Source organism: Ascidia mentula, chromosome 7 (genome assembly GCF_947561715.1).
Source record: "Ascidia mentula chromosome 7, kaAscMent1.1, whole genome shotgun sequence".
NCBI lineage: Eukaryota > Metazoa > Chordata > Ascidiacea > Phlebobranchia > Ascidiidae > Ascidia > Ascidia mentula.
Window position 1 is genome coordinate 15386941 of NC_138572.1, and position 72089 is coordinate 15459029.

At 39.3% G+C, this 72089-nt stretch overlaps 1 protein-coding gene across 1 annotated transcript; it reads right to left on the reverse strand.

Annotated features, from left to right (window-relative positions):
- Positions 1 to 34893: 34893 nt before the first annotated feature.
- LOC145909668 (transgelin-2-like) lies at positions 34894 to 35524 on the reverse strand. Its single transcript, XM_082997022.1, has 4 exons — positions 35381 to 35524; positions 35220 to 35309; positions 35079 to 35156; positions 34894 to 35004 (listed from the first exon to the last, which is right to left on the reverse strand). Exons 1-4 carry the CDS (start codon positions 35522 to 35524, stop codon positions 34894 to 34896), a joined length of 423 nt encoding a protein of 140 aa, XP_082853148.1.
- Positions 35525 to 72089: the final 36565 nt, after the last annotated feature.

Here is a 72089-nt window from a genome sequence, read left to right on the forward strand (position 1 = left end):
TGCCATTATAGAAGGTATCTTGCAGAAACACATAAGTATGACAACGTATTTGCACAGCTGTATCAGGGTTTTAAATGTTTCAGTCGACTAATAGGCATTTTAATATTCCCTCCAATCCGAATGGTCAAAGCAAATCCCACATTTGGCTGATATCACCAGTAGTCAAATATGTTTCGTAGAGGAAAGCCAAGCAACGTATTTGCTAGTCTATAAGTTGCTTGTCGAACATGTGGCGAAGCAGAAAAAATGGCCGTTTCACGTATGAAATTCATATCTTGTCCGCAAAAATTCTCACATTTATAAATCCGCAACAAAATCATAGTTTTCTCAATGCCTGGACTTAATGCGTACAATGCCTACACTCAATACCTACTATACTGTTGAACATACATCCTTGTACTAGTTGATGCTTAAGCCAAGTTAAAAAAAGGTTTTTGGACGAGCATCATTAGCCACAGATTATAGGTTTGAAATAAGGATTAGTTTAACGTGAAAGAAGGCCTATTGACAGTTAACATTATAGTCAAAATATATTTTATTGGATTGAAGTCGTGCTGTCAATTATATGCCCGTGATGGATAGCAACCATCCCTGCTGTGTCTCGGGCCCATGTATAAAGCATAACATGTATCTACAGCTTTAAAAGTAATTGTATCTTTGGATTTTCGTGTCGACTTGAGCAAGGACTTTACTTGGTGAGAATCCACTAGCGTTGGGAGTACGCTTGTACTGCAAAAAGTAGAAACTCCTGCAAAACGGCTATGGAGCATAAACCTTGTGCGCAGCGGCGCCGTGTCCTTGACGGTCTTTGCAGAAGAGCTTTGTCCAGCCAGATAGGATAAAAGCTTGTACGCTGGGGTAGTTTGGTTGGTAAAAAAAAACCTGAGGCACCCTCGTTTCTGATACAACAATTTTATTTGTTTTAAGCACTTTTTTACCTACCTGCTTGTCTAGTTCGTCTATTTTTTGCACCTAAAGCAATGCAATACGTAAATCTTCGACGGAAAAAGACTAGCTTATATATTTTGTGTTTTCTTCTGTAAGGATGAGTTTAATGTCGCTCCATACAGCAAATGTGATTTAGAATCACACTTGGTAACGTGGGTTCGATATGATGGCACGAATTAAATAAGCGAAGTAAAGAGATTTGTCCCTTTTTCGCCGCCAAAGCCACTCATCAATGTACGAAGGAATGAAGTCCCTGTAAGCTTAATTCATTCGTTTAAAGTTTCTTTTGCAATCGCACCACAGACTTTCAATGTAGTAACCCCGTCTGGCGCCACAAACAAATACGTGGTTCACCGTGCGATGTACATATTGCTGGGGCAAGTCTGCAAAACAAAACTTTGTGTAAGTGCATTGAACAAAAGGTCTGCTTTTTACAACATACGGGATATGTTGTTGTAGGCAGACCAAATTTCGTTGCCAGCCGCTATTTTTTCGGTAATTACTTCTTTTCGCGTTGAGCCACCAACTCAATGAAACAGTTCCAAGAAGTGTGAATGTATGTTAGCCTTACTTGGTCGTCAGATCTATCCCCAAAAAATAACATTGCTCCCTGAGGGGTCGTCCTTAGGCTTGGTTGCCTTAGCAGGTCTTCCGTACAAATATTTTATGTCATTTACTGTGTGGTCTGTGCTAGTATCATTTTCCATTTTCAGTATATTTATAAATTCATCTTCATACAATAAGAAGTAACGCCATGCTTACGCATAGCAAGGCGGGATCGCCCCACTGCACAGGCTCTCTATATTTGGCGATCACAGCTCTAACATTCTGATCATAAGGTTTACAGGCTTCGCAGCCAAGCTGGATCGAGATCTGAAAAATCAAGCTCCCGGTGAGGTTTGAACTCACGACCCTAACCAGCCCAGGCCCAACGATCTACCAACTGAGCTACAGGCGCTCAGTGGCTTCACGGGGTATATTGTTGCCAAGGTACACTGACAACTTGTCAGGCGACCTTCACATATGTAGTGGATCTCTACCACCGTAATATTATATGCAATGGTTGTTGAGTTATCTTTTGAAGATCCCAATAGATATGAATATATCAGTTTAGCGTGTAATTAATTGGCTCTAAGTTGTAGTGCTTTCATGTACTGTATCCATGCATGGTGTGTATTTTTACGTTTTACCATGTCAATATTGAGAATTGACCCAGTACGCCTAACTGTTTATAAATGGCGCGGCATTGTCTCAAAAAAGGTGGAAAGCTATAGGGTGGTTTTCTCCACGCTGTATTTTAGGGTGGTCAGTTCCACTTTTTAGAGACCAACGTTGTGTGATATTTGTGGTGGCGGTTGTTAGCCCGCCCGAACAAATAAACTTGGGCTACTTTTGGTAGATTCAACTCTGTTAATGCCCATGTGGTTAATATATTAGTAATGTTGGGGTCGCACTGCAATAACTTTGTTCCACACTATTATTGACCAAGTAATTACTTGAACACTGCTTTCAACAAGTCAACCTGGTGCTGCACTAGAGTATGGGCTCTTTTTTATTTCAATATCTCTAACCGAGGGAGCTGGAGCGATAAACTCTGCCTCTCCGACGTAGGACTGCGCCACTACATGTACATACTCCTCTGGCTGTGGAAGATTTAGTTGGTGAGATAAAAATGACCAATCTTAGGATCTCCCATTTCCAAAATAAAATATTGAAATAAATGCATCAAATTTATTGAAAATTAACCTTGGAAAAGTCCCTGTCCAAGGTTGATCGAAAAATCCTAATCTTGTCCAAGTTGAATAAATTCTTCTTGCTTCTGTACAGTCTTTTGGGTAAGTGGGAACATAATAAGGACTGTATTTTTCACATGTTATTGCCAAAGCTGCACCTTTGAACGAAATCCATTTATTTTGTCTGTGCTGGTGAGGAAATTTTCATTTCGGCCTTGCATCCGTATGTTTAGTTCATTTAAATGTTGGAATATGTCGGCCATGTATGCTAACTGCACACCAATCATCACATGCGAGTAGCTTTGTCTCATCAGTTTGAGCTCATTTTTCAATTCATAAACACGAGATAAGACTTTTCCCCGTGACAGCTGTAAAGTTGTGTAATCTGCTCCCGTTTCCTCACATAAAGCTAAAAATATGCGACTTTTTAGCACAACAGCGCCAAGCACAGAAGCTAGATCTGCTGGCAAAGTTTTTGCAACCAAGGCTTCTCGGTGCAAAAAGCAGTGTGTAAGTACGACAGCTGGGTTTCTCTCCTTATTGCCATTCAAGTCCTCCTTGTTCAAAATTATCTGAAGTAACACGAAATATTTCTTCCCCTGTTGTGTTCTCATGCCAAGAGTTGAGCATGTCCACTGATGTCTGTTGACTCATCTACTTGTAATGAAAATTTTCAGCTAACACGTACCGTTTCCAAAAGTTTTTCGATGTCCACAGACATGTCTTCGATACGTCTTTAACTGCACAAGGACCAAGCATCTCATTTACAATATTCTTGCAAGCCGGTAATAGTATTTTCTCTGCTGCAGTATGTGGCTGCCTTGACTAGCTCACTTTTAGAGCTTTTTCAGAGACTGTTAATACTTGTTTCATGAAATTTGCTTGTTCGGTATCGTCTTTACGAAGGCGAACGAAATAATCTTTTTTCTTGATGGGTGGTTTGTTTCGAAATGGCACTTCATCTTAGCTGGAACCATTGTACTGTTGCATAGCTCTTCCCCACATTCCACGGAACACTGGTGTTCCGCTTGCTATAACTGTACTGACAGCCATAAGATTAGCTACACAAGAAACAAATTTGTTTTTGACACAATTCTTACGAGTTGACTACATGCGGCAAAAGAAGATAAAGAAAGTTTTGGGTTGTTCGATAAATTCGTCGCCGAAAGTTATTCGCTCCCGTGGCCTCATCAACAATAAAGCCGACGGCATGACTCTTTGATATGGATGTGTGTTAGGATAAGGATAAAAACTGTAACAAGGCAGGTTGGATAATTTATATTGCGCCCAAGATTTAAAGAAAGGAAACGTGGAGTTGATTCCACCACAGCTAAAGAGTGCACTGAAGTTTACAAAAAACAGCGAAAGCAAAACAAGTCATTACGAAATGGGGATATAGGATATAGCGAAAGAAGTTACGTCAAAGTTCAAGACCAAACCGTCGCTAAACGCATTAAAAGAAGAGCTCTTCAAACGGGATTTCTCGTATCCCGAATTACTGGCAAAACGTGCATACAATTGCGCGACCTACGGAAGAAAATGCAAGATGTTTGACAGAGTGGCAGAAAGAATGGCCAAAAAGATCGCCAAGGCGAGGCCAAAGAAATACAATGGAACGGAAAGATACTAACCAACCAAGACTTGAAAATAATCTTGATCCAAGCAGCATTAGAGGCCCGCGATACCGTGACCGACGGTATATTGCGGGCCCCACATGTACTGTTACACGGAGCGGCGGGAAAAGGCAAGACACTTCTGGGACAGCTAATATTTCCTCCGGAAGTAGCAAGCATCCTAACTAACGATAGCAGTGGGGCGCTTCGCTTTCAGCATAAGGTCCTGAAGATCGACGATGCTGGAGAAGCGTTTTTTGGCAGCGATCAGCTAGTGAGTGCAGTAAAATACATGTTTCACGCTCATTGGTCTGCCAAAACCCATGGCATTTGCCACCACGAATATGGACCGTCCCATTGAACGGATGTCAAGGCTGCAAGCAACAAGTCCATTAGAAAGAAGATTTGTTACGGCACATTGGCCAGAAGAGGCAACACCACCAAAGATCAAAAAGTCATCGACATGACGTATGAGCTTTGTCGCGAGGGACGGGATAGAAATTGCAGATTGCTGCAAAAATCTATTATATCAAAGGAGAAGTAGAGGGGGAAGAAGAAAACATCACTGTGGCTGACAGTGAGGTAACACGGAAGGGTGGCGCGCCGCCGAAGCGCCGCCTACCAGAATGGGAGGACTTAACATCAGATGAAGAAGAGCCTCCATCAAAAAGTCCGAAAAAAACAACATTGGACATGCTATTGGATGATGCATCCTGGGACAGTAGGACATGTCACCATAGAGGGGTAGCGGCACAATGTATGTGTATAGAAGAAGATAGAGCTGAAGAAAACCTCCGGAATATGGAGCACACAGATGCAGTCTTGGAGGCTGCTATAGAAGCTGGCTTGTTTTAGTACGTACTGGCTAAAACGTACTTAGTAAATATGTACTGGTACGTGGTACTACCTAACATGGAGTATGTATGTGTTAAACAATGTGTGAGTTTGTTATACACCGCGAACTGCTAGGTAAGGGGGGGGGGGGGGGGTGACGTAAGAGTGACGCCATAATAGCCGTCAAGTTTGTTGTAACATTTTGGGCGTTTGTAGACGAGGTGGAAGGACGTGTTGAAATATCTGGTAAGCGCAATAATAATTCTGGTTGTAGAAAAATTAGGCGCGATGAGGGACAAAATTCGCCAAGAGCCTTTGCCGTAAATCAGCACCGAATATTTAACTTTCTCCAGAAGAACGTTGGTTAGGCGCCCATACTTATTTTCCATCGAACCTGGTTTAAAATAACATCAAAAACGAAAATAGTCTTGGAACCAATCCAAGTAAATTAGTATGCAAAGCTTTAATGTTTTTACGTTAAATTCGTGTACATCCTTCTTTGGTAACAATGTACATGAATTGTAAACGTTTAACCGAATTTGCGCTGTGAACGTTGTGTATTTTGATGCCACTGGAAGCGTGTTGCGCCGGATGGAAAATTGCGAAGACTTTCAAGTTTATACTTACACCGCTTCCAGTGGCAACTTACGTGACAATGAACCATGGCGCAATTTCGTCATCGCTTTTTTGGAAACGTGGAACGTAGTTTTGAAAGCTTTTTGTAGGAAATCCTGTTTGGAATATCATAACCGTTGTTACCGTATCACGACGGGAGTTTATCAACTACATTCACCTTTATGAGCATATTTTAATTCTTCTGCTCATTGCCAAATGTGTAGTTTGGAATGTTGTTGATCAGAATTGTTCTTCTGGCACTTAAGTTAAGTTTCTAAAGTTTTATTTGAAACCAACGTTTCATCTGCGAGACTTCCTCAGGGTTATCCTCAGTCAACAAGTGCCAGAAGAACAATTCTGATTAATTAGTATGCTTGGCAGCAAAAATAGCAGTATGGAATGTTGTTTACCGAAGGTTCTGAATTAGTGGGTAAATTATTCTACGTATTGACAAATGTCCAGTGCTTATTAAACTTTTTTGAACCATTTGAAATATTTTCACAATGAAAGTGACTTAAAAAATTTAAACTGCACGTTGTCTAACTGCTAACTACTCTTTGAGGATACATGTTAACAGATACCATTAAAATCTGACAGAAGAAAGAAGAACGGACAGGACCCATCAAACCAAAGGTCAAACCTCTGAAAAAAATGTTTGGAGCCCACGCCAGACTCTAACAAAGTTTGGCCTAATGTATTTAAAACTCCGTGAAAAGTATGTTTTGCCTGTGTCTGGCTTTGGCATCATGTAAAAAAACAAATATTACTTAATAAGTAGAATGTATAATTTCTGAAAGATGTATATTTTAAAACTAAAAATGATATTTTTACATGATGCCAATGCTAAACTATTTAATGTTTAAGGAAGAGGTTTTGATACCACTTTAATTGACGACAAACTTTTGTTTGATCGGTTCTCGAATATTACAAAGAGACCCTCATTGTGTCTGTGGTACGCTGATGAGGGAACAACGCCTTAGGGCAAGCAAAGATGGGTTGATATGGAGATGCCCGGACCAAGTAAGGGCAATCTCGAACAAAATTTCTGTCGATTGGTGTGGATTTCTTAAAGAGGTGATGGTTATACCATTTAAATGGGTTGTTTAAATATTTATTTACAAGGTTTACACTGCAATTATGCAGATATGCACACCTTCTGCGGAATCCATGTGTCAATGGAGGCCCAGGGCATGTCGTCAGCATCGACGAGTCGTTAGTTGCTAGGTGAAAGCCTTGCTCGAACGCCCAGGCTCGCCCGATTCCGCAGCAGTGGGTGTTCGGCGGCATTGATGTGGAAACCAAGTACTTTTTTTAAAAACGGCTTAATTGCATTTTGCACAGAACTATTTTGACAGGGACTGTTTTATGGAATTGGTTCCTTCGAGAGACCAAGTAACCTTGGAGGCAGTCATACGCCGACATATTTTGCCTGGCACAGAAATTTGGTCCGACGAGTGGCGGGCCTATTACAATTTAGGAGGTAAGTGACCAGTAATTGTAGTTTTTTTAAACGTGTGTTTTTGCACTTGTAGCCTCGGATACACTCACAGAACAGTTAATCACTCTGTGCAGTATGTTACGTCACAAGGCGTCCACACTAACATTATAGAAAGCTCGTGGTCGGCGGCTAAACGCCAGTTACGCCAAAAAATGGTGTCCATCGGGACTATAGTTCGACGTACCTGGACGAATTCATGTGGCTGGCGTTTCCGTTGCGAAAGACGCATGTGCGCAGGTAGAATAGGGCTAATTGCGAAGGGGCTTTCTGCAAAAAAACTAACTCTCGTGCAGGTAAAATAAGGCTAATAAAACCTAACGACTACATGGAGATTACCTCAAGGGTGCAGTTGGAAAATCTCAAATAACACAAAAATATTACAGTGCGGAAATAGATTAGTTCTTACCGATCAAAACAGTTGTAAACTGTAATTGTTGATGCCGCTTCGAACGATGCCAGCAAGACTGCGTTGTCCAAGCATGCGGTGACATTGCGACACGAAGTTGTCATCGATAAAACCCAAGTTCTGGAAAAGGAGTTGGACGCCGTTTCTTGAGTTGTTTCACATCCACAAAAATAGTGGGTGCGTCAACGAACAGTGTGCTTTCTTTTATACCTGATGAAGTCTCGCCGCATGGCAGACGAAACGCCGAAGAAATACAGTACGTTATTTTATGCCAGAAGAGCAGTAGGTACATTTTTCAAATGTAATGGTTGTTACATCACAAGTCCCTGCGATGTTTCCTTCATGTAGTCAACACCGAGCAGTCGGCTGCAATTCTCATTGGGAAATATGCTCGTTGTTGTATTGTTCTCAATTAAATTCTAAAGTACAAAATTAAAAGCACGGATAAGGTGATTTGCGGATCCGATGACGAAATTGCATTGCATACATCAATGACAGAGAGTTTTACTGGTTGCAGGCATGTACTGTGCTCAAAACATCGGAAAGAAAATTTAACATTTTATCTCGGAAACAAAAATATTCGTAATTAAGTTGTGACTAAGGTTTTTTCTTTACTTGAAGCTAAAGATGAAGAGAGTTATGCAGCACACGAAAAAGAATGTTTACAATTTTGCAATGTAAACTACAGCAAAGTTGAAACATACCTACAGGGACGATTTTGCCTTGATTGAAACAAAAAGTATGGAATCATATTAAGCTGGCTGGAATTTGGACTGCAAGTCCATGAATCATGTCCTAAAGTCTGCAGCAGACTGGAAGCAGCAAAAATTGCCAAATCTGATTGATATGCTGGAAAAAGTAGTACAATCAATGTATACAGATGTTAAGAAAGCAATATGTGCCATTGGTCCATATATGCTATCAACAGATTACCGAAATTTTCAAGTAAGTCCAGATGAATGGCAAACAAAAAGTTCTGAAGATAAAGAAGAACACTACAGAATCTTACTAAGAAAAAGATCAAGACTAGGCCAAAAATTGAGTAAATTCATTTTATCAACCAACAACAAATTGTTTGCATAACACCCTTCTAAGCATGCTGGATGCAAAAATAATCAAAGAAAAAGACCTGACAAAACGTGCAGTCCAAAACGACCCAAGTGACCTTGTATGTAAAATTTCCTTGTAATTCTTTCAGTGTTAAAACACAAGTACTCAAGACCTTGTACATATTTCTAAGGGGAAAATTTTCTTACACTGTTAAAAAACAATTACCCAAGTAAAACTATACTTTCTGTGCATGCAAAATTTTTGTTTTAATTTTCACAGCTTATTCTGTTCTAATGTCCAGTTCCTGACCATAAATAACAAGGCTACATAATAGGTATTACCAAACAACTGTAGCCACATTATCTTTGTATATATTTATTCATTTTAACTAGGCTCATGTGACAAAATCATGCACAAAAAATTTTCAAAAAATATTATTACCATTTTGTACTACCTGGGTGTATTCGACAATCATTAAAAAATAAAGCACCTCTTCTACCCAGATTTTATGAACTTTAAATTTAATCGTCTTTTCCGTGACCATTCAATCTTGTAGGAACAGAAATGAAATCATTTGTGGATTTGACTGTCAATAGATCCAATAGCGTTATTAGTTTTTACTCCCAATAGAGACAAAAGTCTTCTCTGTCAATATCTGCATTAACGCCAAAAGCACCTACGGTCTTTACTCTTAATACCTGCACTAGCGCCCATAACGTCAATACAATGTATAGTCTTCAATATCGTAATGCCATTAGCCCTAGCACGACATTAGCTACATTAGCGGGCATTCGCTACATAGCGCCATTGTGCATTTTAGAAACACCGCCTTTCACAGGCGGGGAAAAGGAACACGTATTTTTAACTTTCGCCTGCCGATAACTGGGAACGTGTAAATGACATTGACCCGATGAAATATTAGCCGGCGGCAGTGACGCGTTTCGAATTACCGCTGGGCGGGCGAGAAACTGGTACTGATGACAATTTGTTTTTTTCGTTGCTTGGCGCTGTTTTCGTTAATGGACTTGCATCTAGTGCAGTATTTTTCAACGTTTTTGAGCCACGGAACACTATTTTTATCAAAATAATCTTGCGGAACACCAAATTGTTGAAGTAATGCGCGGCATTGTACATTCTTATTGTTATAAAACTAGTCGTATTGATTCAAACTGGTGATTACTTTCATAAAAAAAGATTTTCGACCCATGTTCCACGGAACAGCAGTCGGACTAATAAATTTCTTGCGGAACACCCGAGGATCTTTCACGGAGCACTGGTGTTCCGCGGAACACCGGTTGAAAATCAGTTGTAGTTATAGATCCGTTTCCCTTTCGAGCGTGTTTTGACTTTGGCTACCTGCTTGAAATTGAAACCGGCGCTTAGTCCTTGTTCCGACGTCCTCAAACAGTTGGTAATAAGATTAATGGGGGTCAATTGTGAACTGGAAGACGGTGAAGGAAACAACCACCCTTTGGTTAGGTTGAAATGAGATCAGCCTTTTCATTTAACAAACATTCCGATTCTGACATATAATAATGGATCATCCTATGATTTAAATCTTGCAAAAAGATTTCTCATACCCGCTACAAAACAAACAAGATGCTTTGAATTTCTGACGTCGATCACTCCGATGTTTATGACCGACCAAATTCCCACATCTGCGCGCAATGAATGCCTCAACCGAGTTAGCGTCATCACGGGGCAACCCAGCTTATCATGATTGTTCTTACATCCGGATTTATTACTCGTGCGACACGTTTCGTCCAAAAAAACAAAAGTCGACTTGAAAAGGGTTAAATAACATTTTGACCAGTCCTATTTTGTTTTGTAGACTACACCAAAATAATCTGCATTTGTTTGACAGCATTTTCACCAGTCAGACATATCGCCTGCTAGTAACTAAAGCAATGTAGAACAACAATTGGAATATGCTGAGCACCCATCTGTCCCGTGGAACGAGCAAGAAAATATAATCCACGATTGGCGCGTATGGCGGACGAAAGAATGCGCTGGCGGTCGTTTCAGAGCAGGCTGTTGCCCTTCCATATCACCGTACTGTGGTCGAGGTATGTTGCATTGAGAAACAAACGACTCCCCGTGGGTGGAGTACGCCCGTCATTTACCTTGATCCGACTATGCGAGTTTCTTTTGCGCTACATGGACCAGACTTTGTCAGAACGTTTAAAGCGAGATTATTGTTGCGTGACGTCATAGAAGGCGCTTTAGTTGTGCGAGTGCTGGCAACGAGCCTTATGTGTAAGAAAGGAAAACTTGTGTAGTATAGTTTTGCTTTAACCAGAAGCACAACAAGTGTAACAAACGGATTTTGATATTTATTTGAGCTACAGACAGATTGCCGCTGTTTCGACCTATTATTTAGTTGCGTAATAATAAAACAGTAAATGGAGCAGCGCATTAATATTTCATGCAATGACATGACTAGCAGGACCCCCCACTGCGCAGGTTAATGGGACAGGGTGTTTTTGTGGTCGAAACATTTATGACCGCCAAGATGATGCATTGTCAATCAAGCACTATCGTTTTGTCCAACCAAGGCATCACATAAATGTAATCAAACCTTGAGGCTGACAAAGACCGCCGAGAAAAAAACGGTCTAAATTAGCTGATTGTGGAACACACTTGTCCTGTCACAGCACCACCTAAGAGTTCGCGTCAAATATGTTTCTATCAATTTGCCGCAATCAACCACTAATTCGTTTTTCGCAACGTAGTTGGATAAAAATTTGTTAATTAATAAGTTACAAAAGTTTATATTGTAACCAACATTTCGTTCACCATCCAGCAATACTCTTTTTTAAAATCACCAAAAGTAGGGTCGCCCCAAAAGTGAGGTTAAAGTTATGACATCACACCCAAAACGACGTCATGAATCACAGATTCCGATAATCAGAGACAAATACGGCTTTGGTTTGTGACGTCACAGTAACATATTTTTGCATGATGTCACAGCTTGTCCTAACCTTTGCGTTAAAGTAAATTGCGGGTACAGTATAGGCCTAAGGGGCTTTTTTCAATGCAAACACGAGTTTTTGACGGTAGCAAATTGTATGTCGTCAAATTCGCTAAGGCAACACGGTTACGATTCTAGGTCATCGCTAATTATCGTGGAGTTTTCTACTTTTTATGGTTGACGTAGAACTGAAAAACTTTGGAAACATCTTTGTTGTACATGTAGGCCTACCTGCATTGTTACGCAAAGTTGCCAAGATCATGTCACATGCACTTTTAAGTCAGTTTCCCAACTTTGAGCCATGGACGAGATTCAAGAAGTTGCGATTATTTAACTTTACTTTTTAACATAATAAACAGTTTGTTTACAGCTTTAACGAGCACACTGGATCAACTACGAATGGATCTGAATCATGCAGCTTTTCGCAACCCATTCTCCGTGAGGAAATCATCTTTACATGGGTGCCTGACTCGATAACCTTTATGGTTTTATCGGTGCCCATGCCATTTCATTTCCTTGTATATTGTTCGTCGCGTAGTTGCTTTTCTCGCAAAATAAACATGATTTGATTTGATTTATTTCAACATTAGTTTCGCAAATCCTTAAAAGTGCGTGTCGCATTGTTACCATAACTCAACCATTTTTTTTATATTTTTGACAAGCTTTTAAAGTCACAACAATTAATTATTCGCGAAAAACTAGTCCTACGAAATTTTATTGCGACGTCATAACTTCAACAAATTTGGTCCAAACGTGCCGCTGAATTTATAACTTTGTAAGTGTGACGTGAAAAAGTTTTAAGGAGCATTGGTCTACACTTCACATGTTGCTGGCAATTTATTCTTTGATTCGAAGTTTTATACATAAATGTATATTGCATCAGTTTCCACGAGATGGAGGTGCAGACGCATAGGAGTTCATGTGAGTCTAGGAGACCAATGAATAGGAAATAGGGGGACGTGGACACCATTGTTTGCTCCAGCATAAAAAATCAGACTACCACCAATGATGTCATATGATTTCCAGGTCATCATAATAGGGTTATGCGTGGTGTACTTAAAACAACATTCAAACCAAACTTTTTAGCAATTTCGACATTGGCGATGAAGCAAGTTCTTACACAATAACTATATCCGGATATTCGGGGAATGCAGGAGATTCTATGGTTGGGTCGTTCAGTATAAATGGGATGAGATTTTCAACCCGGGACAGAGACAACGATGAGTGAGTTCTCTGTTTCACTACATTTTACAAACAAATCAATTTCATTGAAACATGGATCGTGTAAAATTTTTAGTTGAACACAAGTGTGGAATAAATAAGTTTAAATATGCTTTGGTACAGAGTTGGTCATAATTATAATTGCAGATATTCAGGCTATCATTGTGCTGTGACTTACGGTGGAGCTTGGTGGCATCGCAATTGTGGATATGCCCGCCTTAATGGTCCGTGGTCGAGAACTTCTACTAGTCAGAACACAATGAGTTGGTATTTCTGGAAACGTGCATGGAGTGGTATTAAAGAGTCAAGAATGGGAGTGAAATGCGAATAAATGTTGGGATGTGCAAAGTGACGAGACATAATGCTCGTGGTTTGATGAATAAAAACGAATATAAAAACAGTGCACCAGAAGTTCTATAGTTATAGACCAGAGACTGACGCGGCACATTGAAGAAACCGCAGTGGTTCTCAAAGTTTTATTTCACCCCTTTCGGTGACGTCGAAGTATTTTGTTCACGCTAATATTAAACTGCACGCACGTCACAGCGCGTTTTATTTTGTGACGTATACTACTAATATCTGTAAAAAAATTTTCAAGAGAAGAATTTGTTTGTATGGCATGAGATCGGAAACCACCCTCCTTGACAAAGCTCTAGATTCCCGGCTCTATATACAGTCCACTGTGATACTTAATATAATTTTTCCTTTTGTTTCGTAAATAATTGATGATATACAATTCAACACAATGCTTTAATGAATTAAATTAACTTTGAATACTGGTGTTCTTTTCATAATCACATGTTCTCTTCTTATTCTGCTTCGATAATTTGTCGTTATGTTACATTTTTAAAATATCGTGAGACGAACATCCACAAATTAAACATTTCGCCTTGTGCGAATTACGACACCCAAAAGTAGTTGATGTAGTGGGTTTACGGAACTCTTTCCATGTTCGGCGATCTTACTGGGTATTGTGTAGGGTTTGTATAACCCATAAACGCATATTCCACCATTTTGATGAACCACCCGTCATGACAGAAAAACTTATACGAAGGCCACATTTGTACCATCACTATCGTTAAAGTACCTAACGCAAAAGGCAGTGTACTTGCCTTTTCGAGAGTATACTTTATGACAACAGGTATACATATATATTACCATGCTTTTTAACCTCGGAAAAACCAAAACATCACAGATAGTTATCACATACTGACAAATATTACGACTGTTAAAATGCCAAGTGATTCGAAGCACTCGTACTAGGTAACAATATGTGGAAAGTGCACAGAGCTGTTACATGAATCTTTGAAAATGAAACTCATTGACAAAAACAGTGTGAGGTGGAGTTTCAAAAAGAAAGTAGAATTTAACTCACCGTATGATATAATTGAAGACAGTTTTAAGGTTAGATCAAGTGAAGTGATTTCAAAACTGAGTAATGTATTTTTTGCATCCTAATTGAACTCATACCACTGTCAAAGAAAAGCCTTCGGCTACATGTGCACAGCTTTTCGTGCACAGCGAAATAGTAATCTGCACAACCTATATATTTTTCCATGAGAAAAAAAAAACCGTTTCAAAATTCGTTTCGTCGAAACAAATTTTGTTTCGGAAACAAAATTAAAAACGAATTTTGTTTCTTAGAAACAAAATTTCACAATTTTTGGTTACGACTTGAAACAAATTTAAGAACAAATATTGTTTCAAAAAATAAAAACCACTAGATGGAAACATGGAGGTCACAATTATCAGATTTTGTGTTGTGACGTCAAAATCTACCTTGAAGGAGTTTTGGAAACGAATTTTGTTTCGAAACGCATTCCCAGACGTAAAACGGCAACTTGGAAACGAAATTTATTTCCAAAACGAATTTTGTTTCCAAGTTGCCGTACAGCGGCTGGCAATGCATTTCGAAACAAAATTCGTGTTTGATGATCTGAATTGATCATGACATTTCTTCCTCGTCAACAAAAAACAGTTCTGCTGTGGGTAAGTTAAAAGGCTTAAAGTTTTCTAGTTTTGTTGTGATCGGTGTTGTCTAAAACTCTAAATAGTTGTGTAGAAATGTGTGACAGTACTACGGATTCCGATTCTGAACGTCAAGAGGTAGAGTGGCTTGATTCAAGTGAGTCAAGCGATGTTGCAATTTGCATTTCAGATTCAAGCACAGAAACACGGTAGGCTACTTCTACTGCCAAATTTTTTCTAGCCTGAATTTAATCCATCAAATTGGTTAATATTGTTGTTGAAAAAAAAGTTATTTTGTATTTAAATATGCCCAAACAGGTTTTTTGTCACAAACAGTTTGTGTATGAAATAAAGTCCTGATTACATTTGGTATATACATGCAAATTGTTGCAGATCTTCCAAAACAGAGAAAAGACATTACAGGTATATAATGATTTTATGGATTAACAGTATAGTATGCAAGATCTTTTGGTTTGTAATTAAACAAGAATAAGTTTGTTTTATTTAAATGGAAGGTTGACTACAGTAGTTCACAGTCAAAAAGTATTTACATGTTATTTTTGAGAAATTACTTTATAGAGGTGAGTGCAGCAGAAGATGGAGGAAGTGTCCGGTGAAAGCATGCGGGAAGCATTACATAAAAGTTACCCATCACCGCAAACTCCATCCAGAGGTACCCAAAGAAGACTTTCTTTATACAAGGGGTACCAGTGCTCCATCTGTAAAAGGGTGGTTAGTGGTCTGGAGAGCCACTTAAAAATAATGCATCCAGAAATATGTATGGGCAGTGAGGAGCGACAAATTTTTAAAAAGCAGTGCTCCACACAATCGAGTGCAATGCACTCCATTTTGGAACACTGTAAGACTGCACTTACAAAAGTGGGCGTTGGCAAGAGAGAACCCACAAATGAAAGCGTCGCGAATACATACATTAAGCAAATAAAGCTAATGTTAAATGACCTGGATACCATACATCACCCAAGCTCAATATTTGAAAACTTAAAGGCAAACGTAAAAACAGAAGGGTGTGATGGCACTAAATATGTTTATTTAGCAACGCTGTCGAATTTTATTGAATTCTTGGAGCTGGAATACCCTGATGTGCACAGGAAAAGTGTAAAACGTCTTAAGATCCATGTGAAGTCCTGGCTTGAAAAACAGAGGTTGAAAAAAGAAAAGAGAAGTCAGTTTGTTAAAGAAAAGTCCAGAGTTGCCCTGAAAGGACTACCCTCGCCATTCAGAGCAATACTAGATTATGAAAAAAGAACAGACATGAAGGAACTACAGAAGTTCAGAAACAGCACCACAATACTAAAAGACAATGTTTTAAGAAAAATATGTTCTAATATTTTCGCGAGGATTGTGTGCAGGGCAGGTTGCCGTTCCTCTGTTCTGACAGGCATGACCATAACAGAGCTGAATACTGCAGAAATTGAAACACCAAATCAAACATACACCATAATGGTAAAGGATCAGAAAGAAAAAAGGCACCATGGATGTATTGCAGTGTCTGTGGAGGAGTTAGAGTGTCTTAAGGCTGTTTCCAAACATATTTGGAAATTTCTACACAAAGAACCAGAAAACAGTGACCGGGCCTTTCCTTCTTTTTCAGCGGCCAATCAGAAAATCTCCTCAACCATATTTGGAAAGGTTGTCACTGTATAACAACACACATGCGTAACCAAAGTTCGAAAGCTCAGCAGGCAGTGGCGAGGGCTGAAGGTCATTCAATGTTGGTAGCAGAAAAATTTTACGATGTCAGCCATCCAAGCGAGCTAGTGATCAAGGCGAGAAAAATTTTGAAGGACATTGCTCTTGGTAATTAAAATGGATTTTACTCAAGCTATTGTTGAAGATAGGTCTAATCTATGGTTATCTAAAACTTATGTATATTGCCAAGTTGTAGCAAAAAATATGCCAAACCAGATAATCTAAAATCTGAAATTACTATGCTTCACAGTGACATGTTGTAGCTAAAAAATGTAACTGTCACATAATTTTACAATGGAGTGTGTGGCAACACGCATGTTTCCCTACTTAATTCTTTACACATTTGGAACACATACGGACCGAAGACTGCAGACGGTGTTAAGCTTTCCTGTGGCTACAAGGGTTGAAAGCTGCTGGTGGCAACACTGCTTTAAACTATCAGTTTACATTATCTAAAACTATACACATAACATTATATGTTGTAGCTGAAAGGGCAGATAAAAGCATGAACTTGGAAAGCAGTGGTAAATAAATTTCAAATTTTACTGGCTTTGTAAACTTAATGGTTGGTCATTGTTTCACATATGTAACATATATACTTATTTCAGTGGACTACGAGGGCTCTGCAACATCATCCAGTAATAAGCCAACAACACTAACACCTGGTATGTGTTTATTGTTTTGTGTATAATTTTAATGCATATGTATGTATACTTAATTTAACTGGTGTTAGGTTCATATAACATACTATGTTTATACATGATTTGCACCAAAACAGCGCCTCTAGTGTCAGCTCGGGGTCAGAGGTTAAGTTGTGCTACGCGAGCGAAATGCTGTTTTGTGTGATAGGAAGTTTTAGAAATAATCACTTTATTTTTTTTTGTTATACGGCTTTGATTCTAAACTGAATGTCAGGACTTGGATGTTGCGTAATTGGTTGCAATAACAATCGAAGAAAACTGTGTCAGTGGAGATCTGAACAGTGACAGGGTGAAATTCATGAATGCAATCTTGAATGTAGTCGGTGCCGCGGTGCGAATGTGATTCTCCATTCGTGCTTCACCCGTTTCCAACGAATTCAAAACATAAAGAAGATCATGATTGATGGGTGAATTTTGTGAAGGTCATGAAAAAACGCAAATTGACTCACAATTGCTCCAAACAGCACTTTGTTAAAGGCAGGCCAACAACACAAAATGCAGTTCCTAATTTACACATGGGTCATACAACCAGTGTTGTAAAAGCTAGGAAACCACCATCTAGTTGACGAGCAAGTAAAGAGCCCCAACAACTTTAAATAGTCCCAACATAAGTACAAGCCATGAAACAATTGAACCAAGTTCTATATTAGGTGCAGGTGGTAGTTGCAGATGTAAGTGAACTCATTAAACTGAAAACAAATGTATTGCAATGATGTCGATGTGAATTTAACTTTCTGACATCTTTTGAACTGGTAAAATTGAACAAAAAATGAATTCAGTTTTCAAGTTACTAGATAAGAGATCTGTTGGGATGAATTACTGGAAAGATTCAAACTTCAATGCAACAAGAAGCAAACAAATCTGTATATGTCTGTTATTTAATGATGAGTTAGTGATGACATTAATGAGATTTTGATTTGAACTGTTGGAAAAATATTTAACACTGAGATTTGGCATTTCTTGCTCATCGGTTTCAAGAATCATAACAGCATTAACAAAATTTCTTTCGTGGCAACTAAAAAGTCATAGTATTGACTTGAATGTTGACCTATCCGAGCCTTTTCAAAAACCTTTTTACAACAAAGTTAATACATTATTGACTGTACAGAAACTCCTAAAAATGTAATTGCAAATGGAAACAGTTTCATTTTGTTTCTGATTGAAGAGGCAGTCGACACACCACTGTTTGGCGACTTTGTGATGGCTGACAGGATTTTTCGCATTTGTGAGGAGTTGCTTGTCAGACATTGTGATTTATTGAAGCCATGGTAGGAAGTCCGGAAAACTAAACCATTGGCCAATCATCGTAAATATGTTTTATTTTGTTGCTGATATTGTCATGATATGTGTAATCTAATAGAACTATTTAGTCAGAAGAAATATTGTTCACATGATTAATTTTAAGTTGTTGCTTACTTAAAAGTTTTTGTCACAAAGAAACATACTTGAGTGTTAATACAAATGTTTGCACATAACATTAATAAATCAGGACCACTGTGTGAGCACAAAAATTTTCAATTACACGAGGTAATATGACAATAAACTGAAAGGAACAAACAAAGGCATTGAACAAAGCACAACATAAAAAGGGCAGTTTAACAATGTGCATTTAAATATATAAAAATAATCACTTGTTTTGTCTAAGCCAGATTGCTAGAAATATATTTCTTTAGCTTTCAATGAACCTATAAAATTTGAGTTCGATACATTCTCTGAAAGAGAAGTGAAGTGCACGATTTCTCTTAATTTTGTTGCTGTAGCTTCGGCTCGATGCTGCAATATGATTGCAGTTTTGATTTAATCTAAAAAATGCTATGGTTTCAAGGCATACTGATTTTCTATTTTAGGCTACTTCACAATTAATAGGACTACCCAAACAACTTACCTGTACAGATGTAGTATGCCCGCAAAATTTCTCCACATGTTCTAACGCAAGGAGAATCTTTTGGATGGTGTACACTTTTGGATGTGAAAAATCAGTACTTAAGCAATAGGCAGCATTTTTAAGGTTTAATATAATGAGACTCCAGGTATTTAAATGCTCTGCTTATAGGTTGATATTTAGGAGCTTTTTGCCCACGTAAATCGACATCGTTTTCATTTAGACACAGCAGATTGTCCTTTGCAATGCCATCACATGGGTCAAGGAGTCGCTCTTTTTCAGAAAAACATAAAATACTTATGTAGGCTACTTCCCTTGCTGGTTTTAACAACTTAATTTTACACCCATAACATCTGAGGAAAAGACCAATATGTTCCGACTTTGTTTTGTTATTGGTTTGCAAACCAAACAGCTTACAATGTTTGCGCAAACTCCCAACTATCCACGTCCGCAACGCCTATGTCATACTTAGGGTCTTTGTTTTCCATTTTGCTACAAAAAAAAATTAAAAACACCCTAGAACTGTTGTTATACTTCACATTTACCAACCAAGTCCTATCATTTTCTACACAACAAAACGCGCGTAGCACAACTTAACCTATGACCCCGATTCTCGCGCATGCGCATTGGCGTTGGTGCAAATCATGTATTGCGAATGACAGTGATAACGTATATACCTGTGCCGTAAACCACATAATATAAAGTGAAATTACTATGCTTCACAGTGACATGTTGATATTTTAACTGACTTTGCAAATGTAATGGTTGGTGATTGTTTCACATATGTAACATAATTATTTCAGTGGACTACGAGGGCTGTGCAACATCATCCAGTGATAAGCCAACATTACCAAAACCAGGTATTTTTTATTTTGCGTATAAGTTCAATATATGTATATTCTTAATTCAACTGGTGTTCAATTTTACATGTTCTGAAACCTTTTTTCATGGGAGCATGCTTGAAAAAAAATTAATTTATGCAATTCACGTAATAATATATGTTTTAGTGATTGTTCAACCTGACCGGAAAGTAAGGCAAACGAAAAAAAAAGAATCAAGACAAACAAGTATACAAACATATTTTTGCTTATGTACAAGAGTGTAATCCTACTAACTTTCAATTAGTAAATGTGATACTAAAACAGTGGTTATCAACCATTTTACTTTACCATGGCTGGAAATAATCTTGCTGAAATGTTTTTTGTTGGCTGCAATCAACAAGTATTTGTAACATGAAACTCTACGGATAATAACATGAAATATGGTTTTGTGTAAAGGTTTGTGTATCTTGTAAGTTAAAACTTTACAGCACAAGCACAATCCTTCCTCGTTTCACATTCGGTTTAGGTTTGAGAATCTCTGATTAGACGTAATTCGAATTGCTGTTGCAAACTGTGAACATGACCAGCTGAACAAAAACTGTATAATAACATATATATAGGTACAATATTCCAACTTGTATTTCCAGGTTCCTACATTCAAGTAAAGTTTGTCGAGGATGATGTGGAAAGAGTTTACTTTAATCCACATAGAATAAAAAAGAATGGGAAGATCTGTGAAGACTTTCTTCACATCAATGTGGGAGATGTGGTGCAGGCAAAGTGGACCAACACAAATTATTATGATGCAATAGTGGTCAAACCCAGTAAGTAGGAATTCAGCTGTCATGTTTTTGCTTTAAACAAACGAACATGTTTTTTATTAAGGAAGCTTCGAAAGATGTCAATAAGACTCCGAGTGTTCAAGTCCTCGAAAGTGATAGAAAAAAACTTTGCCTGTGCTGTCATTCAACAATACTACGAATTGCTGGCCTGGCATACCTTTCCATTCTTTTTATTTTGTGTATTATGGTAGCTACCTTTCCACTTGTTGTGTACATAGTAAGCTTATTACTTGCTGGCCTGACATACCTTTACATTCTTTTTATTTTGTGTATAATGGTAGCTACCTTTCCACTTGTTGTGTACATAGTAAGCTTATTACTTGCTGGCCTGACATACCTTTACATTCTTTTTATTTTGTGTATAATGGTAGCTACCTTTCCACTTGTTGTGTACATAGTAAGCTTATTACTTGCTGGCCTGACATACCTTTACATTCTTTTTATTTTGTGTATAATGGTAGCTACCTTTCCACTTGTTGTGTACATAGTAAGCTTATTACTTGCTGGCCTGACATACCTTTACATTCTTTTTATTTTGTGTATAATGGTAGCTACCTTTCCACTTGTTGTGTACATAGTAAGCTTATTACTTGCTGGCCTGACATACCTTTACATTCTTTTTATTTTGTGTATAATGGTAGCTACCTTTCCACTTGTTGTGTACATAGTAAGCTTATTACTTGCTGGCCTGGCATACCTTTCCATTCTTTTTATTCTCTCTTTTGATCTCTTTGAACATGTTTGCAATGTGTCAAATGAAACGGCTTTGAATAAACGTGAAGGATACTCGTTTTGTGTGGTACTTGGTTGATCAATCTCACCACAAAAGCAAATGTAATATATTCAGGAATCCACCCGTGATCCTTTTATAATTTAAGTACTATGGTCCTCACAGAAAACCGCTGTGAGTTGGTACCGCAAGTTGAAATGGACCTAACAATGTTATTGTGACGTAATATACCTCTTGCGTAGTGCGCGCGTAATACAGTCATAACAACGATACGATTTTTTGACGTTTGTTGGCGTTATTAATAATTTGCACTTAATGCGGAATGATCAATGTATCTTACATTAAGAAACATATATTTCTGAAAGTTAAAATTGTTTGCATGGCGTAATTTGCATAAGAATATAACCCCATTAGATCCAGCACACAGTACCCCATCCCCCCTAGCAGTAGCGTGAAATGTTGGTTATTTTTATATGCATGTATGGAGTGTGTCATTAAAAATCCTACTTAAACCAATAGTGGTATATTTTAACCCGTGTATTATGACGTAACACCGCCTATTACCGTCTCTGACACACGGACCGGCATCGATGTCATTTATAACCCTCTACCCCAACCAAGTGGACACAATACGCAAACAAATTTTGTTTCCAAAATTCGTTTCGAAAATTTCAAATTTGTTTCGAACCGTTACATAGGAAAGACCGGCGCACGACGCTAACCGACGCATGACAAATCCCATTGTGACCCCACAAACAAGGTTTGCGTCAGTTATGCGTCTGACTTTTGGACGAGGTGGAAGTGTGATAACCATACTTCGCAGTGCGACTAGACACGTGCCACACGGTGACATATGTCACTTTTTCCAAGCATGTCATTTCACGTGTCACAAAACTTCAGCATGTCACCGTTGGTGCGTGTCACTTTGCATGTCAGTTTATTTGTTTGTGGTACTGCGTGATGTCAAATAGGTGGAAATTAAGCCTTGAAGAAATGAGAACAATACAACTCATATTGCAGCAAAATGAAATTTCAAGTTCTGTGACAAAAGAGAAAGGTGGCGGAAGAGAAGTTGAAAAGAACGTTGGACAAACTTACCTGCAGGCTGCAGCACACAAATAAGATGACACCCATCACAGGACAATGACTTCAAATCAGCTATTATATTGTTTTTGTTCAGCCTAATATTTATAAAGTTGATACATTTTTTATTAGACATGGTTCAAAAGGGTTCATATTGGAAATTGTGATAAGTTGTATTATATACCGTTGTTTGAATGAGGTACACAATTATTAAAAGGTTAGGTAATTCAAAACATTATGAAGTAGCTATTCTGTGGTGATATCTAGCCTTCCAAAAGCAAGAGGTGTTGTAAGGATTCATTTTAATTATGTGTGACATGTTTTTTGTGTGATACCGTTGATTTTCATTGAAAATTACCACTAAAGGTATATAAGTTGTGTACTGACAACAAAGAAATGGATGACAAAAAAGATATCCTACAAGCTTTATGAAGATTGAAAAATTAAAAAAAAAATATGAGGTCACTATCATTGTTCAAAATGCAAAAAAACACAACTACAATGCCTAACTTCAAAAACCATAGAAGTAAGTTTTTGGTTGGCCATGTTGCTGAAAATTATGTTTTGTAGGTACGTTAGTTTTTACCAATACCAGTTGTACATAATTGCCAAAACGTTTCAATAAAATAAATGCATCAAACCTTTTCGAAATACCCAATTGCTTGTTTCCTTCGTTGTACCTGTCTGCCAAAATATCTTACGCGGAAAACTTGCTTGACATGGTTATATCTCGTATCTTATGTTACTTAAATTCAGATAATGACTACAGTTTAGCTATTTAATTGCGATGTTATTTTTTCAGAAGGTTTACATTTGCGTGCTTAAATATCACGTCGGGGTCACCAATTTCTGCAGGGACCTAAGTTTGCAGAAAGAAACACGCCGTTTATCTGACTCCTAAGACTATTAAGAACATCTGCCAAAGAAACTATCTTTGCGACTTTTTAATTAAAACATAAAACGATAAACAAACATACCTTGGTTTAACACACATACGATGTTTTTTTTATAGTATGTGCGTAATTCGGTCTCTACCGTTCGGTCCCTTTTTTTAAGCTTAAGGCCGGGTCCACACTCACGCTTTTTTTCTTTGTTTGTTTCATTGCCGCGGGCGTACGCTCGGGACAAAGCTTGGAAGCGTGAGCTTTTGCTCACAAGAGGTCGCGGGCTTGCGAGCGCTCGGCGTAATACGCCCGCGACTTGCTGCTGAGCGTATACGCCGGCGAAATCATTTTGATTTAGCTCACGCCCGCAAGCTTTGGAATTAGTAAGTGGAAGTTTGATGTGGTCTAGAGTATTTCTTGAGTTTAATTACTTGCGAAAATTAATCACAAACTGTTTTTTTTTAAAAACTTTAATTAATAAGACATTTTACCCATAGGCGCCGAACACGGGTATGGACCGAAGTCCGTCATGCGTTTTTAACTGTTGACAAATTCTCTTAAACTTTAAAGCAACGCTACCACAGAAACGTTAATTTTAGACTGAAATCTGTGAGTTAAGTAAGACAACTATTTTTCGCTTCCGTAAAACGCATCATCAGTGTCAACCAGATGATTGTTCGCATTCATTGAAATTGTGAAACCGCCTGCCCACACAACTTCTTGCAGAAAATTCTTTTTGGAGTTTGTATTTCGTTCATCACAATGTCTAAACGAATGAAGTTATCACAAAACCAAATTTCTATTGAAAGTTTTTTTACTAAATCCAAAACGACGGAATCGACAGAAATGATGCCCGGGTCTGGCTGATCGTACCAGAAAGCTTGGAAGGGAGAATTTTCCTGGTTGGAATATGATAGTTCGGCTGATGCTGCATTTTGTTCCGTTTGCAAATGGGCAGCAGAAAATGATTGCATAAGCATCAAAACAAAGCGTTTTAATAAATGTCATGGCGGTTCTGTATGGCCAACAACCGGATTTTGTAATTAAAGAAAAGGTATTGTGTCAATTAGAAAACACAATGACGGGCTTGTTCATAAGGAGAGTGTTGCATTAAAAGTAGCAGCAAGTCAAAAAGATTCTGCTTGCCGTCTGCTAACGGACAAAACAGCGAGGACTTTACATGAAAACCGAAAAGCTCTGGAGGCTATTTTTGACAGTGTTTTGTACCTCGGGCGCCAGGGCCTTGCATTGCGTGGACATGACGACGCATCTTCAAACCTATTTTAGGTACTGCGACTGTTGGGGAAGTACAATAGTACAGTGCACGACTGGATAAAACGTAAGTCGCAAAAATGGTTAAGTCGCGATATTCAGAATGAAATGTTGTCAGTTACATCAAGTGCAATTACACAAAATCTGATCGACTCCATTAAGTCCTCAAAGTGGTATAGCATCATGGTTGATGAGACAACGGATATTACAACAAAACAACAAATGAGTACATGCGTCCGTTATGTAGATGCTGCGTATGGCGTCCACGAAGTTTGTCTTGGCATGACAGAATGTCCCAAAGCCGATGCGTCGACGTTAAAGCGTCTGATAAGTGAAAATCTTACTTCTCATGTTTTAGATCTGGGTAATTGCCGTGGTCAGGCGTATGATGGAGCCGCTAACATGAGCAGCAAAATCTCTGGTGTTCAACAAGAGTATCCGAGGATGTTATATGTTCATTGCGCAGGTCATCAAATTAACCTTGTGGTGCAAGAGGCTTTTCAGTGTACGAAAGAAGGGAAGCAATCTTTATCTGTTCTAGAGGCAGTTGTCACTTTTATTAAGTCATCGCCGAAACGAGTTTTGAATCGTTTAGTCTTGAAGACAAATCTTGTAGTCCTTCGCACGACCTTTGTGTCCAACACGATGGGTTTTAAGATTTCCTGCCATTGACATTTTTTTGCAAAGTTATGAAGAAATACTCAATTGACTTGAATCCCTGCTGTCTGAAGATACAAACGACACCAGGACGAAAGATAGAGCTAGATTTCATCTTTATTCAATGGAGAGTTTCTCGACGTACTTCATGCTGCGAGTTTTACACCATTTACTGTTGATAGTTAATCCAGTACAAATAGCAGTTCAAAAACGCACCATGACCTTGGAGAAGTATCGACGATTAGTTGAAACCTTGCTTCTGTCTGTTGCCAATCCTTCTGTCGATTCAGCCAAGACGTTTTTCGAAGCTTGCTAGCAGTTTGCAGCCAAAATTGGACTTGGGCAACCGCAACTACCCAGAGGCACCGGGTTACGCACTAGCCGTCTCTGTCCTTCTGGTCAAGATACGACGTCTTATTTCTGCAACTTGTTTGTACGTGTATTTTCGTCGTGCACCTCAGCAATAATTAAAAGGTCAATGGGACAAGACTTGGAAAAAGTTATTCACATGGAAAACGTTCTTCTTTCTGACCCCTTACTAACTGATTCGTCAGCAAATGTGCTGGAGAAAATTTACGACTGCGACATTAAAGCTGGCAGTTTGGTCGTTGAGTCAAACCAATTAAATACATATCAAAAATCGAAATCTCTGTGCATTCAAACTGTAGAGGAATTGAAGGAACTCTTCAAAGAAAATTCAACCCTTGGCGAAGTGCTTCCAAACATTGATGCTTTGCTTCGTATTTATTTATGTTTGCCTTGCACCACATGCGAAGCTGAACGATCTTTCAGTTTTTTGCGTCGTATAAAGACATATCTGCGTTCCACAATGACGCAGAATCGTCTCAACGACACTCTCTTAGTTAACGTACAGGAACTCGTAAAAACACATTTGCTTTGGCTTAACGTACTATAGTTTTGTACTAAAAAGTTCTTTGTTTCATTTAACAATAAAATTGCCTAAAAGTATAAAGTGTGGAGTGAAAGAAATCGTTTTATGTACACTGTGCTAAACAGCATATTTAAACTGACAAATATTGTTGCGTCTGCGAAAACCAAACAGGAAATACAAGTTGTCTAAATTTATCTATTGTTAGAAATCTCACTCTGTTTTGGAATTACCCTTCGTCATTTAAAAACCGTACTTTTTGCAAAAGTATCCGGCGGTAGAATTGCGCGAAATTCGTAAACTGCAAGCCTTAACATGGCCCCACCCTATCTAGCGCCAAGAAAGATTTTTGCCATTATATGACATTATTTTCTGACGTCATATAATTTGGCATACCCGGAAAAATTCAAGAAGTCGGCGCCTATGATTTTACCTTTGAAACCAAAATAGAAATTTGTTAAATCATGTTAGCTTTATAAAGTTGTAAGAACAGTTTTAGTTGAATTAGAAGGGCAAAATCAACTTATACCGTGGCATGCTTATATCTTCCAGCTTTTGCATAGTTTAATAGAAAATGTAAATTGTGCTCTTGCTGGCCAATTCACCTAAAAACCAAACAGCTTTTTGTTGTACAATAAACTAATGGATATGTAAACATGATTTTTTTTAATATCTTTTGGAGCAGTATGTCATGTGGTTTTATTTGAAATGCTTTGAGCAAGCCTCCTTTCTATTTTAAAGTAAAGTAACTTTCATTGCAATATGAACATGCATCCACTAACAATCAACATGTGTAAGAAAATGTTGCTGGTTTAGATCATACCATAACAAAGGTTGTTCATGTTTTCAAAATGTTGAACTGTTATATTTGGTATAGTTATCTTTAAAAATTGCATGTGATGTGATGCTTTAAAAGTGATACATTGTATGGTTTCATGATACTGTATATTTGTCTAAAATATGTGCTCTTATATTTCTTTGCGAGGTTCTCTTCAATGTTGCCTATACATTTTTCTGTGTTTATTTAACACTCGTTGCCAAAACTCGGCAGCATTGTTCAGAAAAATTTAAAAAGGAACCCAATAAATTCAATAACATGAAAGAATACCAGTTCACCATGACAACATAATGATCATAATATCGGCCATTGATACCAAACCAGTAACTTCTTATTTCATTTCTCGAATTACTTGTTCATTTGTGTTTTAGTCAATTCCACAAAATAAAAAGGTTTCATTTGTTCCTTTGTAGATGCAGGCAAAAGTTTAAACAGGGCCTTGTGAATGTGGTAAATGCAGGTGTTGTGCAAAACCAGCCAAACATACTTCAGTTGTTCTTGGTAATGTTTTTGACTAATGCAGTACTTTTTGGCAGTTGGTACTATCTCGTGATTAGCTCCATTCACCACGGCCGTAATGTCTTCGGTAATAAACAGCACAATTCTCGCGTTTTTGAATGCTATAATAAACAAAGAATCAAGTGTGATAACTGGCAGCAAAAATACGCCGGGCGCGAGTGAGGACGCCGATTTTTTCTTTCCGCCAGCGCGCGAGCTCGCCAGCCCAAAGTTTCTCTCTCTGTGTGGAAGCCAATGCGTAAGCGCGCGGGCGTACGCTACGCTCGCGACAGTTTCTGTGTGGACCCGGCCTAAGACTGTGTGGCGGTATTTATAATATCATCGAAAATGAGAAAAATGCGATATGGTCGGATTATTAAAAAACGTCGATGTGTGATTAACGGAAAATCTAACAGCTGTGTACGTATACGCAGAGTAATTGAATTGCACAAGTCAACACAAAAAATGACGTTTAATCAAACAGTTTCTCTGCAGTGGCACCTGTAAGGTGAAGCTACTTTGCCTAGCACATATCTAAATACCGAAAATGTGGTTGTTCTACAAAAATTATGTAAAAACAATCCGCAAGGTTCGGTCGATTCACAAAAGTGGACTTGTGCTGGGTTGCGTAGTGCTTTAGCAGAGCTACGTTGTCATCCCCTTTGTCAATGGCAAAGCTCTTCCACTTTGCTCTGTGGCCACGCCATCTGACGGCGTTTAAGTTTGGCTTACGTATTTATCTCCACATAGCGTGCAGACGGCTACGTATATGCCATAATTCTGGCAAGTCAACTTTTGTAGGATGGTTATATGGGAAATTGCTGGAACCATGTTGTTGTATTTTCGAATTGCACAAAATTATAGAATGAATTTAAGTACAGATACCTGCCTTTATAGCAGGAACTTCAATTAACATTCCGGCACTAAAATTCTGCGAATGCAGGGTACGAAATAAACACAGAGTGCGAAATGCGTACCACAACACATGTGTTTCCCTTTTCCGTGGCACCCACATAAACTGCGATGCCCACAAGGGGTAGAACTGCCTTGAACAATAGTTTGATCTTCAGAAAGTGCAATTTGCTTGTAGTTTGTTAATATACAGGATAGTGTCGGTGGTCTTTTGTAGGCGCACTATGCTTAAGTTAGGAAACCACGTCGCCCACACGCAGGGATGACGACTTTGCCAGGGGTTTTATTGCATAGTGTAGGTCAATGTTGGCTACGGATACTGAGTGGTTATCTCCAGTGATTATTCCTTTAACTTGTGTATAAAAATACCTCCATGCACCGTGGTGATGTTTTCCATGGTATAGGTAATGAGGTCTACCAACTGCCTTCTGCTTTCGTCATTGACTGCGATGGGTTGGAGTATATATTCCAGCATTGCTGTGACGCGTGACGTACAGGTATTCCCCGCTGCTTGCACGAGTCGAACCGGAATATCAAAAATCGTAGCTGACTTAATCTGAAGGGTAGGCGTACGCCGCATCTGTGTTCATAAAAAAACTTTGCACTAGGGCCGGATACATGGTGGTAGTTGTTTCCACACACACTTTAATCCCTGCAACATGAAGTTCTTCTGATAAAACCGTTAGTGTGGATTGTCGTGCAGTGCTTGCAGAAAGCCATTTTGTCCATATTTAATTTCCTAAATGTTGCAAACTGAGCTTCCATAACAGTGTTGTTATCCTTATAATCTATCACAATAATTTTTCCGTCTTTGTCAGACTTACAAATGACTATGGACTTATTTCTAACTAACCTTTGCAGTTGTAGTACATCTACCATTGTGTGATATTATACTATTTATTGAGCTTTAAACTGCTTTAAACATGGTTTAGTACACACATAATTCTTCCATATTGCTTTTAGTAGTATATGAATATAGAATGTAATGGCACTTTACATCCATCAACTTTTGCAAAGCGTTTTAAGCGCATTAACTGGATGTTGTCTAAGATCAAAATGTCACCAAAGCTAACAATGTACTAGTAGACATGAGCAAGCGTTGTGCATGCAAGGAATAAATGGCTATGTCCAGAAAGGGGCAAGCAAACAAGCATTGCTTGTCGGGAATGTTGTGTGCAAGGTCGAAACGTTTGCTCATGTCTGCTAGCACATTATTAGCTTTGGTGTTTGTCTGTACAATTATATGCTCCACATGTAATATCTGCATTAACAAAGCTTGCAAGTATTTGTCCACTATATTGCAACAAATTGCTTTTAGCATTTTATTGTAAGTAGATGTCACACAATACTTAATTTCCAGAAAAGTGAATCACTATTAATGATTTTTTTTTTGGTGGGCTACCATGTTGCTCTGTGTTAAAGGTAAACTTAAGGCAAATCGCAGTTATTACAACATTGCCAATAAAATTTTTCCAAATGGTTGTTTTTTATCCCTCAAGGTAAAAACGAAAACACCAGAAGGTGAGTTTCATTACATACACAACACACTACAATAAGTTATATGTCTTAAAATAAATAGCTAGATCAAGACTAAATGCTTTTGAATTTGGTGTCTCTCCGTAACATACAAAGTGACATGTTTGGTGACACATGTCATAAAAATGGTTACAAGCCCGCCTCACACCATAACTGAAATCTGGATCCGACCCACATTATATTCTTCAAAACATTCACGGTTCAGTTGACGCGTTTCAGAACACATATAAAAGACAAAACAGAAATGAAAACACAATTAACAAAACTACACGTGGCCCAGCGCTATCATCTCTATCAAAATATATAGATATCGTATGCGTTGCCCAGTTCGAACTCGAACGGTCGGAGGTGCTTCATTCATATGCAGACATTAAAAAGTAATTGGGAGTTGTCCTCGGAAGCGTCCTACAATTCTCTAGGTGACTAGAGTTCTTCTGTGGCAAACATCATTCGATCCGGGTAAAAGAAGCAAATGCTACGGATTAGAGCATCTTAGGGGACGGCAGGCTGCATGTTTTATGACCTTAGGTTAATGTTGAGAAAAATTTGGCAACGTGTGCAGCTGGCCTAAGGTGTATCCATATCTCCTAATACCATTTGATGTTTTTTATGCAGCTGCCATACTCAGCAGGCTGGCTAAGGTATATGCTGTTATAAATTATTTCCATTACCCATCTGCGTAAAATGTGGCAACAAAATGTTAGACTGAAAAACTGTTTGCAAAAAATTTTAAGCGAAAGGAAATCCTAAGTTTGGTGAAAAAAAAGTTCAGTGAATATCGATGGAGTATTGCAACTTTGGACCGTCGTCTTCGTGTTTTTGACATTTCTTATATTTGCTATGATACACCTCTTGAAGACGTGTGTGATGCAGTTGATAAGGAATTGCAAGGTCCTGGCAAACTATTAGGTTACAGGGCAATAAACCAAAAACTCAGATGCAATCATAACATCTTTGTTCCAAGACACATGGTGCAACATGTATTGGCACAAAAAGATCCAGAAGGAGTTGCTCTTAGAAATGTCAAGAGAAAAATCAAAAAACCTTAAAGAAGTTGCAGAATTATCTGGTGTGATTTCTGCTCCGGATGACTGGCTTGATGACGAACTTAAAAAAAGGTGTTCTGAACTTTTACCTAACCCTCAGTTGATACTATCAGAAGATGCTGCCCAGAAATACTGCTTTTTACGTCGAAACTTTTAAATTTGTTATTGTGTAACAACATTACTACTTCCAGGAAGGGGGCACATGTTTTTTTTTCTGTTTGTTTTGGTCAATGAGTTGTTTTAATTTTCACACATGATAGATTGTTTTCTGAAGTTGTGCACAGACAACTTTTTACTCCCATTTACCAATCGGTTTACCCACAGGCCCCCCAAAACAGCAATATATAACAAAGTTTTCCCAATTCGATGGTTAATAAAATGCGAAGTATTTTGTTACTTCAGTTACCAAATGTATTGAAATTTAACATGTACGTACGTAGGCTGCTTATCACTGGTTGTTTTGAAATTTTATTTACCCTTACAGTCGCAAATACCTGTTTAAACGCTGACTGGTTCATCCACAATGCAAAACGATGTTCTGTACTTTTACCTAACCCTCAGTTGATACTATCAGAAGATGCTGCCCAGAAATACTGCTTTTTACGTCGAAACTTTTAAATTTGTTATTGTGTAACAACATTACTACTTCCAGGAAGGGGGCACATGTTTTTTTTTCTGTCTAACACAAGTTTGTTTTGGTCAATGAGTTGTTTTAATTTTCACACATGATAGATTGTTTTCTGAAGTTGTGCACAGACAACTTTTTACTCCCATTTACCAATCGGTTTACCCACAGGCCCCCCAAAACAGCAATATATAACAAAGTTTTCCCAATTCGATGGTTAATAAAATGCGAAGTATTTTGTTACTTCAGTTACCAAATGTATTGAAATTTAACATGTACGTACGTAGGCTGCTTATCACTGGTTGTTTTGAAATTTTATTTACCCTTACAGTCGCAAATACCTGTTTAAACGCTGACTGGTTCATCCACAATGCAAAACGATAGGGTGCGGCCAGGCAGGAGTTGTGATGTAATGTAAAGTGTGGCACAGCAATTGCCACTTCGCTGCCGCATGTAGCTGTATTTGTCAAAGAGCGCAACAACTCCCAACATATGCAAGGAATTTATCATATTTTATGACAGATGAGTCCCAGCTGTTATGTGTTGACTAAATAATGCTGTAAAAGATGATACATTGTAATAACTTTGCATGCATCCATTTGTACTTTATTGTACTACAGTAACATGTAAGCATTTGGTTCAATAAAAAAATGGCACATGTACAAAATATCATTTTGGGATGGCAGTGTATGTGGAATAAAAATATTGAGAATGCCACCAAAGCTTTGTAAAATACTAAATAAAACAGAAGAAAGAAACCCAAGAAACATGAATGACACTGTATGTACACTTGTGTGCAGAGGCTCAAGAACCACCAGGCAAAATACAGTGTGTGTGCTCCTATTCTTGTGTGTTGCTTCATGTTTATTGAATCTTGATCAGTAACACAATGACGATCAAGCTATTTGGATTTCAGAATATAATTTTTATTTGCTATTTTGAGCCCAGATTGTAGTTTGACGCAAACAAGGAGAACAAGACCACAACATGTGATAAGTGATAAGCCTGATTGTAGTAAAATTTTAGATGTAGTCAGGCTTATTTGGTTTCAGACAGACTCTTTTCAGCATCTTCTTGTTGCAATGGTGGTAATTTCATCATTTCACAAAATTTGTTGCAAGCATGATGGCAGATAAAGTTGTCGATAGCAGTTGTTGATAGATTACCAGCACGAAGTTGTCATCTGTTAAAGTTGTGGTAGCAATTTCTGGGTCTAATAGGTTATATTTCACACCTTGGATATCAAGAAGCATCAACTGATTTTTGGAAAAAACATAACTATAATGAACTAGGCATTCACACCAGTTAATTTGGTGCAGGAACCGTTTTTCAAACGTTCCCTCACAAAAAGCTTTAATGGTATCAGGGCTGTCATCATACTTGCAGTAATAAATGTCATCATACTTTAGAGTTTCACCAAAAGCAACTGGTGCTTTTGCTGACAATTTCTGTGAAATTTGCCTGGCCACAGCATGCATTTGGACGTGTTTTCGACAATGATCTTCGACAGACATATTCATATAGTAGCCACTGCCTCCTGTTTGTACAATTTTGAAACTAGTTTTTCTCCTTTCCACGGTGTTGGTGGCAACTGGTGTGCCATATACGCATTTCGAAGTGCACCACTTGCAAAAGATGAAGTGGAAACTTGTAATGTTGAATTGCTCATTTTAACCCATGTACTGTCACTCAATGAAAAAGACTCTAGTTGTGTTGAAATGATTTTAACTTCGTTTGATGGAAATTGATTTGGGCACATAGCCTGCATGGCTTTGTAGGATCACATATCTTCTTGTTTTTAGATAGCATTGTATTTGCAGAAACTTTTAGGACGTCTGTACTGGATTCCAAAAATCTGATGTAAAAAAACTTTTTGCCTGTGACTTGGTCCAGTCTTCTGCATGATGGACCCCTATCTGATGCTAACACATCACACCCTGTGGAGCCTGGTAATATTTTTCACAAGCTAATTTAATGTTGTTAAGATTTACCTCATCGAATGGGAATGGTACAAAATCTCTTGTGTCTAATGGGTTAAACTTTTTCAGTCTTCCAGATGGGGTTGATGACATTCTTTGAACCATTGTGTCATCTGGCACACTACATTCTTTTCCTTGACTTTTCTTGCGTTTCATGCCAACTCTTTTTTCAAAATCATCCCAGGTTTCTTCAGCTCGCTTCATATTGGTGCACTAAACAAGCTTAACAGTGTAACACTTCAAGTGACTTTGCAATCTGTAAATGCACCTGCTTTATCTCATGTAGAGTTAAGGATATTTATATCACCCACAAGGGCACTGTCAGATTAAACCATTGTTGGCTCTTTCTCAGTAAGTTTAACTAAGACTAATGTTCGTTTTTCTGCCAACACGTATTTACAACAAAATTTATTCTTACATAACCGTGTGGTTTAACATGGATACACCTTAGGCCAGCTGAAAATTTCCAAACAACGTTCTAATGTAAACCCAAAACATGCAGCCTGCCGTCGCTTAAGATGCTCTAATCCGTAGCATTTGCTAGAGAATTGTAGGACGCTTCCGAGGACAACTCCCAATTACTTTTTAATGTCTGCATATGAATGAAGCACCTCAGACCGTTCGAGTTCGATGGGCCATCACGCAATTGATCCCATTGAGATGATAGCGCGCAGTTGTGTTTTCATTTGTATTTTAATTTTCATTTCTATTTTGTTTTTCAGTTGCGTTTTAACATGTGTTTTTGTTTTTTACTTATGTTTTGCTTTTTATATGTGTAAAGGTGGTGTTAAAAAAAGGCTGTTGATAGCAATGGGCCACCATATTACAGCGTAATTCACGCACATTTGACGCACCCACAACCTTGTCCATTGTTAAAAGCGATTGTGAAGTCATAATCTGGTTTGCGTCGATGCCCCCGTTCCGTGGTCAGTGTACCTTCTTCTATTACTTATGATACAAGCACGTCAACAATGCAGAGTATAGTTTAAATTTTACACCGAGGACTACTGGCAAAAAAAAGTCAAAGTAAGTGATGATGTGGTTGGAAAAGTTCTTGAGTGCATTAAACAAGAAAGCCAATATGCTGCTGCACATAATTTACACTAAAAACTTTCATCAAACTTCCTTCAATTAGTACAAACCTGTAGGATCCGTGTAACCTTTCTTAACGGACACCCGGCGTAAAGTATGAAGGGCGGTCAATACTTTGGGCATATTCGTGCCTTCATACAAGTCTGCGATCTGTAACAGCAACCAGTTGGTCATGAAATCGTACACATTTGGTAAACATTCCACAAGCAGAAAACCTTGTGTACCTCGAACAAATCTGCTCTGTTCACTCCGCAAGCATTCAAAAACATAGAAATATTCTCCATTTGCTTGAAAGCCATTTTCTGCATTGAACAGAAAATACTACCTGTGAAATTGACAAATATATATTGTGGAAAAACGTTTACCGATGTATTAATTTCCTTGATCGGCTTTCTTCCTATTCCATTGATCAAGTTACATAAAACTATTCCGTCCTTTAGCCACTTTTGCAGCCCCTTTAAAAATATAACAAAATGAATTTTCAATTAGTATTTACTTTGTGACGAGCAGAATACAATGAACTTACTTCAGCACCTGATTGTGGACTGGTTTGTCCGGTGACCGTTTCAATCCATTGGCAAAGTTCCCTTTCCACCTCATCGCTGTACTTGAAGTCTATCCTGCTGGGAAGTTCACTGGTTAAACCAAATCCTTGAGGTCGATTTGCCATTTTGTTCAACAATTTGGACCCTTATCAATGCTTCTTCTGTGCAAGCAAACCAAACGCTTACTGCACTTTCACAAAGCTGTTACTTATATGCACACAATGCTCTTATTTCTCTCTTGCGCAAATTTACTCGTACACGAAACATATACAAAATTACGCACGCACTCACATGGCATCCGCAAAAATTGTAACGGAAACTGATCTGCAGCAAAACGCAGAAATTGTATCACGTTGTTCTGACACGCATCGCCACAAAAACATACACAACACTGGAACCAACAAATCTCAATGGATGTTGCCATAAAGCTTTACCATTTGTTGGTAAGTGATAAACTTGTGTGTAGATATTGTAGAAAGTGGATAATCTGCAACTTGTACAACACGGAATGAACAAACCAACACGCTTTGGAGTAGTCGTTTGGAATGTTTTTTTTACGTCGCATTTTAAGGTAAAGCCAACGAACATAGCTTGACATCTGTTGCGACCTATATGCCAAATGTTGTTAACTTGAATTAACCCTTAATAACAGAATCCTATTCGACTATTTCATTTGACATAAGGCCACTCGTGAGTTTCAACCGTTGTGCAGTTCGAAATTACCATGACAAAAGCTATTATCTTATCTGATGGACAGCAGCCCATTCTCTTCACAAAACAAGTACTTGAAAACCAAACCAGAACGATTGATGCATTACAACAATTACGTGAGAGGCGAACCTTCTGCAAACAATGACTATAGAGATCTAGTGCGAACACAAAGACCAAAAGAGATTATGGCCACAACAACGAACGCGTAAGAATAGCGTGGGATGTTTACAAAAGCACAATTCTACCATTAATCAGGAGATGAGGTCACTAACGAATGCGCATTCCGAATTTGAGAGGTTCCGAACTTTAATGACATATAATTTGGCTATTTGTGATCAATGTTCATAATATGTGTAAATGTCCATGTTACGTGAACGTAACACGTGTCATTGCAAGGCGTCACAAAACATGACACCACAAACAAAATGTTTTTTACAAGCGCAAAAGAAAATAGTTGTCCACCCAAGAAGCTCCTCCTGGGACATGCTTGCTGCCTATTCGGGCCATAAACATTCTTCTCCCTTGTAGCGCAAAAGAAACTCGCATTGAGGTGACGGGAAGTTGTTTGTTTCCCAATGCAACAAACCTCGACCACTTTTATCAGGGACTCTCCCGCCGCGCTCAGCATATTCCAATTATTGTTCGACATTACTTTACTAACATGTCTGCGTGATATCTGCATTTGTCGATCGTATTTTGAATCAGGTTGTCAACACCCATACCGACAACCTGAATACCACCGTTGTTATTTGTAACCGGTTCAAGATCAACACTCATCCCATATAAAGAAGTAACGAATAAACCTTTTTCCTTTGTCTTTTTCGACGCAGCGTCGTCACTGAACAAAACGAATGGTTTACCCAAATCACGGAATTTTTCGAGTATTTGAATGTGATCTTTTCTTCTGTCGCATCCACTAATATCGGTTTTGCATTTTGGAGAGCGCGTAACTTCAGGCAACCTTGTTTGGGGTAATGTTATAAAACGACAAAACCAATCGCATTATCATGAACGGAGACGCGAATAAATATATTTTATACCTCTTTTGCAGTGCTAAAACTTAGCTTGACAATTCTGACAAACGTATGTCGAACGTGTTTCATTCATTGAAGCTCACTGAAACTTACACTCACAAATAGAATGGATGTATCATGTATATGAAAAAGCTGCTTATAACACAGTGATTTTCTGTTAGTCCCGACCCTTGTCAAGGAAGGAATTCTAGTCGCCACAATCAACCAAAGTACAGAGTTGGATGGAAAAAATTTGTCCGGGGTTGTAATAGCCAGTCGTAGCCTGGTTGATCTTTCACCTTCCTTTCTGCTTTGTTTGCAAAATAAATAAAAGCTTTGATGTTTTCATATGGATTTCTAGACATGTATTCCTTGAAATCCGGCGTTGCTGTGACATATGTTGACTTCCAGTTCGGTTTTTAACCGGGCAACTCTCTTCCCGTCTAATATGTTTGATTTGTGGTCACCAATATGCTCTTCGATTATGCTGTAAAATGTCGGGATAAATCTCCCAGCAGTAACTCGCCTGAATGTTTGGATGTGTAACAAAATCGGAATTAGAAACAGAACGTTCACCTTCATTTATGTCACAGTCGGCTTGGTTAGAAAGACTTTCTGTTTTCAGGTTATGTCTTTATATTCCACATAGCTAACGAGCCATCAATAATAAGCAGTTTTAGTTTGCGTACGGTGCTGCATATTTTAAGACAATCCGACAAAAATGTTTCCAAAAAATGACGAATGTTTACCGCATCATGCTTCTCGTGAGTTGGAAGCGGTAGATCAGAATAACTTTCCAAGTACGCATATCAAAGGCACAAAATTGATAAGTGTTCGCCAACCCAACACGCAAACAACCGAAGTTAATAAACCACAACTTACTTTTTAGAGTGCGATGTTGCTTGACAGCGGTTTGATGAACCGATGCCCGTGTGTGCGACAAAGGCGGGTTACCTTTTGATTCACAATTCTTTCACAAATACTGTTTGTTAACATGTCGACACGTAAACAATTTGCATTTCCCCGCGAAATACGTTGGTTAACCACTCCCAAGACCGGGTTGAACTTGCTTTGCAAGGTGAATGATTTGAGATGCGGAATTTTAAAGATGATCAGATAATTTGAGTTTAAACTTATCGAAGTCTTACAAAATGATTTTGTTTTTTTTGAGACAGTTTTCACGCACATAATGTACACAAAAGCGGTGAAGTAGATCCGAAATCGCCGGGGCCAACGCGCGCCCTTGCTCTCAGTAGTGCGCTTCCGCCTCCTGCCAATCGGACCCAAACACATCCCCTTTCAATCCAAGGCGAATCATTCGCTTCCCAATTGAAAAGTCCACGACCACAGTAAAGCATTTCACCTGTAACAACATCACATAACTCGCTCCAACGGCGCCGCTCTAATGTAAAATGGCCAGACCGAGAGAGTGGCGAACAAGTTTAAACGGTTGTTTAAAAGCTTTCGGGAACGAAAAAACATACATCTAGGATGACACCTGGGAAATTTGCACATTCTAGACCAGTGTGTTGGGAACACAGTTGATGCCGTCCAGCCCTAAGAAGGCTGTTGTTTACTCGGTTGAGGCATTCACTGCACACAGAGTAGTCAGGTTGTTATGGGAGTGATCGACGTCAGAAATTCAAAGCATCTGATTTTTATCGATAAATCTTAATTCTTTCGTTTTACTACATTTAAAATTGTGTCGGTGATTATCAGAGCAGTTATGCGAAACCCACCAAACTCTGGCTATCACCGGTAGTTACACTGCATCAAAAAGGTTCATTTGAACATTTGCCGATATTTGTTGGCGCATGGTTTGATTATACATTATCAGGCGTTTAGTGTGTTGCCGGTAACAATCTGTCTGATACTTAACGGCGTCGTATTACAATATTTAGCTGAGTTATCAAATTCCGTTAATTTATACGCCACGAGTCTAAGAGTAAAAATATTTTTGTCTCTTGTCGATAAGTGTATATAGCAGTAACTCGCTGAGATAAAAAGCTGATTGACGTTCGTGAGTTATCTGAATGTTTGGATGTTCACCTTCATTTATGTCACAGTCGGCTTGGTTAGAAAGACTTTCTGTTTAGACTATACTTGTCTATCACTTATTGTGCACGAAAGTTGCATTCTCCAACGGAACTTTTATGCCAATACAGTAACATCGGTTGTAAAAGGCCACCAGGTTTCGTGACAAAATGTCTTTATATTCCACATAGCTAACGAGCCATCAATAATAAGCAGTTTTAGTTTGCGTACGGTGCTGCATATTTTAAGACAATCCGACAAAAATGTTTCCAAAAAATGACGAATGTTTACCGCATCATGCTTCTATGTTACGTGAGTTGCAACTCCTCAAAAATTTTGATTTGTGCATTTGAAGTGTTACCTTCGGAGGATGTAACGAATGTTTCTGATATATGGATTAATTTGATTCGCCAATTCGACACACAAACAATCGAAGTTAGCGGTTTGATGAACCAATGCCCGTGTGTGCGACAAAGGCGGGTTACCTTTTGATTCACAATTCATTCACAAATACTGTTTGACACGTAAACAATCTGCGTTTCCCCGCGTAATTTATCAGGTGTTGTCTGTTTAAAGTCTAGTATCTCTATTTGAGTTTAAACTTATTTTTTGTTCGCACATAATGTACACAAACAAATTATTTCATTCAGTAATTCACGAAGTAGATCCGAAATCGCCGGGGCCAACGCGCGCTTCCGCCTCCTGCCAATCGGGCCCAAACACATTCCCTCTTTCTCCAGTTCTCGGTCCCGAAAACGTTCGAACGAATTGTGCACGTCTTAGCACAAATTCACATCTCGGTAAGTGCCTTGCGTGTTCAATCCAAGGCGCAGTAAAGCATTTCACCTGTAACAATTAAAATTTTATTCCACTACTTATGAGCATATGTCAATCAAACACATCTGTTACGTGAACATTGATCACAAATAGCCAAATTACGTCATCATTAAAGTTCGGGATTTCTCAAATTCGACTTGTACTGTGATAAAATAGGGATGCGCATTCGTTAGTGACCTCATCTCTTGATTTATGGCGCCATTCTCATGCGATGTTCGTTGTTTTGTTTGACTGACGTCTGGTTCGAACCGACTTTTATCGTATGTGCATGCTGACTAACTCAGTCTAATTGTGTGGCCTTATTTATTCAAATAGGATTTCGTTATCAATGGTTGATTAATCTTGTTAATATTCAACATTTGGCATATAGGTCGCAATAAAGTATTTTATGTCCCTCCCTCTTACTGGGTCTAAAGCAGTACAATACTCGGGTCGACCCTCTCTGCCGTTCGTCCTAGGCACCTGACTGCAAAATCGATTGGTTGGAATGATTTTACGTCTGCTTTAGAGAAAGTCAACATGCCGTCAACGTTGTTTGGGTGCGAAACGATGGACAAATCTGTATGGTTTTCGCTGTCGCATCGCGGTGCTTTTGGTGGAGTCAGACGGAAAAGGAGTTAGGTAAAAAGGTGGCTGCAAATTAAACGCTTGAAAGTGGTGGTCGGTGGAATAAACTACAATAAGGGCTTTGTTGACTGTTGTTGATGTTTTATCTAAATTCGCTTGGGTGAATCCAATAAAAACAAAAAAACGGGTTCGCCTTTATTTTTGTCGCAGTCGGCTTTATCAGAAAGACAGAAGTGGATTAATAAAAGTTCTAGTTCACAACAAAAAAAAAGTAATCCAACACATTATACTTGTTGCATAACACACTTAAACTGCTTTCATGGCATGGCTGTAGCAATTGTGCACGAAAGTTTCCTGCATGTCATTCTCCAACGGAACCTCTATACCAAATCTGGTTTCGTAACGAAATGTACAATTGTTGTTCGACATTAAGACAAATGCTTCAAAATTATGCCCGGTCATACCGAAAGCACCTCTTTGCACCGGCCTATCACCCAATAAACGGTTTACACACAAATCAATGGAGCGTTACGGGATGTGGCAAACATAGCACATCAAGCAAAGAATTAGTGCCGTGCGTTATTTTCGCCGCACTTCTTTCGGTGGTTAGTGACATTAATATAAGTTTGATTGCATCCCGGAACAGGGCACAACCTTTCAAGTGGACTTATTTGTTTTTTTGTGAGCAGTAAATCCTGTCGCACGAGTAATAATTCCGGATGCGAGAACAGTCATGATGAGCTGCGTTGCGTTGCTCAGTGATGATGTTAAACCGGTTATGAACGGTTAGTGCTCGGTTGAGGCATTCGCTGCTCGCGTGAATTCAAATCAGCGCGCAGATGGTTTTTTGTCTACGACCTCTCGCTGCTATAATTGGAAATTTGGTCGGTGGCCGGTCATAAACATCGGAGTGATTGACGTCAGAAATTCAAAGCATCTTGTTTTTATCGATAAATATTGATTGTTTCGTGTTACTGCATTTAAAATTGTGTCGGTGTTTATCAGAACGGGTATGAGAAACCTTTATCAAAGGCCCGTTTGTTAAACGAAAATGCAGATCATGTTTCAACCTAACCAAAGTGTGAATAACCTTGAGGAAGCCTTGTTGAATAACAGGCGAAACGTCGGTGAATAAAGTTGCGTTTTATCTTTGCCAGAAGTACAGATTATTAAGTAACCAAAGTGTGGTTGTTTCCTTCGCCGTCTTCCAGTTCACAATTGACTCCCATTAATCTTATTACCAAAACGTCAGAAAAACGACCAAGCATAATATTTGAGGTGGCAGTTAATTTCGTGCAGGTAGCCAACAAAACGGTCCACCAAATCCTGGCTATCACCGGTAGTTATAAAAAAGGAACATATTTAGCGACAGATCTATAGCATTTCTAAGCCTGTCCAACACACTTTCCATAGGGGAAAAATCAAGACTTGAAAACATTTTTGTGACCAAACTGCGCGTGGCTTGGTGTCGATTACAATCAACACGACATACAGGTAGGACTTGCTTATTAGCTGTAGAGGGATCTAGCCCTCGGATAAGCATTGCTTATTTATCTGAGACAAATTACTTTAGTTAAGAGTATTTAATGAAGCAACAAGCCTCTGATTTATGTAAGTTTACCATAAGTATCGTCAGTTTCTGCAAACATTCACTTGAAAACGGGCCACACTTCGCCAAATATGTTCACAATCTTGGCAAAAAAAATTTCGCCTGCCAGGATGTTGATGGGCAAAGTTGGTAGGTTTGGGCCTCCGACAAAGCTTGCCACAATGCCGTCGAGAAATTTCGGGTAGAAGGATAGTTTTAGAGAGAATGCATTTTGAGTCGAAAGTGAGAAAGGGGTTGCTGATAAATTTGGCGCGGGATTGTAAAGAGGAAATTGTTTTGTACCAGGCCGCTTTTATAACTGAGGGTGCGCCTATGGGAATATTTAAAGGAGTAATTTTATCCGGATTCCATTTAATCTGATTCAAAAAGGAGTCGTCTGCGAGAAGGTGGAGGATGGCAATTGCTTCTATTTTATCGGGGTTCAGTTTTAAGACCGGTGAATTTAGAAAATTTATTGAGTAATGACAGGGCGTTACAGAGGGACTGCCGATGTGCCACCACGAAGGTGACGTCATCGGCGTAAGCAATTGCCTTGGAGATATTGCGGCATGGCACGGGGGTCGAAATGATAGAGGGGTTGTTCTGGAGGGCAACGATCAGCGGATCTAGGGTAATCAGGAAGAGGTTCAGGCTGAGGGGGCTCCTTGCCCGACGCCTCTCCTGATGGGAAAGTCCCTTGTGGCGAAGCCATTGACGAAGACCCTGGAGTGGGCGCTGAAGTGAAGAAAGATATCGAGTATTTTTATTACGCGTTTGCCACCATACACGCTTTCTTCATCGTAAACTTTCCACCCCTTTTTAACCGGGGCTAACTTCGACATGAAGTTTAGCAAGGCTGCCATTTTGATGCGTAGGTGAACCTTAGATAGAAACACCCTAATTTCGTTTGCGTAAACTGCTTTCCCACTGGCAGAGAGCTCTTTCGCCTTTTCTGCAGAACTGCAGTCGAAAACCACCTTTCCATTCGGGTAGGGGACAAAACCCGAATGCTCACTTTCTGTTATGAAGTTGAAACAACTTTTTTTTTCTATGGTTCTCTGTTCTGTTACCTGTCAGTGCGAAAAACAGCATATATATAAACAAAACAAATAAAATAATGCAACAGCTGTCAATGGCAGCAAGAGCAAAGCTATCTGGCAGATCAGTGCAGCAGGGAAGTTGCTTGATTTGGATTGGGGGAAAGTCGGGGACAGGCTATGGCTCTATTTGGTTCCACGGGCAGTCTTTCTATGTTCATCGCCTTGACTGTCTGTGGGGCTGGACGTGAGCCATTTGTGCCAACACAAACCGTGCACAAACCATGGCATTTATGAAGACTGTGTTCTGCCAGAGAGTTAGGTATGTATGTGTTACTGTGATGCAGGCGCATAGGTTTCTTCAATGTTGAGTGCCTTCTCTTCGTACACCTTGCACGTTTGCATTCTTTTACCCTTTCTTAATTTTCGCGATGCAGAAGTAGCTTCAACCAAGCTTCTTCGTCGCTGCTGTGCATCCACTGATGCCAACGACAGGGGATCCCATCTCTGGTGAACATCCGGCATAATCGCTGCATGAGCCCGGCCACTGCAGTTTGAATAGAATGTTCTTCCTTTGGGTAAGGACTTGACTGACGGTTGAGTTAATGCTTTCACACTTGACACATTTGCAGTGGAGAAAAACTTGTGGACTGTTTTCTTCCACTTCAGTCGGTCGAGCAAAAAAGCCTTACTTTCGTTTCTTTCTTCGGTAGACATACGAGTCGACCTTTCAACCTGAATGGTTTCCATGGAAGCATTCTAAAACAACAGTCTTGGCACCTGCATTTATTTTTCAGCTGATATCAGCAGTCCGTATCATACTGCTTGATAAAACCAGCATATTCTGCCATGAGGCGGGTTTGTGTTTCCTCTGCAAGCCTTTTGGTGTAGTGGTTCTCGAGTCTTGGTTGCTGGTCAGTTGCAGGAAAGAGCTGGTTGAACTCCAATACTATCAAAAAGCCTGCTACTTGCAAGTTGTGAGAGGAAAGAATACCTCCCATCTCAAGAGTGGTTGCCTTGACTTTGTGTAGCGCGGAGTGCTGTTATCAGCCGCAACACCCACAATTTGGCTTGCTCTTCCTGAGCCCTGGCGAAAGTTGTACCAACAATCCGATTGGGTGCTGCAATGGAAAGTCCACATTGCTGATTTCGCCAGCCGCAATCATTGCGTGGTGCTTGCATGTTGCTCTCGTTGACATGGTCAGACTTGGGCCAACGCCAGCAACGACGATATACTGGAAATAACACACGAAACAACGAGTTAGTGACATCGTTTCATGTTTGGCCACTCGCAAGCTTTGTACCTCAGCTGCGAATGAGGGAAGTTAATTTTTCCTTTTCTTTTTTGAACAGTTTATTTTGCACAAAACACGACACCACCTCACACACAAACAAAATGTAATTTGAGGGCCTTGGCTATTTTAGTTCTCCCAATGAAACAAACCTCGACCACAGTAAAGCGAGCTAGATGGGTGTCCCCATAGTCAGCGCTTAGCATATTCCAATTCTTGTTCGAAATTAATGAATTTTGTCAAACAAATGTTTCAAAGCATGGCAACTGCACTGTTTTACTAAAGATTTACCACATTTATGTTTTCGTCGATGTAGCAGTATCCTTTTCTAAAATGACTACAAAAACTTTTGCAATAACCTAGTTTTCCACAGACCCTCAAAACCCACACATACTTTCCATGTGTTCTGGACAGGAACAGGGTGTTCAAAACCATGCCGGAAATGTGGCCTATGTGGACATTTCAAAGGCTTTGACAGCATCGACGAAGTTCACCAGGTTGAAACACCGTCTGGTACAATCAAGCTTCACGACCAATTGGATTGTGCAAGCTATGGAATATATACGGCGATTTGTAGGGTTTGTCGTGAAAAATACGTGGGACAAACGAAGAATAAGTTCTCCACCAGGTGGAACCAGCATAGGCAGATGTAGAGAACATTCAACATCGATGAAGCGGGAGACAAAATTGCGCTACTCTGCCATTTTCAGGTACATGACCCAGCAACGTTCTACAAAAGACCTGATTTGGCTACATGCTACTCTGTGGTGTTTCTGGAACAACCCCCTATGGAGCATTTGGACATTTGTGAAAACAAATGGACAAAATTTTAAACGCACGAATTAACATACAAAAAATGGTTCTACCTGCGATCACGTGATACCCACAACGTTTTTATCTACACACGCAACGCATGTTAGCGGCCGCGGTGCTACACCAGACATTGCATGTCAGAGTGACTTGCTCGGCCAGTTTTAGCATTTGTTTTTCAGCTTTTTACGTTATGCTTATTTAGCGAAACATGTATTCTTGAAAATAAATGCGTTGACATCAGGCTATTTGATATTGTAATTTTGCAAACTTTGTTTCAGGTTGTTTTTAGTACATAACTATAAAACGACAAAACCAATTACATCATCATAAACGAAAACGCGAATGAATATATTTATACCTCTTTCTGCAGTGCTTGCAAACATTTTCAAGTTTACAGCTGAGCATGTGTTTAGTCAAAGTGCTGAAACTTAGCTTGACAATTCTGACAAACCCATGGGTAAATGAACAGGCTTACGCCAGGGCGATTAGTCAGGCTGTAAATTGTGAAAAGGTGGATTTTGTGGAAAAGTGAATGTGGTTTTCTGTTAGTCCCGACCCTTGTCTAGGAATTCTAGTCAAAATTGTTTGAACAACCGCGTGTACACACTATCGTTCCCTCGACAAAAGTAAAAGTGTCACAAAACACACTTCTCTTTTAAACAGTTTACGATCCTCTCCGAGACATGTTCCACAAGCCAGATGGGTGTGAAATGGGAGTCAACAGCTCAAGTTGTAACGTTATCAGGTTAGATTTTAACTCTTACAACGCTAGCCCACGTGACGTGTTTTAAAATTGCGTCGTCAAATTCAGTTAAACCAGATTCACACGCTTTGACGAACAAATTTTTCGCCACGTAGTGACCCGAGCTGGATTTTGTGTATTCCAAGTCTTATTTGGATTAGAAAACGTGTGTATGGAGTATAGGTCACCAAAATGCTCCGATAAGTTTTTTTCTTTGTGTGTATTTCTATTACACGTGCTCAAAATGTTGGGTTGTTGTAGATGTTTTGCTGAGATAATAAGGTGATTGACGTTTGTGCAGTCGGCTAGGTCAGAAAGACCTTTTCTTTTGAACGCTTAAAAAGAAGAGAATTTGTTATTGGTTAAAACTATAAAGCTTTCCACTTTACCATCTAGTTAAAAAAAAAATTAATGCAATACTAGTTATTTTCACCAACGGAATTCCTGTAACCCGAAGTAGTTTTGGTTTGCGTACGGCACTGCATATTTTAAGACAATCCGACAAAAATGTTTCCAAAAAATGACTAATGTTTATCGCATGAGTTGCAACTAGAAGCAGTAGATCATGTACGCGATATCAAAGGCACAAATTTGTGTTACTTTCGGTTCGCCAACTCGACACGCAAACAGTCCAGATTAATAAACCACAACAGAGTGTGTTAAATAATGTGCGATGCTGCAATAAACGGTCCATGCTTTCACTTTCAACCAACATGTGCTCATAGCTAGTTTTTCACCTAGACAAACGCGGCGAGAACGTTTCCATTGTTTCTCAGAGATGGTTGCGGAAACAGACAAACCTTTAACAAAACAACTAGGGTGAAACCATTCTTTGTGCAATTCTATGGCCCGGAACATTGTTAAATTGGCCCTTGTATTGCAGCGTGCAAATGCCCATTGTCTACGATTTGACGAACAATGCGCATGCTGGCATTCACACCGCGTGATAGCGGTCAAATCCATTTCGTTGCTATAAATTGGCACTTGTATGCAGCGCTATAAATATTTGAGAATGGTATGTGACGCAACTGACGCAGGCCGAGTACTTGGCCACCATCAAAATGGGTGGTTCTTACACGTAAAACTAAGAGATGTTCATAACTTTAAAACATTTTTGGCGAAAAAAGTAGTTTGATACGGCGGCCGGTTTCTGAAATACAGCTGATCAAAGTCGCATTTTTGCCGCTGCGAACGTGACGTCACAAAGAAGGCGTTTTGGTCGTGTGAGTGCTGGCAGCAAGCCTTATGCGTAGAAATGGTAAACATTGTAGGACTCTTTGAGCTGCAGACAGATGGCTGCTGTTTCGACCTATTATGTCTTATTTAGTTGTGTAATAAGAACATAGTTACTAGGACAGGGTGTTCTAGTTGTTACGGCATTTATGATGGCTAACGTGATAGAGACAAACCGTCAATTTAGCATTGTCGTTTTGTCCACTCACAGCAAAAGATAGAAGTAGGTTATTTGAATTTTGAAGCTAGCAAAGACCGCCGAGAAAAAACAACCAAATTAGCTAATTATGCAACACAACGCTGTTATTCTGTCATAGGAGTACGCGTCATAAATGATTTATTTAATTCGCCACAAACAACTACTAATGTATTTTTCGCAATATAGTTGTAATCATCAAATTAAAGTAATGTCGTTGGAAACATATTGTTCCGTGTTGTAATATTTTTCGAATTGTGGGAGAATGATGTTCAGCATTGGCCTGAATTTAAATAGCCGGTCGTAGCCTGGTTGATGTCTTTCGTTCCATTCTACAAAGTTTACAAAATGAAGGAAAGCTTTGATGTTTTCATCTATTTCTAGATATGTATTTCCCGAACTCCGGGGTGGTTGTCGACTGCCAGTAGTCTTCGATGTTCGGTTTTTGACACAGAGCCATCGCAGAAAAGGCGGAATAACACCCTCAATTCTTCGTATGTGACTGTACGCCATTTCTGGTACCTGTATTTAAGCAGAGGAAAGCTTGAAAATATGTTCCTCTGCGTAACGGTTTGTTTCCGTCACCACCAGGTCCCAGGATACTGGTGTCCAAAAAAGCTCCTAGAAATTGACTGGTGTAGCTTCAGTCATGTCACAGCCCTCAGTATATCCAACTGGCTGGACAAAATCACCAAGCCAGTAAGTATTGACAGGCATTCTGCTACTTCAACCCAATGAAATTCGTCAGAGGTAGGCTGAATAGAAGCGCCGCTTTTATTCGTGGTTGGGTAGTTTTTTTTGGGCCACGTTTTGCAGGGGAAATATCTTCTTGGGAAATATTCACCCGTTAACCGTCCCCTGTTGAAAGGATTGACTGTACATTTGTAAACATTGCTAATTATGTGTTGGTTGTAGCTGAAAATGATCTACAGAAGAATTGTCGAACGGTGTGTTCGGTTTCGCTCTGTGACGTCACAATCACCAAACAAAAAACAAACGAATTTGGAATTCTCAATGTTTTGGTTTTATACATCAAAAAACACGAACAGAATGGAGTGAACATAAAGGTAAAGTGGAAAGAAAAAAGAAAACATTTTGGCGATATGCAAAAAAAGGCGATACATAAGGCACACAAAAACAACTGAAGCAAGGTGCATATACATTGCAAACATCACACTTATGTGGCACGAATATGTACACAATCACGGTTGTTATCGGCCTTTACAATATAATGGTTGATAATACTGGTTGGTGGGACATTCAACTTTTGGTAGCCAATCAGGCTGCAAACCACACTGTGTGTAAACATTTTCAAGGTAAGCCTTGAATTAGTGGGTTTCACAGCCTGATGGATAATATGTGCATTGCCATCAAAGATTCTTTTATACCACTTTCGTGATCGATGAGGAAAAAGATACGTTTTCACTTTTTGATCCAACAGGTCCACACCACCCATACTTTTATTGTATGTTTTTTTGATGTCGCGAAACCCTGTTGGACTTTGTCGTGAGCCATTGTTGTGAACAGCCACTGTTGTGAACTGTGCTAAGAAGCGTGACCCTCTTTGTGTCGTGCCATGTGCACGCTAGCAGCTTGCCTGATCTCCTGAATACCGTATCATTATTGCAGAGGGCCTTGAAAACAGGGTATAATTTAAAAAAGATTTGTATAAATTTGTGTGGTTATTTTGGTTTTAGAGCAGCTCCAGTCACCAATCGCCACCTAGTGACCATTTTTTAAAATTCTTTATTTCTGAAAAGTTTCTGGCAATTCTATTGCATTACAAACGTAAATGTCTAAAACTAACCCAAACCACAACCCTGAAAAAGTCAATTTTTTTCCCTATGGTTCTCTGTTCTGTTATCTGATTTCTAAATGACAAACCGGTCGTGTTTTATTGCAGTGCTAAAAAAAGCATATATATAAACAAAACAAAAAAATAATGCAACAGCTGTCAATGGCAGCAAGAGCAAAGCTCTCTGGCAGATCAGTGCAGGAGGGAAGTTGTTTGAACTGGATTAGGGAAAAGGCTATGGCTCTATTTGGTTCCACGGGCAGTCTTTTTATGTTCATCGCCTTGACTACATGGCAAAAATTAGGGCGGTGATAGAAAGACTGCCTGTGGGACTGGACGTGAGCCATTTGTGCCGGCACAAACCCCGACCACCCCAGCCTTGAGCCAAGACATCAACATACGGAGGTACATGGCTGAGCATTCTTGTGAGGGTCATGGAAAAGACTGTGTTCTGCCAGAGAGTTAGGTATGTATGTATGTGTGTTACTGTGATGCAGGCTCATAATGGAGTTAGTGTTATCGCACTGCATAGGTTTCCAGCGTATTAAGTGTAGTCCGTGATCCATGAAAACAGTTTGTATAGAACTAAAGATGCTTAATAAAAAGCGTAACATGTTTTCTAAAACTAGAAGCGTTGACACAAAGTTGTTATTGGAACAAGTGTTGCTGGTTAGGTGGATTTCATGAAGTAAAAGCATTTCATTATTTCTTTTAATTTTATTCGGGCATTTTGTAACACAATAATGCGGCCACGAAACCAAAAACAACATGCGTCAGCAGCAGAAAATGGTATTTACTGAAAGGGTTGCGATAAATCAAAAACAAAAAAAATTACATGGTCGCATTGGAATCTTGGGGTATGGGAATGCCTCACTTTCAAGTTTGAGCCTGTGGGTCGCGTGGATTTTGCTCGGTGTTTAGACGATTCTTGAGATGCTTCTTTGCCAAGATTTGGCAATTGTGGTATGCTGATACTGTGTATTTTTCGAGCTTCAGCTCCCTGGAGATCGGGTGATGTTGAAAAATGGATTTTCTTCATAATGGGACGCTTGCCATTGCCAAATTTAAATTCTTCGACTGAAATATATTTCCTCAACAGTTGTTGCTATTTATAAACCTTGCTTCCACCTCGCCTTGATGGTTTTCTACTGTGCAGTCTTTTTTTCGGTTATTTATTTGCGTGTCGTTGCCAATTCCAATCGCCTTTGTAACAGAACGTAGGCACGTTTTATAAGAAAGACAAGTGTCACAAAACACGACACCACAAACAAAATGTATTTTGAAAGCGCATGAGAAAATTAGTTGTCCACCCAAGCTTCTCCTGAGACATGCTTGCTCCCTATTCGGGCCATAACTCGCATTGAGGTGACGGAGAGTTGTTTGTTTCCCAATGCAACAAACCTCGACCACTTGATCATCTCGTGGATGTAGTCCGGGATACCTTGCTCGTTTCAGATCACCCGCCGCGCTCAGCATATTCCAATTATTGGTCGACATTACTTTATTTGCGATATGTCTGATTGGCTAAAATGTTGTCATACAAATTTTTCAAAATTATGTCCAACTTTCAATCAAAAAATACTAACATGTCTGCGTGATATCAGCATTTGTCCGATCGATCGATCGTATTTTGAATGAGGTTGTCAACATCCATACCGATAACCCTTGACTAGTCAAAATTGTATTCGAGGCATTTTGCCATCGCCACAATCAACCACTAATGTATTTTTCGCAGTATGGTTGTAATTTGAAAAGTTGGAATCATCAAATTAAAGTCAACACAAAGCTCCAAAAATGTCAAAGTACAGAGTTTATTTTTCGAGTTGTGGGAGAATGATCTCAGCATTGACCTGAATTGAAACAGCCGGTCGTAGCCTGGTTGATCTTTTTCCTTCATATCTATTTCTTGAACACCGGCGTTGCTGTGACATATGTTGACTGCCAGTAGTGTTCGAATTTCGGTTTTTAACACAGAGACATCGCAAAACTACAGCCGAACAACACCCTCAATTCGTCGTATGTGGCCCAATTTCTGGTACCTGGATTTTGGGTTCAATTTATCATCAAAGGAAAGATCTTTCATTTCAACAACCGCGTGTACACACTATCGTCACGCTTCTCTTTTAAACAGTTTACGATCCTCTCCGAGACACGTTCCACAAGTCAGATGGGTGTGGACATGGGAGTCAACAGCTTAAGTGATAGCATAAGGAGCGGACAAATGCAGAACTCTACAAATCTTTAAAGATTCATGTGAACATTTGCCGACAATATTTGTTGGCGCATAACGTTTTCAGGCGTTTAGTGTCAAACGTCTGGGATAGAACTGTTTTAAGCTATTTCGCAACGAAATCATAAACATCTTTAATATCTTCAAAGTAATAACGGCGTTGCTGGTTAGGATCCTGTCAAAAACATCGGAGTGATCGACGTCAGAAATTCAAAGCATCTTGTTTTTATCGATAAATATTGATTGTTTTGTGTTTATCAGAACGGGTTAAACGAAAATGCAGATCACGTTTCAACCTAACCAAAGCGTGGTCGTTTCCTTCGCCGTCTTCCAGTTCACAATTGACCCCCATTAATCTTAATACCAAAACGTCAGAAAAACGACCAAGCAGGATATTTGAGGTGGCAGTTCTTAATTTTCGCGATGCAGAAGTAGCTTCAACAAAGCTTCTTCGTCGCTGCTGTGCATTCACTGATGCCAACATTCTTGCGGTAGGGATCCCTTCTCTGGTGAGCATCCGGCATGCTGCAGGTTGAATAGTATGTTCTTTCTTTGGGCAGGACTTGACTGAAGGTTGAGTTAATGCTTTTACACTTGTTTGTGTACATATGCAGTGGAGAAAAACTTGTTGAAACAGCCTTTTGGTGTAGTGGTTCTTGGAGCTGGTTGAAATTGATCTTGCGAACAGCGCGGTACAGAGAGCTTGCCCTGTGGACAATGCAGTGCCTTTAAACAGGGTCCTGCATTTGCTGCAGTGATGTTGAAATACCATCAAAAAGTTTGCTGTTGTTGTCGGTGGTGACTTCTGCTACTTGCAAGTTGTGAGAGAAAAGAATACCTCTCATGTCCAAGATCCCATTCCATGTTGCCAACCGGTAGGTGTTCATCAAAGAGTGGTTACCTTGCGCGGATTCCTGCTAAGTGTTGAAACAGCTTGCGTGGAGTGCTGTTATCAGCTACAACACCCATAATTTGGCTTGCTGCTTGGCCTAGACGGCTCTTCCTGAGCCCTGGCGAAGGTTGTACCGACAATCCGACTGGAGGTTGACTAAATATTAGTAGTTCTTTCGTTTTCCTACATTTAAAATTGTGTCGGTGATTATCAGAGCAGTTATGCGAAACCTTTTTATTATAAGGCTATTAACTGACCAAAGGGTTGTTGTTTCCTCCGTTTGATGCCGTGGTTCTAATTTCGTGCAGGTAGCCAACAAAACGATCCACCAAACTGGCTATCACCGGTAGTTAAATCCACTTGGTTCTTGTCGGTGGCGAAAAAGTCCAAACTCGCGCGAAATAAGCACGCTCCTCTGAGAGTCACCATATTCATATTGATCAGCTCAGGTATGGAGAAGTCTTTGAACATTTGCCGATATTTGTTGGCGCATGGTTTGATTATACATTATCAGGCGTTTAGTGTGTTCCCGGTAACAATCTGTCCGATACTGTTCAAATGTCTGGGATAGAACTGTTTTAAGCTGTTTCGCAAAAGTAATAACGGCGTCGTATTACAATATTTAGTTGCTAGAGTCCAAACATAATTAGTAAATTCTTTGATGTTTGAGAGGAATTTGTAGGCTTACTACCGTATTTCAGATGTTTAGAAAAAGAGTAATGTTTGATCTTAGGTCACCAATATGCTCAATGGTAAGAGAATTAAACAGTTGTTCTTGAAGTGTTTTTTTTCATTGTGTATATGTCGGGATAAATCTCCCAGCTGTAACTTTGATGTAGCACAAATTGCTGAGATAAAAAGGTGATTGACGTTCGTGAAGTTTATCTGAATGTTTGGATGTGTAACAAAATCGGAATTAGAAACAGAATGTCGCCTTGGTCAGAAAGACTTTTTTTTTTATTTTCAACTATACTTGAAATGCCTTTAAAGCTACATGCATATTTTAAGACAATCCGACAAAAATGTTTCCAAAAAATGACGAATGTTTACCGCATCATGCTTCTTTGTTACGTGAGTTGCAACTGGATCAATATCAAAAATTTTGATTTGTGCATTTGAAGTGAGGATGTAACGAATGTTCCTGATAAGGGTTACCTTCTGATTCACATACTTTTTATTAACTTCCGGTCCATTAATGATCGAACGAACGAGTTTGGATTTGGCGGTGGTAAGAATGGATGCCTGATCGTTGCGTTTCCCCGCGAAATACGTTGGTTTGCATGCGTAATTTATCAGGTGTTGTCTGTTTAAAGTCTAGTATCTCTATATGAATCTTGAACCACTCTCCCGGGTTGAACTTGCTTTGAGATGCGGATTTTTAAAGATGATCAGATAATTTGAGTTTAAACTTCTTTTTTAGACAGTTTTCACGCACATAATGTACAGAAACAAAAATATTTTATTCAAAAGCGGTAAAGTAATTCACGAAGTAGATCCGAAATCGCCGGGGCCAACGCCCTGCAAATCGGGCCCAAACACATCCCCTCTTTCTCCGGTTCTCGGTCCCGAAAACGTTCGAACGAATTGTGCGCGTCTCAGCACTAATTCACATCTCGGTGAGTGTTTTGCCTGTTCACCAATTAAAAAGTCCACGACCACAGTAAAGCATTTCACCTGTAACAATTACAACATCACATAACTCAGTGTCAAAACACAGCTTTATTTGCATCAGTATTCCGAAATTTCAAAGTAACAACGGCGTCGCTTCTGACGAATTAACAATCTTTGGTTGCTGGTTAGGATCCTAAAGGTTAGATTTAACTCTTGTATAATAATGTTTAACAACCAGCAAAAATTCTTTCTTTAACGCCAGTCACGTGACGTGGTCTAAAACTGCGTCATCAAAATCAGTTAAACCAGATTCACATTTTGAAAAAGATTCCAAACATAATAAGCAAGTTCTTCGATGTATAAATTTCGCTGTGATCTGGACAAAACGCAAAGGGTGACAGAACTAGGGTTGCAATAAGTTTTTCGAATGTTTGAGAGGAATTGCATATCTAATTTGCGTATTTCAGATGTTTAGAAAACGTGTGCTTGCCAGCCCCCGAAGTGAATTATTTCTATTACACGTGCATACAATGTTTGGTTGTTATACATGTTTTGCTAAGATAAAAAGGTGATTGACATTCATGTAACAAAATCGGAATTAGAAACAGAACGTTCGCCTTTATTTATGTCGCAGTCGGCTTGGTCAGAAAGACTTTTTCTATTAAATGAAGTGGATTAATAAAACTTCTAGTTCACAACAAAAAAAATTAATCCAACACATCAGGATTTATTTTAATTTTCACTATACTTGTTGCATAACACACTTAAAGTGCATATGACACGGCCATGACAACTTTGCGTAAAACTAAAGGTACATCTACAACAAACATATATCCAAAGTTTTACGTAAACCTTTTGCGCTGAGGAGAAAAGAACATCACATAAGGCACTTGCGTCGAAAAAATGCATTGTTTAGATAGGAGAAGGCGCAGATTACGTTACCTTAAAGGTCAGAAGAGGGTTTTGCATGACAAAAAAATTTGTCATTGTGACGTCACGAATCAAAGGCTTATTTGTCCCTAATTAGCGGAAGACCAGAACGACATAACTGTGAGTGGACAAAACGACAATGCTAAACTAACGGTTTGTGTCTGTCGTGTTTTCAAAAGTTCATGTATCACGTTAGCGATCATAAATGCTGTAACAACAAGAACACCCTGTCCCAGTAACGGTTTAATTATTACACAACTAAATAATACATGATAGGTCGAAAAGCGGCCATCCGTCTTCAGCTTAAATTAACATCAAAATCCGTTTATTGCACTTGTTCACTTTTTGTCCTCTGTTTAATGCAATATTATTCTTCGTACACCTTGTACCTCTGCATTCTTTTATCCTTTCTTAATTTTCTCGATGCAGAAGTAGCTTCAACCAAGCTCCACCCACGGGAGTGTCGACCACTATCATCTTGTGGGTACAGACAGGTGTCCCATAGTCAAGAGCTCACCCGCGCTCAGCATATTCTAATTGCTGTTCGACATTACTGACTGGCTAAAATGTTGTCAAACAAATGTTTCAAAATTATGTTAGAAATGAAAGTGGATAAATCCTCACAAGGCTCATTCCACAATACTCACTTTGAACCTGCTTCGGTAACTTTGCTTTCTTCTTCCTCGTTTATCCACATCTGTGATACAGAAGGAAAACAACCCTCCGTTCAAAGCTGATGAACACATCGCGAGGTTGAATATTTAGTTGAAACCTCAATCTTTTCAGTATTCAGCGTTTCGGTGGGGTATTCGCGTATTGTTGGGCGCCAATCAACTTAAAAATAGGCATGAAACAATAATATTATATTTTACATTTGTTAATCGTTATTACCTTGCTACCGATGACTGCTGTGAAATTTCACCCGGCGTCATAATTCGCTCTACCAGTTATACCCGGATACGCCAGCGACCTCTTCGTAGTTTTGTTCATAAATAGATTCATAACCAAACATTACACCGTGGTCTAGTGGTGTAACCGCATATCATACGATCGTATTTTGAATCAGGTTGTCAACATCCATACCGTTATTCGTAACCGGTTTAAGATCAACACTCATTTTTTTCAAACCTTTTGTTCCGAGTCTTTGTTGACGGTTTCGTCTTTGAACAACACGATAAAGAATGTGATCTTTTCATAGTAAATGTTGATTCCTCATCCTGGATTGTCGCATCGACTAATGTCGGTTTTGCATTTGGGAGAGAGCGCAACTTCAGACAACTTTGTTTGAGGTGACGTTTCAGGTTGTTTTTAGTACTGAATCTATAAGACGACAAAAGCGATCGCATTATCATGAACGGAGACGCACTCTTTTTGCAGTGCTTGACAATTCTGACAAATAAACGTATGCTAACGTGTTCCATTCTATAAATGTTGAAGCTCATTCCCTTCGACGTTGGCTTGTCGGGAGTGTGAAGATCCGAACGTTCGGGCGTTTTAAAAAATTTTGGTAAAATTTACGTTTTAAACTGGGGCGAACCACTTCGTTAAAACTGTCAAATCGAAATAAAGTCGTAATAAAATTCAAGCATACGCAACTTGGCATATTGATACAAAAAACAACATGAATAAGCAGATTTTGGTGAATGTTTCTCTTTCGAGGAATTGATCAATATTTTTCGCACTGATACGACGTATCCACATGTTTTCTTTTGTTTGTGATGTTTTTAAACATGGGACACATTTCACTGAAATGCTGGCGTTGATCCGTCGGAACGGCGCCAAGAAATTACGAAGTCGTGCACCTAGCTGGGAAATAGGTGGTAATTTTAGCGTTTTTTGCGAGCCTTCACCGGGATATTTTAGTCCTTGAACCGAAAACGAGGTGCGCAAGAACTTCTCCCATATTAAACTGATGCTGGATGAATACATTATGCTTGATACGCGCACCAAGGTGACCATGTTTAGAGGAATGTCTTGCACTGAAATGACAGTCTCGTACGTGAGGACTGAAAAAATCGACGTCCTGTGTGCCTTTCCCATCGCCGAAAGATACAACGCGTTACCATCCCAACCAATAAAAGACGCGCCTGTTTACCGTATTCTGGTAACACCGCGTTCGTGATACCTATGGAAGATAATGGCCGGAACACACACAATATTTTCTTGGACAATATTAAAATCATCTTTAAACTTTTCACCAAAAAGAGGCAGGCCGATACTCGGATCAATTGTTTTCATCAAATAAACCGAAGTGACACCCGGCACTGAAACAGCCTACTTGAACGGATCAACACCGAGAGCCTTGTAAAAACCGCAGAGTTTCGAAACTACCTCTACAAATGGTAGGACATCACGGTTATTATATCAAATCAGATATCCCTTTAGGGTTTACATATCTTCAGTACGTCAAGTAACAACTCTGATAATCCGCGTCTAAAATGCCACTTCGGTGTAGAGAACTGTAAAAAGCGTCTTTCGGCGGCAAACATGGTTCTTCCAAATTTTCAATGCTCGTCATTTACTCGTATGGAACATTTCCTTTTAAAGGCTCGCAACAACATATCGTAGGAACAGTTTGCCGACACGTAATTGCGCAAGTTCAGAAATTCACCACGTTTAAAATTTTGTGTGTTTGTCAGGATGCCTTTTAAGGCGAAATATGTTTTTCTCATTAAAACATCCATCTGATCTTTCCACAGATCACTTTGTGGAATTTAATATATAATTTATCAGGATATTATAGTGGAGGGCGTCGACTATTTCTGGTGACAGCCTCAGACGTTCCTCGAGGCAGATGGGTGTCCCCATAGTCAACAGCTCATATGTTATGTTTATTGGTCAACTCAGGAAAAAGATTCTCGAAAAATTTGTGTCCACACCAGTAGTTGTCGCATAATGAGTGGACTAAAGGGGAACTCTACAATTTAAGTTTCATGTGAACATTTGCCGATAATACTTGTTGGCGCATAGTTTGATTATACATTAATAGGCGTTTAGTGTGTTCCCGGTATCACAGACAAAGCCGGTAACAATCTGTTCGATACTGGCCTTATTCAAACTTTTGGGATGGAACTGTTTTAAGCTGTAAGTAATAAGGCGTCGCTTTCGACAAATTATAATCTTTGGTTGCTGGTTAGGACCCTGGAGGTCTAATTCATAACAAAAAAAAGTAATACAATAATCCAGTACTGTCAAAAAAATTTACTGAAAATAGTCTGGCAGCAGTTTTTACATATGGTTCGCAAATTGATTTTACGGCAAGCATTTTACATCCGTACAAAGAAAATACGGACATAATTTCAGTGATCTTTTTACGATTATATTAGTGTAAAACGCCTTTACTGAATTCAGGTCTGGCAGCAGTTTGCAACCAATTTATTGTTCACTCAATTTAATGAGCTGTGCAAGGTGCACAACTTTTGTGTTAGCTGATTTTTTCTTCTTCTTTAGGTTCTTGCTTCCAGGATTGTTGATTCCTGAGAAGTACCTATAAAACCAAACAAACCTTGTTAATATGACATACTCAAAGCACGAACTGCTTCTGTTTCAATCGGTCAGTTGTTAAACATGGAACTTTAATAAACTTTTTAAAAGCATGATGCAATGAAAGCAGTTCAAACAAATACCAAATAGCAGTTTTTAAATAAAAATGCTATAGGGCAAGTAGGTCTTTGGTGACCTGGGACCGACCAACAAAAAATCCATATCCAAAAACACACCTGTGCAGGATGTTGAACACATAATAACAACAAAAACAGTAGGCAAGAGCTTCCAAGAAGTTATCTGTGGATATCAGTTTTAAACCTTCACACAGCACTACGAAATCTGTTCCCAGGCCATAAGAATCTCCTGCACAAAAAAATTTTTTCTGATTTTTCAAGACAACAAAATATGTGTATAGTCGCAGAATGCAATCGGCAAATTCGTGCAACCCGTTTAACTTGCGCCCTTCCAATCTCGTATCGTAATTCTTGTTGACTCTTTTGCCTTGTGTCCTGTTGTCGTTGCACAAAGTTTGGTAGGGTTTTACGGAAACCTTTTCGAAAAAACTTTTGTAAATGTTGTACGCAGTGCTCTTCCCGTTCCGACCTAAATCCCCCAACAACAAACTGCTCCACAGCGCAATTTTCGGAAGATAGTTGTCACAAAACTTTGATATTATTTTTAGACAGAAGAACGCATTGGTTGGGTTAGAATCCGATGACGAAAAACCAGATTTCGTTGCAATAATTACCTTTTTGAAATGCTGTGAAAATCGGTTTTCATTGCAACTTGGTTGAAACGAGTCTTGTTCGTCTTCTTCTTCTTGACCTGTTTCAGACCAGTATACCAGTGGTAAACCTGTAAAATACAGATAAATAATCAAAACCCAAACCAACCACATTTACATGTTTACTGCATTCTTATCCTATTGTTCCACATATTATCTTTCAAAAACTTTATACTTGCGATAAAAGGTTTCCTTTGTAGTTAGACGAATAAAGCCGTAGATCTATTATCTGATTAGTTGCTTACTTTGGCTTTGGGGTAGAGAACATTCACCAAGTACATGAGCTCCTTGGTTAACTCCACGACTTGAGCAATGCTTTGGTAGCTCCCGTGCGTGTTGTGGATGTTGTTCATATCGAAGCTTACAATGGGAGCTTCGACATCCTCAACAATGGGAGTGTTGGATGGCTCAGAGCCGCAAAGTCTAAACAAAAGTCATGGAGATACAAACCGCCTGGCTGTCCGAGAGGAACAGCAACCGATTCCGAACACTCTTCTCCGGAATCCTCCACTTTGTCTGCTTGCCAGAGATACCCGTTTTGTACCTCTCGACTCCACAAGACTGTAAAACGATCCAACGTCAGCAACCGCAACAATTTATCATCAGTAGACGTACATTCAGGTGCGACAATTAGACAAGTTTGGTATGGTTGGAAAGGGTTTTTAATGTAGTTTAAACGAAAAAGTGTATATTTTTATGACGGTTATGAATAATATTTGATCAGTACATTCAGGTGCGACAATTAGACACAAGAGTGCCTTTGCAAACATCTCACGCTATGTTCGTTGTTCTGTTTGATTGACCACTTCATTAAAACGACCGCTTCTTATGTCCGCACGAGATATCACGCGATTGTTTGCTGAAGGTTCGCTTCTCACGTAATTGAGATGGGCTGAAATTTCGAACCGCCTTTTTTTGTTTCGTAACTTAGAACGGACTTGTATTTTTGTGTATATATGTGCATGCTTTCTAGACTAACCCAGTCACGCTTATAATTTTGATTCGACATATTCAATATAATCGCATATCCTTAGTCTAATAAATGGTAAAATAACTTGGTATCAGGTTTGCAATTAAAAGCAGGTCAGGAACACAACGGTTAGAACTCACGAGTGGCCTTATGTCAAACGAAATAGTCAAATAGGATTCTGTTATTAAGGGTTAATCAAGTGCGCATACAAGAAATAAAGAGTGATTTAAATAAACAACGCAGGTGAACATCAAGAAAGGAATTAGTGCCGTGTGTCTTTTCACCACACTTCTTTCGGTGGTTAGTGACATTAATATAAGTTTGATTGCATCCCGGAACTGGGCACAACCTTTCAAGAGGACTTATTTGTTTTTTGTGAGCAGTAAATCCTGTCGCACGAGTAGTAATTGCGGATGCGAGAACAGTCATGATGAGCTGCGTTGCGTTGCTCAGTGATGATGTTAAACCGGTTATGAACGGTTAGTGCTCGGTTGAGGCATTCGCTGCTCATGGAGCAGCCGGGGTGTTTTTGCTTGGTCAGAGTGAATTCAAATCAGCGCGCAGATGTTTTTTTGTCTACGACCTCTCGCTGCTATAATTGGGAATTTGGTCGGTGTTCGGTCAAAAACATCGGAGTGATCGACGTCAGAAATTCAAAGCATCTTGTTTTTATCGATAAATATTGATTGTTTTGTGTTACTGCATTTAAAATTGTGTCGGTGTTTATCAGAACGGGTATGAGAAACCTTTATCAAAGGCCCGTTTGTTAAACGAAAATGCAGATCACGTTTCAACCTAACCAAAGTGTGGTTGTTTCCTTCGCCGTCTTCCAGTTCACAATTGACCCCCATTAATCTTATTACCAAAACGTCAGAAAAACGACCAAGCATAATGTTTGAGGTGGCAGTTCTAATTTCGTGCAGGTAGCCAACAAAACGGTCCACCAAATCCTGGCTATCACCGGTAGTTATAAAAAAGGAACATATTTAGCGACAGATCTATAGCATTTCTAAGCCTGTCCAACACACTTTCCATGGGGGAAAAATCAAGACTTAAAAACTTTTTTGTGACGACATACAGGTAGAGGGATCTAGCCCTCGGATAAGCATTGCTTATTTATCCGAGACAAATTACTTTAGTTATATGTCAGCAGATTTTTATGTAAGTTTACCATAAGCATCGTCAGTTTTTGCAAACATTCACTTAAAAACGGGCCACACTTCGCCAAATATGTTCACAATCTTGGCTATAAAAATTTTCACCTTGACCTTCTGGTGGGGGGAGGAAATCCAGTTTGAATAGAATGTTCTTCCTTTGGGTAGGACTTGACTGAAGGTTGAGTTAATGCTTTCACACTTGTTTGTGTCCAGTCCAGTTTTCTTCCACTTCAGTCGGTCGAGCAAAAAAGCCTTGCTTTCGTTTCTTTCTTCGGTAGACATACGAGTCGACCTTTCAACCTGAATGGTTTCCATGGAAGCATTCTAAAACAGCTTTGGCACCTGCATTCATTTTTTCAGCTGATATCAGCATAGTCCGTATCATACTGCTTGATAAAACCAGCATATTCTGTTGAGTCTTGGTTGCTGGTCAGTTGCAGGAAAGAGCGGTATCTTGCCCTGTGGACAATGCAGTGCCTTTGACGAGGGTCCTGCATGAGAGGAAAGAATACCTCCAATCTCATGTCCAAGATCCCATTCCATGTTGAGAGTGGTTGCCTTGACTTTGTGTAGTTGAAACAGCCAGGATGTCCTTACTTGGAGTGCTAGACGAACTCTTCCTGAGCCCTGGCGAAAGTTGTACCAACAATCCGATTGGAGGTTGATTGGGTGCTGCAATGGAAGTCTACATTGCTGATTTTGCATGTTGCTCTCGTTGACATGGTCAGACTTGTTGAGAGTGGTTGCCTTGACTTTGTGTAGTTGAAACAGCCAGGATGTCCTTACTTGGAGTGCTAGACGAACTCTTCCTGAGCCCTGGCGAAAGTTGTACCAACAATCCGATTGGAGGTTGATTGGGTGCTGCAATGGAAGTCTACATTGCTGATTTTGCATGTTGCTCTCGTTGACATGGTCAGACTTGGGCCAACGCCAGCAACGACGATATACTGGAAATAACACACGAAACAACGAGTTAGTGACATACACTCGCAAGCTTTGTACCTCAGCTGCAAACTTTATTAATCGCTTGAGAAAACACGATTTTTTTCTGAAAATTAAAGCGCCCAAAAAAAATAGTTGAGGGAAACAAACCTCGACCAAAGTAAAACGAGCTAGATGGGTGTCCCCATAGTCAGCGCTTAGCATATTCCAATTCTTGTTCGAAATTCACATTAACGTATTCACCATGGTACACAAACTTTTGCAATAACCTAGTTACCAGCTTTTCCATAGCCCCTCATACTCACTATTTGTGGCAATAATGGCGCAAGAATTCATAGTTAGATTAATCCAAGATTAAGCTAATCCTGGATTAAACATGGGATTATCCCAGAATGCCATATTCACCAACCGGGATTATATTTTAATCCAGGATTAAAGTACCGAAAATTTAATCCTGCTATACCCCAGGTTTAAGGTTGGATTAAGTCGAATTTGACAACGTTAGAGGTGTTCTTTAATCAAAAATAAAAATATTTAAAAATCTCCTTAGATAAGACTAGTGGGTATCATGGATGTAATAGATTTATTGGATTTCATTGAAAACGATACAAGTGAGCACAATACAACAATCAGAAGAAATGTACGTGATATAGGTTTTGCAAGGAAAATGTGATTCAGTTATTACAGTTAATAGAGAATGATCTATACTGTGTCACTACGAAGAACCACTATATTCCACCTATTTTACAAATATGCACTGCTTTGAGATTTTTTGCAACAGGGCATTTCCAAAAGACAGATGGTGACCTAATAGGCATTAGCCAATCATCTTCATGCCGAATTATTCAGAGACACAAAATGTTCATTGATTTTCCATCTGATGAATTGTTGCAAATTGTGAAAGCCAGGTTCTATGAAGTGGCTGGTTTTCCAAATGTGATTGGTGCAATTGATTGTTCACATGTCCAGAAATATATCAAAACAGGAATGCTCTTCACCAATCTGGTTTGTCGATGGCCCGGTTCCACTCATGACTGCAGGATATTTGACAACAGTCACTTGTGTCACCAACTAGAAAACATTGAAGGGTTACTACTTGGTGATGGAGGATATGCTTGCAGAAATTATATGATGACACCACTTCTAAATCCAAGCAACCAGAAAGAAAGAAATTACAATTCTTCACACATTACCACAAGAACAAAAATTGAGCGTGCATTTAGAGTTTGGAAACAACGTTTTCGCTGTTTGAGGATTCCAATCAGAACAAATGTACAAAATACACTTACCATTATAGTTGCCAAAGCCTGCTTACACAACTACATATCAGTGTACTTGATGCATCCAATAACAATCAAGAACCATCTGTTGCAGGTCGGATTTTACGAAACCATATTATAACACAAAATTTTTAACAAATACACCTGAAAAATATGGTGATTTTGTTAGGTAAGAACAGAAAGAAAGTGGTCAGAATAGAAAAAGAACAGAAAAGAAATAATCACAATATACAAATACAGTGAATGGAACTGAATTGACATGCAAACATCAGAATACAAGATTATTCTGCCTTGTGTTTTTTTAATTTCTGTTCATATATCTGCATTTTAATTTCATGTTCTTTTATTCTTTGCTCAATTTCAAGTTGCAACAGATTCATTTTTTTGTCATGCAGTTGTTCTGCAATTGATTTATTTTCAGTGTCTACTACCAAAATCATTTCTGGTTTGGTTTAAACATCTTTGACACTGGAATAAACTGCAACAAAGCAAATATTAATAGTATGAATAATGTGAAAAATGGTGTGATATGTGTCACCGGAGGCTGAAGTGTTAGTATCTGTGCAATCAGTTAAATCTAATACTGCATCAAATTCATTAGACAATGGATTGAGAACCGTTGATATTAAAGCTGCAAAGTATATTAATTACAATGTATACAGACAATAGTAGTGGTTTTAGAAGTAGATGTGCATGACATAAACAATTCAACCTTCAACTTTCTCTGAAGTGCTGTCTGATGAAATTGATGGTGGTCCACCTCCTGTTTTTACACACTCTCTTCTATTGAAAGCAGCACTTTTTTTGCTTGATGCTTTCATATTTTTCCACAGCCATTTAAGCTGCTCGATCGACCTTGATTGACAAACTGAACTGCTGTTAAACTCTTGTTCTATTTTCTTCCAAGCATCATCTTTTTTGTTAAATGATCAGATTTTTTGCATTCTACTACGTCATGATATGACTCAATCAATGAAATCAAAAGATCTTTTTCCAATGAGCTAAAGTTTGCTGAACGAGGCATTTTCACTACTTAAACTGAAATCCGCAGAAATATAGCTAAATTAAATTAATTGAATACATTGTAATTACAAAAATGCAACTGCTACAATTCTCATGCACAATCAGAAGCCATAAAATTAATAATATTAATGAAACTTTTGTGTTTTTGACATATTCAATACACTTTTACACGTTTGGAATCACTACATTCGCCAAAATTGCCACTCGCGCTTTCTGGGGCTTAACTATTTAATCTGGATTAAACCTTGGATTAGGTTATCCCGGTTTAATCTTGGTTGGTGACTTTATACTGTAACAAAACTTATTTATAAAAATCACCAAATAAAAACCCACACATACTTTGTGGATTTATTGGTGTTTCAATCAATGATAAAATTGCAGAAATTTTGATATTAAATAAGAGACACCAACAAATATGTTCTGCAAAACAGTTGGAAGATTTTTCATTAACTTACTTTCAGAAGCATTTTCTACAACTCTGTGTGGCGAAGCCACGTTATAGCCCATACATGGTCAGACACTCTCCTTAATCCATGCCTATGCTTTTTTTTCTGTTTCGAAATAAGCAATCCATGCCTATGCTTTTTTTTCTGTTTCGAAATAAGCAAAGATATATTTTCTTTGATATAATATTCCTGTTGCTGCCAGGCATAAAAAACGTAACTTTATTTCGACGTTTCGCCTGTTATTGAACAAGGCTTCCTCCGCTAACAACGCAAAATGGGCTGGAAAATACAGTCAAACCCACTGTTCCCTATCATTGACACAGCGAATGGATGTGGAGCGCAGAGGCGCTTTGTGTGATCCACCTCCTTTTCCAAAACCTTAGCCTTGTTTCGTATTAAGAGATTCGTATGGATCAAAAGCTTTAGGTCTTGCCAGAAGAATAGTACGGCTGGCGTCGCGCGCAACAGGGTACATTTGCACTTCAACCATTCATGTTCAAGGGAGCGAATATTGCCGCCAAGTCTAAGATTGAGGTCTCCCATTACTTCTCAGAAAGGAAGAGACATAATGCGATCGGTTGGATTCAGGTTTTTGAGACTTCGTATAAACGATGCACATCTACGCATCAGCAACTATATGCGCGCTCTCAACGAGTATACAGGCAAAATCGAAAGAATTGTAGACAACACCTCGTTGGCATCGCTTTACTGGATTATTGCAACAGGAAGAAAAAGGTGTCGAGAGAAGCTTGATTTGTGGCACGGAACAAAGAGTGTCACGAACATGTCAGACCACGAAATTACACCTGAGCAACATGGTGTTTTAGACGACTTACGCTGTATCATGGAAACAAATATTAGCATCCATTGAGAAGGGCTTTGTTGGCCAACGTGCCCAAGGCAAGGTGGTAGGGTATATTCGTAGTCATACCAATGTTACACCCAATGTGCCAAGATCATATTCGTCAGCGATACAAGAACTTCTTTTTGTCAGCCGATAAAGGCAACCGAACTGTTGTGATGAACCGGTACTTTTAGATGACACCACAACTTATAAACGTAAACCGGTTTGTGGGTTACTTGCATAGAGAAAGAGAAGCGTTTTCGGTTGTGGAGTTTCGGCAGCTACACTGCACGGACGGTAGGACACCTCAGTTGTATGGGCTTCCTAAAGTCATTCTGAGGCGCAGCGTTTCTTTTATTGGCTCTCCTAGCTACTTGGAAATAGCGGGAAGAGAGTGTATGGCGTCATTTGACGTTGTCTCCATTTACAAATGTGCCACTGGTTCTTGCTTTCAAAACGGTCATGGACCGTTTACAAGAAGACGAAAATCTCGAAGAGCGAACGGTATTGTCGCGTGAGGACATTGCTGAAGGGCTTAATTTATGCCTAAACGCGACATATTTCTCTTTTCGAGGGGATTTTCCCCCATCTCCGTTGTAATTGCCAACGTGGTAATAGAGACGATTGAAAACAAAGCGCTTGCAACATTTTCACATCCTCGTTTTTGGAGACGTTTTGATCCTCCAGTCATTCCTTGCCCACCTGAACGGCATTGATGAATCTATAAAGTTTACTTTCGAGGAAGAAATTGATAGGAACGTGAACGGCAAAATCGGCACTCGTGTCTGCCGAAAGCCGACTCACACCAACCGCTACCTTTCCTTCCAGTCGGCGCATCCGCTACAACACAAAAAGGCGGTTGTCAGGTCCCTAATGGAAAGAGCTGATGCAGCAAAGATTATTATGAAGAGATGAACGCGCCAAGGAAAAACTCGTATCCCTCGTGGATATTACGTCGAAGATCGGCCGTCACACACAAAGACCCGACGCCAACCTACGACACGGTGGTTCCTTGGCTTTATAGCGGATGCTGACAGATTATGGGATTAAGGTATACATTAGACCCCATACAACACTCCGCAGTTTGGTGTCGCACCCCATTGTCATGGAGGTAGCGGAACCAAAAGGAGTGGTTTATTCAATTCCATGTTAAGAGTGCGAGGTTGTCTACATCGGGGAAACCGGACGTTGCATCGAAAGACGCAAATAAGACAGCGTTAGCCAAGCATGCTGCCTTAAAAGGTCATCAGATCGCCTTCGACAAGGCTAAGGTTTTGGAAAAGGAGGTGAATCACAAAAAGCGCCTCTTCCTAGAAACGCTCCACATCCATAATAACAATCGCTGTGTCAATGATAGAGAACAGTGCGTTTACTTCCCGGTGCTTTGCAATAACTTACTGTGACTGTAATTTCGCAAGCGGTGTTAGCGTTATCCTTTTTCGTGTTGGCACGTTTTTTTGGCGTTAGCTGTGTATTCAATTTGTTCTAAATTGCTTGGTGAACAGTTTTGCACGTTTTTTGTTCATACCGTTTGTTGTCCTAAAGTAACTTGTGAAAATACCGATCAGATAATTTGATTCCCAACTTCAGTCAACAAATGAAACCCTTTCTGAAGTACCATAACTTTTCAGCTTTGACTTAAAAAGCTGTGGGAGAAGTTTTAGTGTTAAAATGGCATAAATGAAGTTTATTTATTTTTGTGTCTCTAGTTTACAATGCTTGGTGGATAAAACATTGGAAAAATTAATTTTATTCACATATGGTGCACTTGAATTTGCTCCTCCGGTATACATTTATGTTGGAACTGCAGTTGAAAATATTGAAAAACTTATATAAATCTTGTGGGAGGTGTGCCCGAGTCCTAAAAATTTAAAGCTCATAGTGGTATGACAGTCATATCATGAAAAACACCAGGGGGTGGAAGTAGTACCTTGGATTTCATAGTAAGTACATGATTTGGGGTAACTTCACTGACAAAATTAACTCGCAGTGGTCGGGAATTAACTATACTTTCCACTTCGGTTAGAAATGATTCATCATTCAAATGATCTCCACACTGCATTAACAAAGGCTCGAGAACACTTCTGACTGTCCGAATTTACCTCGCAGAAGGAACATTAAATTTAAAGTCAACCTAGTCACAATTATGCCTCGAAATAAAGTCCGATATGACATTTTCATCAAGCAATTTGAAAAATTCATTGTGGGCCCCAAGAAAAAAGGGCATAAGTGAGTTTACAGTTTCCAAATGTATTTACCTGCATGTCAATTTCTTAAATTCGCCGTGTCCGTCTCTGGTGCTCTGCTTTTGTAAGAGACTGACTAGTAAACGACTTTATTAGCACGAGCTTGGCAAAGTCAACCTTTCGATGTGGCGTTGTTCCGCCGTCACTCTGGCTAGTTTTGTTCTTCTCTGTGGCCAGGCTCAAAATGAGCTTCTACCGGTTAATGACGTTAGTCGACCTGCAGAAAAATGTTGCCCATGCTTCGCATCTCGCGTCTCCACATGGGTATGTCCCAAAGATCTCCTTGGTTGTAGTCCCCGTGGAGGTTAACGTCGTTCTCAGGCTTGGTGGTTGGCGGGAACACTGCACGAAGTCTGCTATCACCATGCAAGTTGGGCTGTCGTTTTTTGCGATTTTTTTGGTCGGTTTGTTGTATGTGACGACGATGGAATTTGTGTGTTTCTGGTTGTCTTAAATAAGCGGGTCTTGTCTACCATGCTGGATCAGTGGTCATTCCCTATAAACCTGAAGATATGCAGGATGTTTATGATCGAGCTTTAATGGCGTAATTTGGCTATTTGTGATCAATGTTCATGATATGTATAAATGTCCAATGTCTATGTTACGTAAACATGTCAACGTAACACAGATTACATTAAAATTTGAAGTTTTTATGTCAAATCTTCTAGTCATCCTACTAATCTCATACAAAAAATCATTGGCAATATCTCCGCCATCGATAGGGACTTGTGAGACGACTGGACAAAACTTCTAAACAGATGCATTAGCCATCATGGAAACTCGAAAGAACCGGTGTAGACAAGCCAAAAATCGATGTCGAATAACGGAGACGGACAGTACAGATGAAAGTGATGGCAGTTCGGACATTTCAGAAATTGACTCGGCTGATGAGAGGATATATCCCAAGAAGATATTCCTTCTACAAGTACCTCACAGCCCCCTGCAAAACGTGAAAGAAAGCCAGCCACGAAGAAAAGAGGCGCTTCTGTTCAGCTTGCAGAAAGTCCTGCCAGTTGGATACATTGACCAATCAAATTCGTGGAGCTTTTTTGGACGCCAGTAAGCTTTCCTCTGCTAATTAATTGCCACCAAAATCGGAGTTCGGGAAATACATGTCTCGCAACAGATGCCTTCATTTTGCAAACAATGAAGAAAGGAAGGAAAGAGGTCAACCAGGCTACGACCGGCTTTTTAAAATCACGCCGATGCTAAACATCATCCTGCCAAAATATGAAAAGTATTACAATCCCGAACAAAATGTTCCCTTGATGAAATGAAAACTAAGCAGTAGAACCCCAAGAAGCCTTCCAATTGTGGTAGCAGATTCCACAACTGGATACTGCTTGTACTGGAAAATCGGAAGAACAGCCATCCGACCTGCCCGTAACCCATAAAATCGTCAAAGATTTGATGAATCCCCTGCTGAATAAGAATCACATAGTCTACATGGATAGCTACTACTGTGCGCCAGCCCTCTTTGAAAAATTTTGTGGCGCAGTTTCTGCCACAAGAATTGAAGCTAACAAATCTAAGATTGAAAAAAGGGGGATGATCAGGCACATAAAGAGGGTCACGCTTCTTATCCACCAGGCTGTTAAATCCACTAATTCAAGGCTTACCTTGAGCTATCTAGTGGTAAAAACCCTTTTGTCCCTAGGTGTTTGTCCCCCGAGATATGCGCATTTGAAAAGCGTGCTGTAATTGCAGGTGTTCGTCCCATACAGGGGACGGTGGCGGTTAACGGGTGGATATTTCCCAAGAAGATATTTCCTCTGCAAGCACAGCCCCCTGCAAAACGTGGCCCAAAAAACTACCCGACCACGAAGAAAAGCGGCGCTTCTATTCAGCCTACCCTGACGAATTTCATTGGGTTGAAGTAGCAGAATGCCTGTCAATACTGAATGGCTTGGTGATTTTGTCCAGCCTTGAGGGCTGTCACATGACTGAAGCTACACCAGTCAATTTCTAGGAGCTTTTTTGGACACCAGTATCCTGGGACCTGGTGGTGACGGAAACAAACCGTTACGCAGAGGAACATATTTTCAAGCTTTCCTCTGCTTAAATACAAAATGGCGTACAGTCACATACGAAGAATTGAGGGTGTTATTCCGCCTTTTCTGCGATGGCTCTGTGTCAAAAACCGAACATCGAAGACTACTGGCAGTCGACATATGTCACAACTACCCCGGAGTTCGGGAAATTCATGTCTAGAAATAGATGAAAACATCAAAGCTTTCCTTCATTTTGTAAACAATGTAGAATGGAAGGAAAGACATCAACCAGGCTACGACCGGCTATTTAAATTCAGGCCAATGCTGAACATCATTCTCCCACAATTCGAAAAATATTACAACCCGGGACAAAATGTTTCCAACGACATTACTCTCACCTTTGTGTTGACTTTGATAGTGGCGAATTAAATAAGACGCGTACTCCTAGGCAAAGCCACTGTCGGACAAAACAGAATAACAGCGTTGTGTTGCATAATCAGCTAATTTGGTTGTTTTTTCTCGGCGGTCTTTGCTAGCCTCAAAATTCAATTAACCTACTTCTATCTTTTGCTGTGAGTGGACAAAACGACAATGCTAAATTGACGGTTTGTCTCTGTCATGAAGTTCATGTATCACGTTCGCGATCATAAATGCCGTAACAACAAGAACACCCTGTCCCAGTAACTGTGTTATTATTAAACCACTAAAAAAGACATAACAGGTCGAAACAGCGGCCATCTGTCTGCAGCTAAAAGAGTTCTACAATGTTTTCCATTCCTACGCATAAGGCTTGCTGCCAGCACCCACACGACCAAAATGCCTTCTTTGACGTCACGTTCGCGGCGGCAAAAATGCGACTTTGATCAGCTGTATCAAACTACTTTTTTCGCCAAAAATGTTCTACGATGTTTTCCATTCCTTAGCACTGCGAGTAAACTAGTTCAAACCATCAGTTTTGTATAGCTTTCCCAATTGACTCTGTTGGTTACAAAACAGCAATATTATAGTGATAAATTTGAAAACTAGGAGGAAAAATACGCACTCCCACATTCAAAAACGATTTGTTTTTTCAACAAGTAGGCTAGTGTATCACATACTTTTGCTTACAGCAATACTAGAGGAAAGTTCAGCAGTGAGTGATGTTCTTAATGATCCAACAGCCAGCAATGGGAACGAAATTTTTGTTCGTAGAACAGCATTTACATTACTTGTTTCCGTTTCGAGAAAAGAATTCTAGTTTCGGAACAGGATTTTCATTACGGAAGGTAATTATCGTTTGCGGTACGAAATCTTTGTTGCGCAAAAATGATTTTTTGAATTCTGTCCGTTTCGGAAACGAAATTTTTGTTCAACAATTTTCGTGTTACTACAACACAATTTTGGTTACGGGAACAGGACTTTCTGTTTCAGGAACCCAATTTTCGTTTGTACAACGTGATTTTTATTACCTGTATATCTTTAAACTAATTCTACCCAACAACGTTTAACCTAACTTCAAAGGTTCGCCGACACAACGGCACAATTTTTGGAAGAAATTTAACATTTTTATTTGTGTCATCTATTATTTCGCCAAAAGTGCTCTAAAATGCGCTGAAACAAAATTAACATGTCAACTTGCTCGACTACACTGCACATCGCACTGAAGTCACAACTTAAAACTGATTCCTAGGACTGGCCAAGCAAGAGTAATTGTTATGATCAGAAACAACAGCACACATTAAGACTAACATACACTCAACCGCAATCCTGCACAAAACCAAAGTTAAATGTTTGTAACGAAAAACGCCGTTGCGTCGGCGGTTTGCTCGCGGGTGTAAAATTACCATTTACAGGCCAATTTGTAAATAAAATACGTAAAAAAACAACAAGAAGACGTTGTGTCATAGCAATCTAGGCCACCATGCGTTGAATGCAAACTCGTGACGAAGAATGGGATTTTGTCCAAACACGGAAGAAAATTTGTTTCCGCGCAAATTAAAGATCCATTCCCATGAAGAAAC

Excerpts from the sequence above, each read along its gene's own strand:
- LOC145909668 (XM_082997022.1), bottom strand. The coding sequence starts at position 35,524 with ATGGCAAATCGACCTCAAGGATTTGGTTTAACCAGTGAACTTCCCAGC. Across the intron at positions 35,157-35,219 it reads TCAAGGAAATTAATACATCG|AAAATGGCTTTCAAGCAAAT; the intron begins GTAAACGTTTTT and ends TGTTCAATGCAG. Across the intron at positions 35,005-35,078 it reads ACAGAGCAGATTTGTTCGAG|ATCGCAGACTTGTATGAAGG; the intron begins GTACACAAGGTT and ends TTGCTGTTACAG.